Source organism: Delphinus delphis, chromosome 9, assembly GCF_949987515.2.
Source record: "Delphinus delphis chromosome 9, mDelDel1.2, whole genome shotgun sequence".
Classification (NCBI taxonomy): domain Eukaryota; kingdom Metazoa; phylum Chordata; class Mammalia; order Artiodactyla; family Delphinidae; genus Delphinus; species Delphinus delphis.
In genome coordinates this window covers 83,622,590-83,694,678 of record NC_082691.1, presented here as the reverse complement: position 1 = coordinate 83,694,678, position 72,089 = coordinate 83,622,590, and positions in this window count along the sequence as shown.

Sequence of the window (72,089 nt, the reverse complement as noted above, 5' to 3'; positions counted from 1 at the left end):
TTCCTGTTAAAGTAGAAACACTCCTTATTCAAGTTTTACTCATTAATTTATAGGACATTCTTTTTAAATGCTCAGTAATAATATTTTCTGGATCTATTGTAAGTTCTTATTGTGCCTCATAGTTTTATTAACCATAAAACGAAACTAAATAGAGTAACAGTTGTTTAATTTAACATCTGAATCTTGTTCAGGAAATAATTTAGATAAAAATAACTATTGTATATTCTGAATGGTGGGTGAATTGAGGTACTGCAGTTTATAGAATTTCATTCTATTAATAATCTTAGAGTTTCCTGATGTGTTTCTTTCTGATGCTAATAGGAACCCAACTTCCCACCCCCACTCCGCCATCTGAACTCACTGGATCTGGGAAGTTGGACTCTGAAAAGAGGGCCTCAAAATCTGAAAACTGCCATGATTCGCTGGGGTTCTCCAGGATCTGACCTCCAGCAGAAGGAGCTTTTCCCAAAGGTCAGATACTCACATGTGCAGAGAAAACCCTCCTTCCCAGTTAAAGCGGAGGCCAGGCCTGGAAGCATCACCCTCTGGATTCAGGGGATCAGGAAGCACTGTAAATGGCACAGCAGGTGAGCACCCAAGGAGGAGTGGTTTGGGGAGTTGTGCTGCTGGACCTGCCTCGAAGGGCCCTTGGAGAGGGTCTGGGGCTCAGAGCTGTGGCCAAGGGCACATCCAAGCATCGGGGAGATGGTTCTCAGCAAATGAAAGCAGAGGAGGTGGTCTGGAGGGAGCCTGGGACAGGGAGATGGGAGCGGAGGCTTGGGGCTGGTTTTCCACCCTGTGGGGGAAGGAGGCAGCCTGGGTCTAGAGGAGGAAGGGCTCATCCCAGCCTCATCCCAGGCTGCCCTGATGTCCTCTGGTGGCCGTACAGATCCCTAAGCTATGGGGAGCTGCCGGACTGGAGTGTGTCGGCCCTGGAAAGTTACCCCTGACCCCTCCCAGCCACAGTCAAGGGATAAGCCTGTCTTCAGACCTTCTCTGCTATTCATGAGTCAGGCCCCTGGCCCTGGCACCGCTCTGGGAGAGTGAATGGAAACTCACGATTCTGACGCTGCAAAGGTCATATCCAGATTCTGGGCCCAAAGCGCAGGCCCGTGTGGAGCCCTGAAGAGAGGCCAGCACTGCCCTCCTACTCCCCTGCTTCCCCTGCCTTGGTCGACTGCCCTTGGAAGAGCCTTTCTCTAGATCTCCATCTTCCTCCTTCTGCCCCGACCTCTCTGCCTGTCTCCCCACCAAAACTGCCTCCTGTGGAAATGTGGCTTTCTTCTTCCTGGGGCAATAAATAAAGCCAAGGGAGGCAAAGGCAGAGAGAAAAGTGAAGGGGAGGGTGTTTGCACCCAGTCCCCATCCAAGGTCCCCATGGAGACCCGGGCAGCGCTGGGAGGGAAGCTCGGGCAAAGCAGGCCAGCGCGCACCAGGCACCTGCTAAGTGTCGCAGCGTGACTGTGACCCTCACGGCGTGGGCAAGGAAAGTCTGTATGGCGTCATGAGTAATTCTGACCCCTGAACTGGGGCAGAGAAGGTAAAAGCAGCTGTTGGACTTTGACTCCAGCCCCGATAGAGTCGCTAGGACTGGACTTGCCCTCCTGATTCGAAGCACAAAATGTGTAAAGCAACTCTTTTCAACCATCCGGTCACAGGCAGCACAAGACTGCAATTACTGAGAAGGGAGAGGCAGGAGGTGAGGCCCCCGTTTGCCTCAGATTTCTACCCAGGCGATTTCCACATGGCAGAGATCAGAGTTCAGGGCTGCTGAAGAGGCCAGAATTTGAGGGGCCGGATAGCTGGTATGGGCTGAACTGTGCCTCCACCCTCAGCAATTCACATGTTAAAGCTGTAACCCCCATACCTCAGAATGTGCCTGTGTTTAGAGACAGGGCTCTTAAAGACAGGAGTAGGGCTTCCCTGGTGGCACAGTGGTTAAGAATCCACCTGCCAATGCAGGGGACACAGGTTCGATCCCTGGTCCAGGAAGATCCCACATGCCGCGGAGCAACTAAGCCCGTGCGCCACGACTACTGAGTCTGTGCTCTAGAGCCGCGAGAGCCACAATTACTGAGCCCACGTGCCACAACTACTGAAGCCCGCATGCCTAGAGCCCGTGCTCCACAACAAGAGAAGCCACCGCAACGAAGAGTAGCCCCTGCTCGCTGCAAATAGAGAAAGCCCACGCATGGCAACGAAGACCCAATGCAGCCAAAGATAAATAAATAAATAAATAAATATTTAAAAAAACAGAATAAAAAAATAAAGACATGAGTAAGTTAAAATGAGGCTGTTACGGTGGGCCCTAATCTAATCTGACTGGCATCCTATAAGAAGAGGAAATCTGAATACACAGAGGGACACCTTGATCTTGTACTTCCAGCCTCCATGACTGTGAGGAATACAGGCTGGTTAAGCCACTCAGTCTGTGGTACTTTGTTACAGCAGCCCTAGCAAACAAACACAATAATGGAGAGAGGGGAGTTGTGCTGAAGGAGACTGTGGCATCTGCAAGGGTGCCTGGCTGAGGGCTGGGCTGCTCTGCACAGGACAAGACTCCACAAATCCCAGCAGGGAGCGGCTGCTGTACGGCGTTACTACAGGTCATTCAGGGCCCAGAGACCAAATTCCAGTCCAACCAGAAGTAGCAAGACCTCAGTAAGTACTTGGAGCATTCAGGAGTGATCCTGGAAAGTCAACACCTTGGGCTAACAACCATGACTTAGAGTCAGTGTCATACCCTAAGACCAAGGAAAAAAAAACAGCGAAGAAAAAAACATTAGCCTGCCAGGATCAAGATGATCCACCTGCCATTAATGTCTACCAGAACCAAATCAACACCCTTTAAAGGAAGAAAACACGAACTAGACTCCTTACGTCTCATCCATAATGGCCAACAATACAGTAAGAAAACATTTTAGACATGAGAAGAAACAGGAAAATGAGACCCATTACCAAGAAAAATAGATCCAATACAAGCAGGTCCCCAAGTAATAGAGATGTTATAATTAATAGAGAGGAATTTGTAACCAACTACCATAAATATGTTTAGACATTTAAAAGGAAAAGATATTCGTAATGAGTGAACAGATGTAGAAATTTCAGCAGAAAATGGAAACTATATAAAAGATCTAAATGGAAATTCCAGGACTCAAAGCTACAAGATCTAAAATAAAAAATTCACTGGATAAACTTAAAACATCAGATTGGAGTCTCAGAAGAAAGGGTCATTGAACTTGAAAATAGATCAATAGAAATTATCCCATCTGAAGAACACAGAAAAATGAGTTAAAAAAGGAACAGAGACTCACTGACCCATGGGACGACATCAGGTAATTTAACATAAAAAGAATCAGAAGGAAAGGAGAGAGAGAATTGAGCAGAAAGGAATATTTTCAGGAATAAAAGCTGAAAATTCCCCTAATTTGGTGAAAAACGTCCACCTACAGATGTAAGAAATGACAGATCTAAGAGCAGTGCCCTGACTTGAGGCTGAGGAGGAAGAGGGGGCTGGACAGGCACCAGAGAGCTGGAGATGGCTGGTAATTTGGGAGTCAGTCTGGGAGTGTGGCCTGGGCTGAGCAAGTACAAGGGGAGAAAGGAGGCAGGGAGGGGCTGGGGAAGGGGGGTGGATAGGAGGGAGAGCATCTGCAGTGCCAGTCCTTTGCTCTCAGCAGACATATGACCTCAGGGAGCAGCTTCGGAGAAAGAAACCTGGTAGAGCCCACAGTCAGCACTTGAGGAGAGCGTGGGGAAGGGGAAAGCGGGAAGGTAATAGCTCGAGGTATTTTATTTTATTTTTTAGAAGTTTACTGGTCAAGGGAAAGGAAGTAGAAAGAGGAAGCAGCTGAGGAGGGTGTTGGGTGAGGGGGGCTGTTGCTGTTTACAGGTCCTGGGGAAGGGGCAGATGGCTTAGGTGAAATGACGGAAGACAGAAAAAAAAGCAAGGAAGATTTTTGAAGGAGTCAAGCAGGTATGAAGCCAAGGACTCAGGGGGAGCCCCTTGGAAGCCCCTCAAAAATACCAACACATTCTGAAGAGAAACAGAGGATATGGTAAATGATGTTTCAACGTGGTGAGAAAGGAGGTTGACGGAGCTCAAATCCTGGAAAGTGTGGTGAAAATCACGATCCCTTCACATAGTAGCTCACACTTAGACCAGAGCAGGCGCTGCTCTAGGCGCTGACATTTGTCCACACGGCTATCTGTGGGATAGGGGCTATGTTTCCCCCACTGCTACAGAAGAAAATCCCCCAGTGCCACAGCCAGCAAGGGGCAGGGTCAGGATCTGAACCCAGGCAGTGAGTCTGGCACCAACATCTCCCTATTAACCACTACACCTAGAAGGGGCTTCCCAGACATGACCAGTTGGGGAGAGGCGCACTGTAGAATGAGAAGGTCAAGGAACCCCCTTCTCCACTTAGAATGTGACCCTAAAGTAATCGTTCCTAAAAACTAGGGTCAGAGACCCTTTTGGGGAGCTGATAAAAAGCAGACTCTCACCTTAGAAAGCATACTAACTTTTCTCATGATATTAGGGGGTTCATGGCTCCCCCAGATCAACCAATCCATGCAGGGGCTGAGCCCAGGCCTGGCTTTACAACTGAAGGACTTATTGTCCCAGCTGCAGGGAGTGCTGCCACCCTGACGGTCCCCATCCCTCTTCTGGAACCGTCCTTGACTGAGGAGGGCATCTTGCCCATTGCCCTCTCCTTCCCAAGGCAAAGCACAGGAGTTAACTGACTCGGCGGTTCTGAAGGGCTCCCCCCCTCCCCAGTGGGTGCAGATCTTGAGAGTGCGACCTAATAAACGTCCAGTCTGTTACTCACCCTCCCAGAGTCAGCTTCTGGGAGAACCTGGAGAACTCAACCAGTGACACATGGACTCCTTCCTTTCATCATAACAGCAACTAGCAAGGGAAACATACATGCTAGATTAAGTCCTGCATCCCCTTTTTGCAGGTAATAAGTCTGAAACTTAGATGGTTGCCTGCCCAAGGTTCCAGAGCCCGCAATAGCTACAGTCAGATGTAAACCCTTTCCATCCAGGGCCAAATCCCATAGGCACTACCTCCTCTTTCATCCAGGAGGGGGCAGCCCCAAAAGAATGCATCAGGAAGGGGAGACAGGTTGGGCCACTCTGATGTGGAGGCAGAGCCCCTGGGTCCTAGAAGGGTGCTCCATCCTTGTGCTGCCTGGGCACATTCAGGGTTGGACAGTTTTAAAAATTTTTTTTAACATCTTTATTGGAGTATAATTGCTTTACAGTGGTGTGTTAGTTTCTGCTTTATAACAAAGTGAATCAGCTGTGCATATACATATATCCCCATATCTCCTCCCTCTTGCGTCTCCCTCCCACCCTCCCTATCCCACCCCTCTAGGTGGTCACAAAGCACGGAGCTGATCTCCCTGTGCTATGCGGCTGCTTCCCACTAGCTATCTATTTCACGTTTGGTAGCATATATGAGTCCATGCCACTCTCTCACTTCATCCCAGCTTACCCTTCCCCCTCCCTGTGTCCTCAAGTCCGTTCTCTACATCTGCATCTTTATTACTAGGGTTGGACACTTATGGCCAAGCCGCCAGAGGCCACCTTCAGCAGGGAGTGCCGGGGGGGCCTCTGAGCTCAGCTCTGACGGGGTCTTGCAGGATGGGGATGGCAGTGCCTACAGGTCACACCCTCACCCAGAAGTCTGCCTGCTGACCCTCAGGGAGCCACAGACCCGGGTGTGTATCCCAGCCCTGCTGCTTGTTAGCTGGGTGGGCGGGGGTGGGGGTGAGGGATGGTCTCCAGTGGGTCACTCCCCTCTCTGGGCCTCCCAGGCTCCATCGAGGGGCCCAGGGCGAGTCAGCATTTTTCTCACTCCCTACTGCAACTTTCCAAACATACCTGCTCCTCCTCTGCAGGGCCTACCTTCCAGCTACACCCACCTCCCCACCTCAGTGCCATCCTCCCAACTCCCTGGACACTCCTCCACACTCACTGAAACCTATGTCCAGCTTACTGTCTCCCTGTCTCTCCCAGCATCATTTGGGGGTGACCTCAAGATCCAGGTAGAATGCCCACTCAACAGGCCAGCCTTGGGGACTTGGGCCTCCTGCTCTCCAGGTCTTTCACCTCTAGCTCCCTTCAGGCACTCACAGCCTTGGCCAGCTCCCAGCCGTCCTGTCTCCACCAGCCCCCTTTCTCCCAGTGGACCAGGCCAGCTGGATCTGCTGGCCAGATCACCTGAACCACTCCCTCCTCTCAGCGTTTCCCCTGCAGTAGAACACACTTCCTGTGGTCCCAACACAAGCACAGACTTCTTGTAACTGTCAGAAACGTGACAGAGCATGAAATCAGTTACATAAGTTATCTGGCTTAAGCCATGGTGCATTCTGTTTGTTTTGTGACAGGGCAAAAATGGAAAATTTTGCCTCAAGGTGGACGTTTTAAAAAAGACAACCTGTGGGCTTCCCTGGTGGCGCAGTGGTTGAGAGTCCGCCTGCCAATGCAGGCGACACAGCTTCGTGCCCCGGTCCGGGAAGATCCCACGTGCCGCGGAGCGGCTGGGCCCGTGAGCCATGGCCGCTGAGCCTGCGCGTCCTGAGCCTGTGCTCCACCGCGGGAGAGGCCAGAGCAGTGAGAGGCCCGCGTACCGCAAAAAAAAAAAAAAAAGACAACCTGTGCTCTCCGAGAGGCCTGCTGTGTCGTGTGTATCCTCTCAGTTCCTCATGATCCCCGTTGCCAACGTGTGGGACCTGCCAGGTCCACAGCTCCACCGGCTGCCTTCCACATTCACCCATCAGAACGCCAACACTGCCTCAGGCCCACAGTCCCCTTCCACACCCACAGCGCTCCTAGAAAAAATAATTACATCATCTTGCAAACTGAAGCCTCCCAAAGCCAAGGTCTTCAACCTCAGTGTGGCCTGGCATCCATGACAATCCTCTGATTTTCCTCATTTCTCTCAGCAGCTGTTCTCAACTTCCACTACATGCCTCCAGCCATCACCCACTAACCCGGGAGGATAACCGTGCTTCCTTGACGCCATGGCAACTGAGGCCTCCAACCATGACCGGCCCCAACTGATGTGGCCTCTCTCACCTGTCCTGGACTCTTCCCCTCCAGTCTCAGCGTCACAGGCTCCTGTTCCATCAGTTATGTCCTCTTTCTCTTACGTCCTCAAGTGTTTCCGCTCCCCTAGATATGTCTCCACAAACCTATTCATACTTTGAGGAATTATGCTCAAAATACGTACTTCCTTCATTCTGAGTCACTATAGCTTTGGTTCTCTCTCTCTTCCCCTTCTCAGCTAAGCTTCTGAAAGAGTAGTCTGTAGTCTCGTACACCAACATTAATGGGATAAAAAATATTATAAACTGAATCCAGCAGAAGAGTAATAAATATAATAGTATAAACGACAAAGTGAAGTTTATTGCAGGAATTCGAAGACTGTCAACCTTAACAAATCTATCAATGCAACTTGTCTCAGGAATAGAGATTAAAGGAGAAAAATCATACGGCCATTTGATAGATGCCCAAAAGGCATCTGAAAAAATATAGTGTACATTAAAAAAAAATCCCCAGAGTAAACTTGGAATAGAGTGATAATTCCAAAGAGGGATAAAGTACAAGTCTAAACCAGGAACTAATGTCATGCTTAAAGATAAAACGTTATCCTGTAACTATGCAAAGACCTCCTTGATTCAAGCTGTCATGAAAGATTGTATGGAAATAAGTTCTAGTCAATGCCATAGTAAAAAAAAAAAGAGGGCTTCCCTGTGTGGCGCAGTGGTTGAGAGTCCGCCTGCCGATGCAGGCGACTCGGGTTCATGCCCCTGTCCGCGAGGATCCCACGTGCCTCGGAGTGGCTGGGCCCGTGAGCCATGGCCGCTGGGCCTGTGCATCCGGAGCCTGTGCTCCGCAACGGGAGGGGTCGCGGCGGTGAGAGGCCCGCGTACCGCAAAAAAAGAAAAAAGAAAAAAGAAAAAGAAAAAGTGATATAATTATTGGAAAGGGAGAGTCAAAAACCTGATTAACTTCACAGAAAATCCAAGGATCAAGTGAAAATTATTATAATTAATAAGTTGATTAAGGTAGTTACAAAAGAAATATAGAAAAATATATTAGACTTTCTACATAATGGTAACAACCAGTTAGAAAATATAATGGGAAAAAGCGTTGCATTCACAATAGCAACCAAAATATAAAATATCAGGGAAAAAATCTTAACAGGAAGAGTGCAGGACCTTATAAAGAAAAGCTCTCACATTTTACTGAACAATTCAAATGAATAGAGGGCCATACTCGGTTTTAAGATAAGAAGACTTGATATTGTAAAAATGTCAATCTTCCCCAAATTCATCATGAATTTCTCATAAGTGCAATCAAAATCTCAATTGAGTTTTTGAGTTGAAGTTGATAAAATAAATCTGACATTAATCTGGATGAATAAATGTGAAGAAATACATAAGAATTTTTTTGGGAAAAAAAGACTGAATTAGAGCATCCCCTGATGCTTGTCATATCAAATATGAACAAATATATTTTAAACCTATAGTAATTGCAGCAGTAAAGTATTGGTGTCAGAGTCAACAGATGGATCAAAGGAACAGAACAGAAAATCCAACTGGCATTTCGAGACAGTGGGGGAAAGAATATGCTGTTCAAGAAATCGTGCTGGCATATATACGATGGAATATTACTCAGCCATAAAGAGAAACGAAATTGAGTTATTTGTAGTGAGGTGGATGGACCTAGAGACTGTCATACAGAGTGAAGTAAGTCAGAAAGAGAAAAACAAATACCGTATGCTAACACATATATATGGAATCTAAAAAAAAAAAAAAGGTTCTGAAGAACCTAGGGGCAGGACAGGAATAAAGATGCAGACGTAGAGAATGGACTTGAGGACAGGGGGAGGGGGAAGGGTAAGCTGGGACGAAGTGAGAGAGTGGCGTGGACATATATACACTACCAAATGTAAAATAGATAGCTAGTGGGGAGCAGCCGCATAGCACAGGGAGATCAGCTTGGTGCTTTGTGTCCCCCTAGGGGGGTGGGATAGGGAGACGCAAGAGGGAGGAGATATGGGGATATATGTATACGTATAGCTGATTCACTTCGTTATAAAGCAGAAATTAACACACCATTGTAAAGCAATTATACTCCAATAAAGATGTTAAAAATAAATAAATAAATAAATAAATAAATAAATACTATTAGAAACTGGAAAAAAAAAGAAATCGTGCTGGGATTTTATGAACACTATTTTCTTCTGATTTGATTTGATTTACTGAAATAATGAAATTTTCCATATGTCAAAGACACTATATTGCCAAAATATTTACAGATAAAATGTTATGATATACGGGATTTGCTTCAAAATAATGGGCGGGAAGTGGGAGGGATATAGATGAAACAAAATTTGCTATATTTTGAAGCTGGGTGATGGACATGCCGAGGCTAATTGCACTATTCTCCCTTCTTTTATATATGTTTGAAAATTCCCCCAAATAAAAAGTTTTCAACCTCATACGAATTAAAAATCCAAACTAGGAAAATATTTGTGATATGACACACAAAGATAAATGTCCTTAATACATATGTTTCTCTTAGAAAGCAGTATAAATTTTGACCATTCAACTAGGAAGACAGAGATGCTGTTGAATGAGAAAAAAATCAGATTGAAAATAGTGTGCAAGCTAGGATGCCATTTCAAAAAATATATATCAGGAAAAATATCTGAAAGAATATATGCCAATATGTTAACTGTGATTTTTCTGAATGATAAGACTGAAGATGGTTTTGCTTCCTTTTTTAACATTTTTCTGTATTTTTCAGATTCTTTTATTATGAGAAGCAAATATTACTTTTATAATTAGAAAAAATAAAATTGTTTCTATTTTTTTAAAAAGGAAGGAAGGAAAGAAGGAAGGGAGGGAGGGAGGGAGGCAGGGAAGGAAGGAAGAAAGGAGACCCGTGTCTTGTGCTTTCTTCCAGAGCTCCTTTATATCTATACAAAATATATGTGTTTACTTTTTTAAATGGAAATGGTAGGTAGCATGCTGTACACACTGTTCTATCCTTGCCTTTTCCACTTGACAGTAGATCTTGGTTTATACCAATTTAGTCTCCCACCAATAATGCATGAATGCCCCCCATCCTTGCCAATACGCTATTCTATTTTTGATCTTTGTTGAGTTTTGATGGATGAAAATTGACATCTCATTGCAATCTTCACTTGCAGTTCCCTCATTATAAGTAAGGTTGAGCATCTTTTTATCTGTGCAAGAGCAATGAATTTTTCTTTATCTCTGAAGTTTATTCACATCCTTTGCCCATTTTTCAATTGGATTTTTCATTTTTTATATTGATTTGTAGTGATTCTTTCTATAGAAAAAAGTAGGCATTTGTCTGCCATATATGTCTGCAAGTATCTTTCAGCAATTTATCATTTGTTATTTGATCTTGTCTATATGTGCTTTTTTCCAATGCATATGTATATATATTTTTTATTGAGGAAGGGGAAGGGGAAGAGTGAGGTATTTTATTTGTTTGTTTTTAATATTTATTTATTTGGTTGCATCGGGATTTAGTTGCAGCAGGCAGGCTCCTTAGTTGTGGCTCATGGGCTCCTTAGTTGCAGCTCACTGGCTCCTTAGTTGTGGCATGTGGACTCTTAGTTGTGGCATGCATGTGGGATCTAGCTCTCTGACCAGGTATCAAACCTGGGCCCCCTGCATCAGGAGCATGAAGTCTTAACCACTGCACCACCAGGGAAGTCCCCAGATGTATATTTTTAAATAGTTGATTTAGCCAGTCTTTTGTTGAATTGCTTCATGAGCACACAGTTCTCCCCTATTCCAAGATCATATATATATATATATATATATATATATATATATATATATATATATATATATATATATATTTAGAAATATATATATTTTAATGCTCCATATTTTCTTCTAGTACTTTTATGGCTTCAGTTTTAACTTTTATATATTTGTTCCATTATTCTGAAGTAAAGAAGTAGGAGTTAACCTTTTCCCCAGATGTCTCCAGCTGTGCCCAGACCTATTTATTTTAGTGCCCATATAAATTTGTATCTATTTCTGAGCTCTTTATTCTGTTGTATTGATCTGACCAAATGTTCTCCAGTGCCTCTCTATTTTAATTATGTTTCCACATAGGGTAGAGCTGTTCTCTTCTCATGACTCCTCTTTATAAGAATTTCCTGGCTATTCATGCATGTTTATTTTTCCATATGAACTTGAGAATAAGCTTGTCTGGTTTCAAGAAAAAAATTATCTAGGTATTATCTAGATATTTAAGTGTAAGGCATAATTTAGGAAGAATTAACAACGTTATACTTAGGATCAACATTTTCCAACCCAAGAAGTTTTTCATCTCCATTTGATGAGTTTATCAGTTACGTTCCTCAACAATGTTTCAGAATTCTTCATAATGGACCTTACCCTTTATTGCTATTACAATTGGTTTTCCCCTCCATTGTATATATATATATATTTTTTTCGGTAAGTGGGCCTCTCACTGTTGTGGCCTCTCCCGTTGCGGAGCACAGGCTCCAGACGCGCAGGCTCAGCGGCCATGGCTCACGGGCCCAGCCGCTCCGCGGCATATGGGATCCTTCCGGACCGGGGCACGAACCCGCGTCCCCTGCAACGGCAGACGGACTCTCAACCACTGCGCCACCAGGGAAGCCCCGTCCATTGTATTTTTAAACTTCTGTTCATTTTATATAGGAATGCTGTTAATTTGCCATATTACTTTTGCATCATCAATCCTACAGAATTCTTACTATTTGCAATTTTTTCCATTGATTCTCTTGCGTTTTCAAGTTATGCAATCGCATCATTTTACATTAATGATACAATTTTACTTCCTGTTTCCTAATTTGGTGCTTCATTTCTGTCTCTTACTTAACTGCTTTAGTTAATACTTCATCTAACTCCTCCTTACCCTGATGGGAATCCTTCTTTGGTTTATCAGTAAGCTATATGATGAATTTGGTTTGAAATACATAGAAATAGAAAAATAATGAAAACACAAAACAGAAGAGGAAATAAAAATGGATCATGAGTATATGAAAATATGCTCACCCTCATCTATACTTCTTATATAACGGATGAGGGTTCACTTATATTACACTGCCCATGCCTTGCCTCTCCTGTTGTATCACCATCTTTGGTTAATTAGTGTTTATAGTATCGTGACAATGTAAACATGGCCATTGCAGAATCAATTAGGGTACAAGGTTTAAGTTTTGTGTGTGTAGGTTTTTGCTTTACCAGGACTTTCTAATTGTCTCTATTTTATTTTTGCCATGATCTCCTTCAAACAATCCTCCATGCTTTATTCAGAAGCTCTGGCACCTCAGGTACTTTACCTTTGGGAAACCCCCTGTCGTGAGCCCTTTCTCCTTTGGGCTCCCAACCAGATGGCAGCTCCCTGGGCTCAGCTATCATCCTGGGACATCTCCCAGCTGCTCTCCAGATGGGAGCCACTGCTTCTGGAATTTCCTGTCCACCTTTCTTGGCTTCCGCCTTTATTTTGTGGAGTACGTTATTAATAACTTCCTTAAATGGTGTGTTGAGTTCTTATATAATCTAAAAAAAGTCTTTATTCTATCCTAGATGATGATAATTTGTCGTGTATTGAATTCTGGGTTGAAATTCCCTTCCCTCTGAATTTTGAAGGTCTGGTTTCTCTGCATTTTAGAGTCTGGTGTTGCCATTAAGAATTCTCATGCCTCTGTAATGTTCACAGGGATTTTATGTTGATATTTTCTCTCTGGACGTTTTCGGGTTATTCTCTTTGTCCCTGATATACTGAAATTTTAGGTTGACATACACTACTGATTTTACTCTTTGTTCTGTATGGACTTGGGAACTCTGTAAAGACCTCTAAACTTCAGAGCTGATAATTTTCTTGTATTATTGACTTGATTGTTTCCTCCCCTCAATGTTCTTTGTTCTCTCTTTCTAGAACTGCTATTAGTCCCATGTGAACCTACCAAATTGATTCTCTTTTCACCTCTATTATCTTTTTCATCTGTCTTGTTATCTGCTCTCTGGGTTATTTCCTCAACTTCATCTTCCAACACTATTGAATTTTTATCTTCTGCTTTCCAGGAAATTTCCTTAATCTTATCTTTAATTCAACTGAGTATTTTATTTGGGCAGCACTCTTAAAATGTTTTAATTTCCATGAGCGCTTTCTTGTCCTCTGAGTTTTCCCTTTTGGTACTGTCTCTGTGGACATTAATTAGAGGCTGTGTCTGTTTTGTCTGAATTCTTTTCTGTTCCTGACGTTATGTCGATTTTCTCAGGGGTCTTCTTTCTCTGTGTTTCCCTCCGTCGCATTATGTCAGAGACTCTCCTTGGGGCTGGATTATCTTTGGCTCTATCTATTTGTATGTTGAAACATAAGACACTGAAATGTCATTTGGGAGTTCTGTGTGCTTGGGTGGGGTTTTCTCAGGAGCTGAGTTTGGCTTTTGGGTTCTCAGTGGGAGCCAGCTATTATGTGGGGACCCTCACATGCCTGTTTTCTGGGGCCACTCCATCTTCCTGAGAAGAAACCTCTAACCATGTGGCTGAGGTGAGGGTTAGAACCCTGGCTGTAAATATTTGTTTGGTGGTGCAGGTTGACAGTTACATAAGTGGACTTTCAAATAATCTCCCTACTCCGATATCAGATCTCACTCTTGCCTTCTGCCACTGCCGGCCCTGCGGGGACCAGTTCTCAGGAGTGAGTAAGTCCCTTCTCTTCCACCTCCCTTTCTCTGAGCTCTCTAAGCCGATTCTTTCTCCACTCTGCCACGCGACTGTTCCCTACCTCCACCTGCTCTTACCCTTCTAAAAGTTTGTGGAAACCTCTTATCTGCTGATGGCCTCTCCTCATCATAGTATTTTTCTTTAAAAAGAATATCCCCTTCCTATACGTCTAGAGGGGTCTTGGGAGCGAAGGGAGATAACAGTATGTTCTGTGTGCCATTTCATGTGACTATTTCACCATTGGCTGAGCTCCCAGGGACAATACCTGTTTCTCAATCATCTTTGTGTGCCCAGAGCTGAGCACAGTGAATAGGTCAGCAGTCTGTAAAGTATCCTCTGAACAGAATGGAACCTGCTGGTCTCTCTGAAGCCCTCATGCTTAATACAGTGTCTGTTTGGCCTAGATAACAAAGGGGCACAAAAATCATGTCATGTACAGAATGATGAGGGGCCTGCAGACCTTCTGTCTGGAGAAGAGAAGACAGTGAGCAGGGGGGCAGAGGGAATATACACGGGGTTTCTGGCCACATACAAATATCAGAGAGATCTCATGCAGAAGGATTGACACTTTCGACGTGGCCTCGGAGGACAGAAGTAGAACTAGTGAAGGGGGAAGTTATTCAATGACAGGTTCAGCTCCTTATATGCAAGCCATCTCTTCAATTCTCAGCTCAGCCAGCTGCCTGATGATGGAACAGACTACTGGCGGGGGATGAATTCCCTGCCCTGGAAATGGTCAAGCAGATCTGGACAACTAGCCATTAGAGTTGCTGTAGAGAGAATTCACTCGTTGAGAGATTAGACTCGACTCTTTTCTAACTCTACTGTAGTTAAAGCACCCTCTTTTATAGCAAATGGTTGACAGTATCCTCTTTATTATTCTGAAATAAAATAATAGAGATTAAAACCTGCTTTAAAAATATTTTTTAAAAATCAGTACAATGTAAATTGTTGCAGCCACTGTGGAAAGCAGTACGGAGGTTTCTCAAAAAACTAAAAATAGAACTACCATACGACCCAGCAATCCCACTCATGGGTATACATCTGAAAAAAACAAAAACACTAATTCAAAAAGACACATGCACCCCAACATTCATAGCAGCATTATTTACAATTGCCAAGGTATGGAAGCAACCTAACTGTCCATCAACAGATGAATGGATAAAGAAGATGTAGTGTACATACACACACACACACACACACACACACACACACACACACACACACAATGGAATATTACTCAGCCATAAAAAAGAATAAAATTTGCAGCGATGTGGATGGACTTGGAGGGCATTATGTTAAGTGCAGTAAGTCAGACAAGGAAAGAAAAATATTGTATGGTATCACTTATATGTGGAATCTAAAAAAATACAACAAACTAGTGAATATAACAAAAACCAAACAGATCCATATATAGAGAACAAACTAGTGGTTACCAGCGGGGAGAGGGAAAAGGGGGAGGGGCAATATTGGAGTGGGGAAAAAAGGGTTATTATGGTATTACATGAAATCATGTGTGTGAATCTTTTGAAAATTGGAATTTAAAGAATGGAATTTAAAGAATCTTTCATTCAATAAAAAATCCATACAGTTCCCTAACTGACATATAAAAATTAAAATGACGCAATTATCATATAGGAATATGTGTTTCAGCATGTAAATGCTCAAGCATGGTAATGCAGAATAGGATGAAACTGTGAGACGCTTGCGTCTATGTGTAGAAGCCACATGAACGTGACAGGTGCCAATGCTGATGGACACAGGCATGTTATTTCGGTGGCTCAGTGACTGTGGGATCTTTGCTCTCAGAGAGGTGATTTTCCAAACTAATACCCAGCTCTTAGCGACGTTCTGAAGTACAACCTTCCCTGATTTATATACAGAAACATTCCTAGCAAACTCAACTATGTTTATATGTAGGCCAGAGTTCAAAGATAATTGTGGACAGCTTTCCGCTGCTTGGCAAGGTATTTGAAAGCCATGGACAGTGGGACAAACCTTTTCTTGTCTTTTCCGTGCAGGACTGTCTCGTGCATTAATACTAAGTGTCAGTAGCATTCCTCTAATCATTGTGACAATCAAAAATCTCCCCCCTCCCCGTATTTCCAAAATATCCCCAGGGGTCACTGCTGCCAAACCATTGGACTGGGTGATTGCTAAGGTTCCTTCCAGCCCTTTGAGGACCCTCTGATTCCCTCAGGAGCTGGAGAGTCAGCAGGAGGACAGATGAGTCTGGTATCCCCATCTCTAGAGCCACCGGGGCTGGGTGACACAGACTTGCCTCTGCCTCGTGCATCTGTAGAGGTTTCCTCTTTCCAAACATATCTGGCTCAGCCACGGTCCTGGCAGTCCCATTAGCCCCCAGCCCCATGAAGGAGGCTCACTGAATGGGTGTTGCCCCTGCATTTGACCTTCATGAGAATGGCAGGAAAACTTGACCTAAAATCATGGCATCGATGGTGCTCTTCACAGAACCCTGGGTGCCCTTGCTCACTCGCCCCTCAGGTTAGCCAATCCCCAAACCTGAAGGAAAACAGCACGTTTATGCTCCTCACCTCCTGGGCCACTGTGGCTGGAAAAAAAATGCAATGCAGTGCAGGCTGCTGGGGTCCCTGCAGCTGGGGATCTCCCACCTGGCTGGCTCTACCTCTTCTGCTCCAGGAACCTCTCGTGGCTCCTGCGGCTGCCCAGCCCGCAGCTTCCTCCTGGCTGTCCGCAGATGACTTGCTCCAGCCAGAGAACACGGAGAACATTGATGGGGACTACTTCAACATCCCTCTCCTCTTCAAGATGAATTCCTCTCTTTCTGTTCTGAATCTCATCTCCTCCTCCCAGCTGGACAATAGTTATCTTCTCTCCCCCTGTATCTTTAACCAATTTTAACTCTTTCCTCTTAGCTCAGAAATGGGCTCGTCTTCTCCAACCTAAACAGGATACAGAAACCCTTTTGTCCTACTTCTTTTTTAAACTACCGCTCTGTCTCTCCCTCTCTCTTCCCACCAACGTTGGAGATGAATCTACACTTTCTGTGTCTTCTGTCTCAGTACCCCAGGCCCACTACAATCTGGTCCCTCTACCCACACACCACTGCGACCACTGGGTCACTAGTGATCTAATTACCAAATCCAGCTTTCAATCTTCATCTCCAAAATTCTCTGCAGTATTTTACTCCATGAACTAGACTCCTTTTCCTGAGTGTCTTGTGATGTTCAGGCATCCTCTATCTTTTTTTTTGGTACGTGGGCCTCTCACTGTTGTGGCCTCTCCCATTGTGGAGCACAGGCTCCGGACGCGCAGGCTCAGCGACCATGGCTCACGGGACCAGCCGCTCCGTGGCATGTGGGATCCTCCCGGACCGGGACACGAACCCATGTCCCCTGCATCGGCAGGCGGACTCTCAACCACTGCGCCACCAGGGGAGCCCCAAGGCATCCTCTATCTTAATGCTCTTTTTCCTTTTCTGACCCATTCCTGCCAGCCTGTCTTTACTGGCTCCTTCCCACCTCTCCACCCTCTTTCCCATCCCCCTCCTTTTCTCCTCCTCCTATCTCCCCTTAAATGGTAAGGCCCCACTATTCTGTCTATTCCTCTCCCCTTCCTTTCCATCTTTAAATTATCTCACCCACTCCTATGGCTTCAGCAACCCTTGGATGCTGTTGACTCCCTGATCTCCAGCCAGCCTCAACCTCTCTCCTTAGCTCCAGTTCCAAACACACAGCTGCCTCTCAACCTGTCCAAACTTGCTCAGCTTCCTGGGATCTTCACCCCACTGAATGGTGCCACCGCCATCTGGTTGCCTAAACTGCACACCCAGGAGTCATGTTCAACTTCTCTCCCTTCCAGCCAGCATGCAACGTGTCCCTAAGCCCTACCGATCCTCCCTCAGAGCCCTCTCCCAAACCTGGCTCTCTTCTCCATCCCTTCGGCCACCCCCTCATCATTGGACCTCTTTCTAAGTGTCCCAGTGGGTCTCCATGGCCACCAGATTCCTTCCATTCCAGTCCTTCCACTTAACCTTTCACAGCTCTCTTTAGAAGACCCATCTGAGTCAGGACATTCTCCTCTGTCTTACCTACGGCCTCCATAGAGACCTCATTATCCACAGCTAAAGCGGAGGCTCCTTGGAAGGCACAGAACCCCTTCTCCATCCTGCCCAGCCACCTTTACAGCAGCCATCCTGAGCCTCCATAACCCTTGAACACACCTGCCCTGTAAGACGAACCTTTGCTCTCCAGAGAGTAAAGGGCACCAGTCCTTGTTCTATCTCACACAGTATCTCCTTTCTGCTACTATAGATGCTGGCATCAGCCTCGTGTTCTGACAGTTTTGTTCTCACTGCACCCCAACCTCATTCATCTTTGAATAAACAGCGCCCGGTACGGTGCGAACACACAGCCAGCACTCTGTGATTATCAGTATAATGACTGAATAGATGAATGAGCAGATGGGTTGATTAAAAAAAATTATGCCCTTGTCTGCCTCTTCATCATTCCCTAGGCAACTTTGAACATGCATACACATTACCTGGAAATCTTGTTAAATAGATTCTGATTCAGCAGGTCCAGAGTGGGGCCTGAAATCCTGCATTTCTTTTTTTAAAATAAATTTATTTATTTATCTATCTATCTATTTATTTATTTATGGCTGTGTTGGTTCTTTGTTGCTGCTCACGGGCTTTCTCTAGTTGCAGCAAGCAGGGGCTACTCTTCGTTGAGGTGTGCGGACTTCTCATTGCAGTGGCTTTCCTTGTTGTGGAGCACAGGCTCTAGGCGCACGGGCTTCAGTAGTTGTGGCTTGCGGGCTTCAGTAGTTGCGGCTCGTGGGCTCTAGAGCGCAGGCTCAGTAGTTGTGGCGCATGGGCTTAGTTGCTCCACGGCATGTGGGATCTTCCTGGATCAGGGCTCGAACCTTTGTCCCCTGCATTGGCAGGCAGATTCTTAACCACTGCGCCACCAGGGAAGTCCAACCCTGCATTTCTAACAAGCTCCTAGGTGATCTTGATGCTGCTGTGGACAGACCACACTCAGAGAAGCCAGGCCCTATCCTATGCCAATGGTTTCCAAACTTGTTGAATATTAGAATCACCTGGAGAGCTTTAAAAACTCCTGATACCCAGGGTGCATGCCACACTAGACCAGGATGCCTGGGGAAGAGAGCCAGGTGGCAGTACTATTAAAAATTCCCAGGTGGGCTTCCCTGGTGGCGCAGTGGTTGAGAGTCCACCTGCCGATGCAGGGGACACGGGGTTGTGCCCTGGTCCGGGAAGACCCCACATGCTGCGGAGCGGCTGGGCCCGTGAGCCATGGCCGCTGAGCCTGCACGTCCGGAGCCTGAGCGTCTGGAGCCTGTGCTCCGCAATGGGAGAGGCCACAGCAGTGAGAGGCCCGCGTACTGCAAAAGCAAAACAAAACAAAACAAAACAAAAAAGATTCCCAGGTGATTCTATGTGCAGAAAAGTTGGGGAACTCCTAACCTGTGCCACCTCTGACTTTGCCTGTGATGAATCACAGCCCCGGGTGCTCATTAGAATCATCTGGGGAGCTTTTAATCACCTACTGAAGGCTGGGCCCCGCCCAGATCAATTAAATCAGAATCTCTGGGGTTTGGAGCTGAATGTTTTTAAAGCCCCCGGGTGATTCTAATATGCAGCCAGTGTTGCAATTCATTGTTTTCAGGCTCTGGGTCTGAGGAATGGCTGCAGGTTTGAGGGATAAAGTGCCCAGAATACAGAATAGGTGTGAAATCAGACCCCAGTCTTGGCTCTCCAGTTATGTATAATTTTGGAGAGGTTAATTTAGCCTCATCACTGAAACACGATTAAAAATACACGCCCTCCTTACCCCAATTTTTAATTTTAAGTCTTCTGGAATGGAATGGGGAACGGAATTGGGAAGGCTGCCCACGCAGGAGCCTGTCTGCACGTCTCTAATATGTGGTCACCAATTGCGTCCCCACCTATCAGCTTGGCTTCAGAGGCCCATCGCCGAGGGAAGCCTCTGTCAGGCCCAGCTAGGAAGCAGATGGTTGGGTAGCAGCCCAGGCCACCAGAGGGGATGTCACAAGGACCTGCACTCACAGGCAGACTGAGAGGCGGAATCAAACGCAGCCCCTGCAAAGCATTCTGGCCTACAGCCTGGATGCTGCACAGTGGGCTGGTTGGCCCTGCGCAGTGACAGGGCGCACCCGCTGTTCTCTGCACACACCGCGGCGCTGCCACCTGACCCATAGCAAGGAGCCTGCGGGTTTGCACCGAACTCCTCTCTGATGAGCTGTCTCTGCAAATCTATGCAGCTGCTGCAAGAAGGGTACAAAAGGAACAGAAAAAGTAGGTTCATGACTGGCATCCTATTGGCACGTCCCACCTCTGGCTGCCTGAGCTTGGGCTCAGCTTCCTTAGCTGCTGTTATTATTACTTTCTATTTTATCAGCATCATATACACATATACAAGGGCCCTGGACCGAGCTGGCACACTCCTGTCTCTGGAAGCAGCAGAAAACCCAGAGCCTCAAGGTGTGAAGAAGGGCTAGGTACAGGTTCTGGGTCCTCGGTTCCAGGGAATCTTGAAATTGCCTGTATTTATCTGAAATTAGAATTTAACTGGGCATCCTGCATACTTATTTGATAAATCCAGCAACGCTCCAGGAAAGGAAGGAGGAGTTAAAAGGAACAGCAAGTACTCCTGTGAGACAGGCCTGGATGGGAAGGCCTGTCTGGCTGGGCTGGGTCTGGGCTGGAGGCTTCCAGTTTCTGAAAACCAGACAGCTTACTTTTTTGGTTTTCTCAAAAACTAAATTACACAAACTCTTCTGTCCCTAGAGCATCTTCTGGAAATAGGCCTCTTCCGGAAAAAGCCCAGCCAATTCCCTGAGGCACATGAGACCCTGGCTGGGCTAAGGACTGGGGGAGGGTCTTGACTCCCAGCATCCCAGCATCTATTCACCCCCAGGAACTAAGTCACCGTCACTCTCCCCAACTCTAAGGGAACAAAAATGCCCTCCTGCCACCTGCCTTCAAATGCTTCTACCTGGGACTTCCCTGGTGGCTCAGAGGGTAAGAATCCGCCTGCCAATGCAGGGAACACGGGTTCGAGCCCCGGTCCGGGAAGATCCCACATGCCGCGGAACGGCTGGGCCCGTGAGCCATGGCCGCTGAGCCTGCGCATCCGGAGCCTGTGCTCCGCAACGGGAGAGGCCACAGCAGTGAGAGGCCTGCGTACCGCAAAAAAAAAAAATAAAAAGAGGAGCCATAGAGGGCTTTTGCTTCTCCCTGGTTACAACCCAACCAGAAGCAAAGCTGCAGAGAATCCTGTCCTGAACATGTAAAGGGTTTTCCTGGGGCATCTGGAGATGGCGGGGCTGCCTGGGCCAGCCCCACAAACTGTGTCTGAGAAGCAGCTGTTGTTTGTAGATGGTCTCACTGATGGACAGCACAAGGGGAGCATAAGCTATGGAGTCAGGAGACCAGGGCACAAAGCTTGATCTGATGGTCTTGGCTAGTTACCCAGCCTCAGTTTCCTCATCTGTGAGATGTAACTCTCTTACTGGGTGTTGTGCAGATGAAATGAGATGGGCACAGGACCTCAGTCGTTGTATTATAAGGCCTAAAATTTCAAGGGCTGCCCTGACATGCGTCCCCAAAGCCTAACTGTGAGTTCCCTGCTCCTTCTAGATATGCCCCCCATCCAGCTGGAAAGGCTCCCCACCCAGCAAGTTCCCCCAGTTGCACCCTCCCCAGTCTTCAGCTAATGGGTTTCACTTCCCTGCCAGCCCAAGAAATTATTCAAATGAGACAATCACAACCCCCCACAAGAATCGGGGGGCACCCATCTTCTTATCACTGCAAAGCCTGTACTACGCAGCCCCCGCTGGTTTGCTCCGCTCCCAAGGGCAGCTCCTGAGTGCAACCCTGGTGTGGCTGCCATGTGACCCTGCAAGGCATGCGGTGTCCCCCCCGCACCCCTCCCCAGGCCGTGAGTGTATGTGACTAACAAACTGCTGCGGGTCTCATCGGTCCACTGTCAGGTGCTGTATGTCTGACCATCTCACGATATTTAGCGCATTTGTATTTCCTTGTCTTCCCCAATGCGGTACTTGGCTTCCAGGCACAGAGACAGGCTGAGAGCTTGACAACAGAACTTGGCCAGACAGCATGTGGGGAGACAGCATGCTGGGGTCTTCTCAGGCTCTTAGGGTCAATAGCCCTCCATGCCCCCGACACATTCGTCTTCACTGTACTCATCAGACTAACTAGTGCCTGTGAGGGGCTGGGGCAGATGCTTTATCTCTGTTTTCTCGCTGTGTAGAGAAATTACTAGTTCAAGGTCACACAGACAGGAGAGATGGGGTTTAATCCCTGGCCCCGACCCATTGTCAGTGCCAACCCTGTGACCTGCAGCCTCTGGTGAAGCCGCAGCACTGTGCATGGGGGTTGTTCCCCTTTGCGGAGGAGACACCCTCTTAGTCTCGCTTCTGAGGTCTGCAGAATCCAAAGGTTGGCCTTGGGCATGAGATCCATGTTTCCTGGGAAGCTCCGCATAGTGAGGAAAGCACAGTGACTTTGTCCCAGCTCACTTGGACCTTGTCTCAGTCCCTACTGGGCCCAGAGGCCCCACGGATGGCTAGCGAGGTGATTGGAAGGCTTCTACGTGATTCCTTATGGAAGGGAATACTCCAAGCTTCTTGGCACTAAGACTAAACTTTAGGACTATTTCCATTTAGCTCTTCTGTCTTTTGTTTGGGGTTTGCCAGCTAGAGCTCTGAGCTGAGGGTTAGAGCTGTGTGGCTTTGACCAGCCATTTCCTCACACATGCTTCCCGTGGGTACCTCTCTAATAGCAGTGAGTCCCTGATTTCTCGCTGCTATGATGGGACCTGGGCGTCCATCCGTAGGGAGAGGCTGACCGTGGCCAGGAGGCAGGAAAGTTACCAGTGGATGTGGGGCAGCTTTTCCCATGCCCCAAGGCACCCTGAGCCTCTCAGGAACCCAGATATTTTAGGAGCTGGCTATCTGATTTCAGATGCTACTGCACCTGCAGAACAAGTCACCCTCAGAACAAGTCGACCCTCAAGCTTTGGGGACCACCTCTGCTTCAGCTAATCCCCATCATGCAGATGGAGAAGATGCGGCTCGTCATAAAGACTTGCTTAAGCAACCAGCATGGGGCCAGAAGGAGAATTTGGCCCCTTGTATGGGGAGTGGTGCTGAGTCAGTCCAGCTCCCTGCAGAGCACCTGACCCGGGGGAGTAGAACCAGAAGCCCCTCTGGCCCATCATGCCTGTGGTCAGGCGAGGACAATATCAGAGACCTGGGCTGTCCCCCACACCCAGTGCAATGTCACATGCAGGCTTCCTGCAGGGTAGGGCCCCTCACCTTCCCTGGCTCTCCTCTCCAGGTCCCTACTGTGCACATAAGAGGACAGGCCAGGCTCAGACCTATGGGGCAAACATCCCTCTATCTGCCTGACCTTGGCCAGCCTTCCCCTGAGGCCACAGCCAGATGTTACCTAACTGAGCACAGAAGGAAGCCAGGGAGCCAGGGAGCCAGGGCAGCATGGAAGGGTAGCCAGGAGTGGGGCTAGGCAGATGGTGGTCAATTTGGACCAAATTTTAGCTGCAAAAGTCCTGGGGTGCAGGGTAGGGATCACTATCCTTTGGCAGAAGCCACACCCCCTTGCTGTTTGCATGTTTTGCCCACACTGCCACCTCCCTAACCACACACAGCTCTGTCATAGAAATTAATTCCTCTGGAAGAACAGCCATTTCCTGACTCCCCTTGAGACCCGTGGAAACTCAGGATGCTGTAGGAGCTGGGCTTAGGTTTCCACCTTGTGAGAAGGAAGTGCTCCTGGAGGGGGGTGACTGTCTCTCCTTCCCTTGCCCCTAGCCTGGGGATTTTTCTCTCCTCACTCTGATAGCTCAGAAGCAAGCAGAACAATGGCTTCTTCAGAGAAAAGGCCATTTCCTGCTGACAGTGTGCACACCTCACTCCAGGTCCCAGAGCTTCTAAGTAAAGAGGCACTCTGCTCTCTAAGCCCAGACCCCCTCTAGCGCTATAGCCTCAGTAGGACAAAGACAACACCTGGATCTGCCCCGGGTCAGATATGACAAGGTTGGCCTAATCTCTGCTACCTGAGAGAGGAGAATATCTGAGGAGGAAAAATGTTCTGATTTCCAGGTAGAGAAAGAGGTTCATGGTCCCCAGCTTGCCAAAGGTCTCTGAAATAGGGCGGGGCAGGATGGAGAGAGGTGACTTCTCCTTGGCTTCCCTCCTCCATCCCTGAGTCTGCTCCTCCTGGAGGAGTTGGGATGACAGTAAGAAGACACATGAGCAAGGTGGAGAGAGGTGTCTGAGACAATATTCCAGCACCATCTCTGGTGCTTTTATCAGCCAAAGGAAACCACGAGTGGAGAGAGCCACAGGTAGATTTGCTGTGTCCTGGAGTCCACGTGGGGGGGGGGAGGGGTGGGGGCTATCTCAGAGTCCTCTGTGTGGCCACAGTCCAACGAATGTGGTCTACACAGAGCTCTGCCACCACAAAAATTACTTTGGGGGCCTCTTGGGCAGTCTGGAGCACAGCTCTGGTGAGAACTCACACAGACTTCACTCCATCCAGAGCCCCAAAGCCATGACATTCAGCTGAACCCTCTCTGACTGCTGGGGGAGGTAGAGATGTGGGCAGTATTCATCCCCACTGCCCCTCCGCTAGGTGATGTCTATATTTAGGAAAGGAGGAATGGACGGGGCTGTAAGGATGTCTGGAAAGGGATATTAGGGGCCATGAATTGTGTTTTGAGAATCCAGAAAGCCCTGGACCCAGCCTTCTGAAGGCTGGCTTGCCTTTTGGGGGAAGGAATTTGGCTTTATTTACTTTTAATAAACTGAGGTGGGAAAGGGGAAGTTGTGGCAGGGCCTTAGCAGCCTCTGTTCAGAGTCACTACCCCTTGGAGGAAATCAGGCCACAAAGCAGTGATGGCTGGCAGTCAGCTTCGGAGATTTTGCAGATTGGTTTTACCCCTTCCAGCTTCCGGATAGAGGCCTGGGATAGGGAGGCTAGGGCCAGACTTCTGTGTGTGTTGAGGGCGGTGACGTAGGAGGGTTTAGGGTCGGGTTCAGGAGTGAGTTAGAAGCCAGAGAGGCCCGGGCAGTGGGTGCTCACTCCCAGGCCGGGCACTCAGTGCTGGGAGGAAAGAGGTGGCGGAAGGGCGGGCGTGGAGCTGTCCGCACTCTGGTGCTGAAAACGAGGGCTGCAGCGGAGCCGGTGGAGAGCAGTTCGCGAGCCTGAGCCTTGCCCCAGTGAGAACGTGTGGAAGGAAATGAATTCCCCCTTCTACTCACGCTCCAAGGAGAGAAGAGCACAAATGAGTTCGAGCGAGAAGGCAGGTTGAGCTTTGAGAAGTGAGCTTCTAGCCGAAGCTACAGCCAGCTCTGGTGAAAGCGGGTCATGGCCTGGCTGGGGGTAGGGTGCAATCTGGGCCAGCTGTGGCAGATGAGCAGGGAAAAGACCCTGGACCTGGGCTGGTCCCTCGCTGCCCCCCTACACTCCTGGAAGGTACCCCAGCTACAGGGCAAGGAGGGGTGGATGAAGCGTTCTCACACCTACGGCACTGACACACTCGCACAGCAGACTTCCGTGAGAGCAGAGGTACACACCCCATGGACACACGGCGTGCCCCAGAACACGCACACACCAGGCACACTCAAGCAGTCCCATACACGCGCCCTGCACACGGGCATTGGCTCCCCCCTCCAGGCTTCTGAGGCTCCCACTCCAGTCTCACATCCCCAAGTCTGGCCTGGATGTCCCTCCCCACCTAGCTTCCCGGACTCAGACGCACCTCCAAGGGAGGCACAGCCACTGGGAAGGCCCAGTTCTAGCTTGAGACCCGATAAGGTGCTGGAGAGGAGCAGAGAGGCGGCTCCTGCGCTCAGAAGGGTGGGGGAGACAGGAGGAGGGGCTAGGTCTCCGACACCTCTTCTCCTTTCCCCAGACGCCCAGTTACGGACTAGAGGAGTGTGGACGGGAGTGCGCGCGAGTGTCTCCCTCCCCCATGCTGGGGACACCCTGAGGACCTGCGCGTACCTTGCGTGGGAGGCCCCGCGTGGAGCTCCCTCAGCGAGTCCGGACCTGCAGGCTCCTCTGGTCCCCCTGGATACAGGTGTGGTGGGAGTGCGGGTTACCCCGCGTGCCCTCCAAGCCGCCTCCTGTCCGTGGGCAGCAAAGAAACTCCGTCCCGGGCGGCGGGAAGTTACCCAGGTGCGGGCGCTAGGAGCGAGCGCCCTCTGGTCCCTGGTCCTGGCCGGGGTTCCCTGGCCCCCGCGCCCGCCGCCTGCGCCGCCTCGTCGGCGACCTGCCGCCCGTACACTGCTCGGAGCCTGAAAGCCGGGAGCCCGCCCGCCCTCGCGGAGAGTCCGCTGCTGACCTGCATTGACGTCATTGCGTCATTAGGTTTCCCCTGGAAACACTGGCGCGCCCAAAATAGTAACACATTAATTCAGGCCGGGGGAGCAGGGAGAGACTGTTTGTAACCCTGCAGCTAACTCTGCGCGCGCGAGCGAGTGCGCTGCAGTCCCCACCCGCTCCGAGGGCAGCGCCGAGCGCGCTCGCCGACTATTTTGAGAACAAAGGATGGCAAAATTTAGAATCCCGGAGAGGGTGCGGGGGACGCCGAGACCCTCTCGCCTTGCACGCGCGCGCGCGCACACACACACACACACACAGTGCACAGCACACCTGGGTCTGTCTGTCTCGGGCAGGCGCTCCCCGCATTCGGGCTCTTTCAGGGACTTGCTGGGGTGTGCGGCCAGAGCCCCGGGGCAGAAGGGTAGGTCCAGGTCAGGGCCTCCTGCCCTGCGTGCGGGCTTTGAAGGACGAACTCCCTCCCCCCACCTTGCGACCCCGCGTGGCCGGCCGGCGGGGGACCTCCTTCCACACGCGCATCCACACCCACCTATGCAGACCCGAGCGGGAGGGGCTCCTCTCTCAGGCAGCAGGCGCACCCCTGCTCTTTCTCCCCCGGCCGCGCCCGGACCCCGCGGGCAGGAGGAACCCTGCAGGGGTCCAGCCCGCCGCCAAGCCACAGGTCGGCGCCCCCGTACCCTCTGGCATCAGGAGAGAACTGATTTCGGACGGAAGCACTGGGGGCCGGGGTGCTTGTCACAGGCTCTGGAATCTTTTGTGCTGGGGAGCGACCGACTTTTCTGAGCGTCTCCTCGTTCCCGCTCTCGGCGGGGCCCGGCACACAGAAACGTGAGCACCCAGCTTCAGAGGCTCTTTACTAAGCTCTCCGTCCTGCCGTGACTGGGCCGTTGACTCAGCCTCTGCGAGGGTGAGGAGATGGCTCCTCCGGATCAAAATAGCAAGGGCTTAGCCTTGGGGCGGAGGCTGGGAGGCTGCGCGCGGGGCCTGGGAACTCCGAGCGCAAACGCTGAGACCGCTGGGCGGAGCGGGCTTGGCGGGCTCCGAGTGCACCTAAGTGTAGGTGGGGGGGAGCAGGGAGGGTCTTTCGAGACGGCTCAGCCTTCCCCTTCTTCCCAGAGGTCGCAGAGAGGTCCTTTCTCTCTGCTTCATTGCATCCTGGGCTTCTCTCACCTTTGCTCTCTCTGACTTGGAAGGGGGTGTGTGCCTGGGGTTTGGACACATGTCCCCCAAGGACTCTGTCTCTTTGTGCTGTGTGCAGACCTCAGGACAGTGACTTGGCTCACACAGCACACTGTCCCGCAGCACGGGGGGAGGGCTGCCTCTCACATAGCACCCTGACCCGTGGTCTCCACACTTGGCCTTTGTTCCTGTTGACCACAAAGATGATAAACAGACAACCGCACACTGACCTTGGTGGACACACCCAATTGTACCTATCAAATAGGAACCAGACCAAAGAGCAAGCTTTGGAGAGAACAGGCCTGGCCTTACCCCTTGTGACCGTGTGTCCTTCCTCTGCATATGCCTTTCACTCCCTGAGCTGCAGGGACTCATCTGCAAAACCAGGTCATAAAGCTCACTCCATAGGCTGTTGTGAAGATGACAAGAGATGATACCTAGAATGTGCTGGAGAAATGACATGCTCTATTTCTGGTCCTGACCCTCCTGTGGGTGGTTTTTTTTTGCAACAGTGAGTGAACCCACACTCCTCAATATATATACACTCCCTGGTGATATCTTTGGGGGAAGCCTGTAAAAGGACAGCAGGGAAACAGTGACATCGAGTGCACCAGCCCCCAAAAGGTTGGCATGTGTGCTCTTTTCCTCCACATCATCAGCCTCTGACCAAAGCCGAAAAGTAGGTTTCTAAAGCCTTCAGATTCAAGGTCAGTCAAGTGGCGGTGGCTAGAGGTAGGGTGGGGGTGAACATGGTGTGTCTCTGCTTCCCTTTCTCTAGGCTTAACTTCCAGCAGGACTTGCACCAAGGCTACATGATCTGGGATCCCCTCACCCTTGCCCTTCTCACCCACAGCTCCTGTCCCACTGAGCTGCAGCCATCATCTACTTGTCTGGCTCCCCCCGGGACCATGGCAGGGATATGTGGCACTCTGTTCCCCCAGCAACTCCTGGTACAGTGCCTGGCACAGCAGCTGACATTAATTGCTGGTAACGTAATGACTGACAGTTCTTCTTTTGGGAATCTCCTGCCCCGGCCCCACTATTTCCATCTCTCTCTCCATGTCAAAGTCCACCTGGTCCCCAAGGCCAGGGTCAAATGTTGACTCCTCCATGCAGGCCTCTCTGTCCCCAGGGATATGAGCTCACTTGTCCTTAGTCTCTGGATCGCTTGGAAGGGCTCTCATGACTTTGATCTTATCCTGCCCTGGGTTACTGTTCTCTGTGTAAATTCTACATCTCCCTGCCGGGTCGTAACTTCTCAGAGCCAGAACTGGGTCTTGCCCATCTCCACGTGCCCCACAGAGCTCAGCTCAGGAGATGTTTGCTGACCTGAACGCTGCAGGTCTGCTCACCGTCTCTCAGCCGAGGACCTGCCTTGAGATGGGAGTGATGTTGATGGTGATATCTCTGCAGACCTGGGCTGAGAGAAACCTGTGCAATCTCAGTCTGGGGATGCCCCACTCCACCCAGCTCCGAGGAGGGAGGCCCTGGCAGAGAATCCTTCCTGCTTTTCTTCTACCCTGGAGGAGAGTGCAGAGTCTGTCTGGCAACCTGGGAGTATGGTGGAGAGGTGATGGAAGGAAGAAACCCACCTGGGTCAAAGTCACAATCTGGGCCCATGGCAGCATCTGCTACTGAGCAAACAATAAACCAGGGACTGTGAGTGAGGAAGGGGCTCTGCCCCAGCCAGTGGAAATGTGGCAGCCGCCAGCCCCCTCCACGCACATGCAGTCCTGTGACTGGCTCTATCTGCGGCCCAGCCCCATCCTGGCTGCAGTGCTTCCCTAGACTCTCAGCTCTGCATCCCAGTCAGCACCCCCGGGGTCTCCTAATGGAACACTTCCCTGCCCTTCAAGGTGGGGAGTGGAGGAGTTCTCTGTGCAGGGAGGTGCAGCGGTACCCCACTTTGCCTCCAAGATGCACCTCTCCTCAAGCGTGTCTCTGGGCCATTTGGTGACAGAGATTCACTCAGCCTGCCTTGGGTGACTGGCTGTGTCTTGAGGAGATGCCTGGGAATAAGGCAGCTGGGCTATTCTGTGTATGTTCATACATGGTGGATACTGGAGCAGGGGGCCTGGAGGGCTCTTTGGATCTGGGGGCCTCTCTGACTGCCTGGGGTGTCTTGTAGCCCCGAGGCAGCAGGAGCTGCAAGGTGCCAGGTTAGAGTGTTGCCTCCAGGGCTGCTCAGCAGCTCATGTGTCCTTGCTTCCTGGCCCTGTCTCTGCAGCTGTAGTTCAAATTGCTAAGAAGGGGAGAACCCAAATGTTGCAGGTAGGGTAACCTTGGTCCTTGGTCAGCCAGAACGTCTGCCCCAGGCCACCTTGAAGCTCCTGGGATGTCCAGAGATCTACAACCCTTGGCTTGTAGGACCTTGAGTTCAGACTAACCCATAGGGCTGGAGTAGGACCCAGTAGGGGTGGAGGCAGCCCTCAGTAGAGCTGTAGGAATGGTGACTCTCTTGAAAAGATTCCTTTGATGTGTTGAATGCTTTGGCTGGCCTGTCCAATACAAACATCCTCTGGAATAGACATTGACCTCTCCCTCCTCCCCTAGCCTGGAAAGATCAGGATGTGGTTCATCACGTGGACAGCAGGTTTCATGACAGACAGGACAGCAGGAGCCTGCCAGACTGTCTCCCCAGAGACTGCTCTTTGTCCCACTCAACCCCCACTTAGTTTTCAAAAACAGGTTCAGTCAGAGAGGACCTGGGACTCCTGCGGAACACAGATTGGCCAGGAGAAGAGGCATCCAGTCCCCCCACTCCCCACTAGAGGCCTTGTTCTTAGCCCCCAAAAGGTAAAGTGACTAACTTGGCAACAGAGTCAGGAATAAAGACCCCTGGGCTGAGAATTAGAACTGGCTTCTAATCCCAGCACTGCCGTTAAGTCACCATGTAACTCAAGAAAACTGATGTCTGTTCCCTGGGACTCTTTTCACCACCTACTTCACCTACTATTGGACGGAGATAATCGAGCAGGGTTATCAGCATGGATGTGGAGACCTGGTCACACCCTTAACTTCAGTGGAAATTGACCCAGCCAACAGGAGCCCCTTGAACCTGGGGGCTGTGGTGGGCAGATGGCAGAGTGAGCTGCACTCTTGGGATACGGCCTATGGCTGGCTGGGTCTCTCTTTCCCAATAAGCCCCTCATCTGGTGCCTTCTTAGCCTCTTTTGTCTGGCAGTTTCCTGCACCAAGCAAGGATGCCACAGTGCTTTAAGTTCTTTCCCAAAACATACGTGAAGATCCATTCATTCAGTCATTCAACAACCTCAGTTGGTCCAAAGCCATTTTTGCTCAAATTGTTCTTCTCTCAGTTCCTGTTCCTTGACCACCAGATTTCATCCCAGGTCCTGCCCAGGCTTTGCTCTTAAAATTTCTCAGTCCATGGGTCCAGTCTCTCCCCTAGAGGCAGCAGCACCCCCTCATCATCTTACCAACCTCCAGCTCTGCATCTGAGGGTCCTAGAAAGCCCCCACCCACATCCCTCTCTTCTGTTGCACTGGTCCCCCATCTCCTGAACCACAATCTTTCCCCACATCCTCCTAGCTTTCAATCCCTGCAAGGGGAGCGCTGAGCCAAAGTTACAACTATGCAGGACCCTAGGTTTGGGTCTTGCTTCTGATAGAGGCGCAATTATGCTTGTTGCTCTTTCGGGCAAAGGTGGAGGAAGATGAGCAGCAAATGATTAAATCTGGAACTTGCCAAGGATCCAGTGGTATAAAGCCAAGATTGGGTTCAAACCAAGAGGTGGAAGAGGTACCAGCTCAGCTGGTGTAGACAAGTTCGGCAACCAACATTCAGAAGAAGGCGCGCTCGGGCTGGAGAAAGCTGGCCAGCCCCACAAGGGGAGATGACACTTGGGCTGAACTTCAAAAGATAAGTAGAACCTGGGCTGGGGAGAGGAAACGAGAGGAAGACAGATAGGCGGGAGCAACTGTATAAAGAAGTGGGTCTCAACCCTGGCTCACCTTAGAATCATCCTGGGATAAACCTGGGCTCAACCCAAAGATGATACAAAGATGCTCAGGCCCTCCTCCCAAGAAACTCAGATTCCATTGGTCTAGGGTGGAGGTTTCGCATTTGTATTTATTACCATTATTATTATGATTATTATTATTATTAGCCTCACCTCCTGGCTTGTGGGATCTTAGTGCACCGACCAGGGATTGAACCTGCACCCTCAGCAGTGAAAGCTTGGAGTCCTAACCACTGGACCGCCAGAGAATTCCCCGGCATTCACATTTTTAAAATTTTCATTTGTGCTTTGTGATTTATCGACCATTAATTACGTGCCATGCTATCAGTTATTCTTCATTTGTTGTAATTCTAGGGACTACAACAGTAGTGGTGTAGAGGGCAGTCCTGTCTGTTGGAGTCCTGCCTCCACAGTCAATGGCCATCTGACCAGGAATGATGTCCTGAACTTCCTAAGTTTCTTGTTTCCTCATCTGTAGAATGGTGACAATGACAGTCCCTACGGTACACGGGGCTGCTCTGTGGCTCACACGAGATAATGCTTTCACACGCTGAACACTAACACACCGGGCACTGGTTATGTTCAATGGCTCCAGATGATTTAATGTGGAGCCAGGGCTGAAGATCTCCAGCACAAAGCAAAAGACACACTGCGTTGTTTGGGGAGCTCTCCTGGATGTTGGGGCAGATCCGCATCAGAGGGAGGAGAAATTAAAATGGTTGGGACTCTACGGAGGCACGGTTTCATGACAGGGTGACACGTTGGGGCTTCATCCTAATAAGCACAACAGGAGCCCAGGTTTGGGGGTTTGAGGATGAGGGTGACATGATGAACATGACATCTCAGGAATCTAGGGCTTGTGCAGCCTTGATCGGAGGGAGGGAGATGGAGCCTAGAGAATAGTCTGGGACCAGAACAGGCAGTAGACATTGCAAAGAAGGGATGTGTGTGAGGTGAAGCACAAAGGAAGAATCGACAGGATTTAGGACCTTCATGGACGTAAGAGTTTAAAGGGATTGAAGGAAGAAAAATAAATTTAAGTTTTCAAGTCTAGCGGGACTAGGGAAATAACCCCTGTGTTGGTTAGGATTATATTTAACTCTGAGTATCAGACCACTCAAATCAACAACGGCTTAAACAAAATAGAAGTTTATTTCCCTCCCAGGTGAAAGTCCAGTGGTGTTCAGTTCAAGCTGGGAAGGCAGCTCTGTTCTACAAAGTCCTGAGAGAGCCAGGCTCCTGGCAGCTCACTCATCTGCCATCCTGGGGCGTGGTCTCCGTCCTCATGGTACCAGCTGGGGGCCCTTGGGTTCTAGCATCCTTATGGGGAAAGGAACGAAGAACTGGCAAAAGGCAAGAGCCAGGGGCTCTGGGAGGGAGGATTCTTGTAGCTGTCACTCATCACTTCCACTTACATTCTATTGTCTGGAAAGTTGTCTATGGCCACACCTAGTTGCAAGGGAAGCTGAGAAAAGTGGTCTTCATTTTCTAAGTGGCCTTGTACCTGGCTACAAAATTCTGATACCCCCTGTGGTAGAAGTGAATTTTGTTTCTATGAAAGAAGAAGAATTCGGACCCTGGGAGAGAGCTAACAGTTTCTGCCATTGCCTCATTTTCTTAAATGGTGAAGTTGAAAATGGAGTCAGTTGGGGAAAACAACTGTTTTCGAATATGTTGAGTTTGAAACAGGGGACAGTAGAGTACAGAGTTATGGGCTGACCCATAAGATTTCTGACCCCTCTGGCATACACACCCTGGATAAATCCCTCCCCGTGGATTGGACTTGTGAATATGATGGGAGCTTTCAAGAGGGCGTCTAGGGTGGCATGATGGGGATGCAAGTCAGACTGCAGGAGGTGAATGAGGAGATGACTAATGAGAAAGGGGAAGCAGCCATCGCCATTGAAAAGCCTTAGCACAGCACACAAAATCCTCCATGAGGCAGCTACTATCTCCCTCTGCAGATTCTTCTACCAATCTCTTCCTTTCACATCACTTCAGAGGATGACTGTCAGACTTCTGATTCAAGAAACTAGGCGGACGCAATAGAAAACACTGGCAAAAGCATGGATTTGAGGAAGAAGGCAGGAGTTTCGTTTGACTGAGTTTGAGGTGTCCGTGAGAATACCAAGTGGAGAGATCTCCAAAACAGTTGGAATATTCAAAGGGAGGGGAAGAGACAAATGTCAATGGCCTTGAAAGATCATTTCCTCTTTTTCTGTAAATCAGCTGTTTGTTGGCTCAGCAGATCTTAATCAGCTCATGGGAAGAACGGACCCAGCACTGAGTTTGGAGGTGCCCCTTCCTGGACCAGGGAGCTGTCACTGTCCCAGGGTTGCACAGATGTGTCTGCCCACAGTCTCTATAAATAGGGAGCGTTAAGCGTTAAGTTCCTCTCAACCAAATGCTTTCAGTCTCATCTTTAGATGTCGCCATCAATATCTGTGAAACAGACTCTAGGAAAAAGACTAAAAAAGCTATCTTTATTTAGCCTGGAGAAGAGAGGGAGGGAGAGCCGCGAGTTGCTAGGAATAAACTGCTGTTTTTATCTTTCTGTCCTCAAGGAGGCCAGAAGAGGTGGACTTGGGATGCATTTGGAGAGTTGATTCTCAAGGGGGTGGAGAATGGAGATTTTTGCCCCGTCCCCTGTCCCCCCACCCACCAGGAGACATTTGGCAATGTCAGAAGACATTTTTGGTTATCATGACTGGTGGGGGTGGGCAGGCAGTGCTGCTGGCATCTAGTGAGTAGAGGCCAGGGACGCTGTTAAACATCCTACCATGCACAAGACAGCTCCCCAGAACAAAGAATTCTCTGGCCCCAAACGTCAAGAGTACCCAGGTTGAGAAACCCTGAGTTAGAGGAATTTTAGTTAATTTCTCTTGAAGTAAAGAAAAAATAGTCACTCAGTCCACCTTAAAGGAAAGGGTACTTTATTTGCTTGTTTATTTAAGGATGTATATGGCTGGCAACTGGGGTTAGAACAGGACAGCTGCCAGGAGGGAACCCACCTCTCTCAACTTTAAGGTCTTTGCCTTTCCTGGTTTGCCGGCTCCCACCTCCTCTCTCAGCTGATTGGCCAAACCTTTTAAAATGCCAAGGAAGGCAGCCTGATTGGCTTAGTCCATCACCAGGGCTCCTTCAGAGGCTCCAGACAGGCCACCTTCCTGGGCTCTGGCCAGCGTATGGATGGATGACATACCCTTTGGTCAATGGTCCACCACAAACCCCCCTTCCGATTAGAGGTCACTCTTATACAAGGAACAGTCGAGACATATTCCCTGGACAGGTGACCATGTGCAGGGCAGTGTGAGTCAGAAGGAGATAACAGAATCGAATGCACCGTGACCAGCATTTGTATTGGTCTTTCTGGCCCACTGTTATCTTCTTCTTGGTGTAGCAAAGATAGGAGCTGAATACAAAGCTACAGTTTTCATTGTTACTCCAAAGCAGTGCTGTTCAATACAGTAGCCACTAACCGCATGTGGCTATTCTAATTTAATTTTTTTTAAATTAAATGCAATTAAAAATTCAATGCCTTAGTCACATTAACCTCATTTCAAGTGCTCAAGAGCTACATGTGGCCAGTGGCTACCTTATCGGACAGCACAGATGTAGAACATCTCCATTATTGCAGAAAGTTCTGTTGGACAACACCGCTCCAAGGAAGGTATCGACCGAACAGGAAGGGTTGGCTATAAATGGAAAGCACATTTTAGGGTCAGCCCTAAAGAGAAAGATGAGTTGTCTTGTATTGATTCTGTCCTTACTGCGAGGTGTGAGCAACTGAGCCTGGCCAGAGTTCATGCCTTGGTTTGTGTGTCCCCTGGGGTTTACATGCCTCTTCTCAAGGAAGCAGGAGCTTGGAGAATAATTTTACTTGGGGAGGATTGCTGTAACTCACCCGTTTGGAAAGGTACTATAAATGTCGAAGAGTAAAGAGTCGTTGACGAGCTCTGCAAGAGTGCAGAATCAGCTTTTCAAACACCATGACAATAGATGACACAGAAATTTACAGCTCAGGTGAACACAGGAGTGTGACCAGAGCTGTTAGTCTCACTGACATGCCTTTAGGAGCCTCTGAGGCCCTTCTTGCTTGGCTCCCATCTTTCTCGCCCTCCTTTTCCCTGGTCTTATTTCGCCTCTAAAGAGAATGCGTTCTCTTCACCCCCCTATGGTGTCATTACTGCTGTTCATCTAGTAACCCCACCCCTTTCAGGCACAGGATAGACTGCCCTTCCTGTCCCCTGTGGTTGGGGACTGAGCCCCTGAGACCAGCCCTGGCTGGTGAGTGAAGTGCTCCACCAATCTGGATTCCTGATGACTACCACGTCGAATTGCCAAAACCATGATGGAGGTATGAAGTGAGCAGGAAATAAACCTGTGTTGTTTTCAGACACTAGGATTTAGAAAATTTTTTTTTTTTTTTTTGGGTGTATACCGTATCCTAGGCAATCCAGCCTAGTCACTGTACTTTTCACAGTCACGCCCCCAGCAATTTACTGTGTTCATTAGCCTAGGTTGTTTTCTGTTACTTAGAAAACGAAGTGAGTTGGTTGGGGCTTCCCTGGTGGCGCAGTGGTTAAGAATCCGCCTGCCAAAGCAGGGGACACGGGTTCGAGCACTGGTCCCGGAAGATCCCACATGCGGTGGAGCAACTAAGCCTGTGCACCACAACTACTGAGCCTGCGCTCTAGAGCCCGCAAGACACAACAAGTGAGCCCGTGCGCCTAGAGCCCATGCTCCACAAGAGAAGCCACCCCAGTGAAAAGCCCATGTACCTCAATGAAGAGTAGGCCCCGCTCACCGCAACTAAAGAAAGCCTGTGCACAGCAACCTCAAAGACCCAAGGCAGCCAAAAAAAAAAAAAAAAAGTGAGTTGGAATTTTTTATATTTGTACCACTCACCAAAGTTGGATGTTTACAAGATGAATATATTTTATGGATTGGGTCTCTTGATAGTAGAACAAGGAGCCTCTTCACCTGCTGAGAAGGGGACACATTTCTTCCCTAAACTGGTTAAGTACCAGCTGTCTCCTTGGTTTCTTGCAGAATCACCTAAGGATAACATTTTTGGAAGAGAAACTCAGTGGTTAATAACAATAATGGATCCAAGAGGAGAATAAAATACTGGGGAGGACTTGATGGGAATTATCTCAATCCCTGAGACGGAAATCACTCTGCTTGGGAAATGGACACACAGCTCCTGGGCCAAGAAAGGCCACTCATTCATTCATTTGCAAACAATCATTGAGCCTCTAATATGTGCTCTGTCCAGACGGAGCTTGTGTCCTGGTGGGGGTGACCGACAAAAGTGCAATGAAGGAAAAAAACACGCAATGAAGGAAGAAGCACACAATGAAATGGGGTAATGGGGCGACGGAGCGGACAAGAAAGGCCTCTTGGAAGAGATGACACTTAAGGAGAGACCTGGAGAAAAGGAGTCAGTCATGCAAAGAGCAGAAGAGGATTCCAGACAGAGAAACAGCGGTTCAGAGGCTTGAGAGGGAAAGAGCTTAGCATATACAGTAAATGGGCGGTGGTGGTTTTGGTTGGGGGGGCCCCAAAGCCAGCATGACCGGAGTGTGACGATGGTGGACACGAGGGAAAGAAGAGGTGTGAGGTGTCAAAGAGGTGGGCAGGGGCCTCTGGGCCTTCAAGTTTCACTCTGAGAGGCCGAGGAAGCCCATGGAGGAGGTTGGGAAGCGGGTGATGGCAGCATACTTTTTCAGTGAAGGTTTTAGGCTGTGTGGCTGTACGACCTCTGGTGCAACGATTCACTCTGTGAGAGCGGCCACAGACAAAACATTTATAAAGGAGTGAGCATGGCTGATTCCAATAAAACTTTTCTTATGGGCAATAAAACCTGAATTTCATATTTTCACGTGTCACAGAATAATATTCTTTGGGGTTTTTTTCTGACCATTTAATAATGTAAAAATCATTTCTAGCTCACGAACCGGATTTGGCCTGCGGGCTGTCATTGGCCAGCTCTTGATTTATATCACTCAGGCGGGACCGCTATTGAAGCAGAAAAACTGTTGTGGAGACTTTTGCAAAATCATCCATCAGGAGGTGAAGAAGGATTGACTTGGGTGGTTGCGGTGGAGGTGATGAGGATTCTGGGGTGAGATGTGTGCTGGGGCTTGGGGCCCAGGATGTGCTGATTAGCAGGATGCAGGAGTGAGAGAGGAAAGCAGTCATGGTTGACTGGGTAGTGGCACCATTCACTGAGGGGACCACGGGGAAGGAGCAGATCTAGATCTAGGGGAAGCAGCGGTTCCAGCTGAGCCACTTTGAGTCTGAGTCTTTTTTTTTGGCCATGTGCCTTGTGGGATCTTAGTTCCCTGACCAGGGATCGAACCCGTGCCTTTGGCAGTGACAGCGCCAAGCCCTAACCACTGGACCGCCAGGGAATTCATGATTTTGAGCCTTAATGGACTCAACCAGATGTGATTTGGAGCCCAGGGAGCAGGTGCCTCCACACCTGGATTTTTCCAGAGCCTGTTGCTTACAAGCTCTGTGACCTGGGGCAGTTCACTTCTAGCCAATCTTTTCTCTTCTTTCAAATATGGAGATAATATTTCCTACTCATCCCTGTCTGGATGGTAGTGAGGATCAGCTGTGATTTCCCTTGACCCTGATTAGGAATCCCTACTGATTCAGCACCTCAGCACTCCCTCCCCAAGCAAATCCAACTCTGAAGGAATCGATGGAAGATTCTTTGGTTTTTTGTGGGGAAATGGAGGTGTTGAATCACTCACGGCACATCAGAACTTTCTGAAAATCCCCTTTAAACTTCTCTGTTCTTTCCATGAGGTCCCTCTCCCACTGCAGCCGCCTCAGTCTTCTAAGATGAAGGAAAACACTTTCTTCTTGACACTCAACATTTCTAACACCAGATGTATGGGTTTTCCCCCACTATGACCAGTTCTCCAGCTCTCTGGACACCAGCTCGGTGCTCTACGATTCAATTCCGACACTAATTACCTGGAGCTAACGCAGCTCCCACAGGTGACCAAGACTGTCCCCACTTCAGGCACCAATCACACGTAGTGGGGCCCCGGGTTACTCACCCTTCTGTCCACCTTGGCTACAAATACGGAGTCGTCAGACCACTTCCTCAGGTTCGATACTTTGTTATGGTGGCTCATAGAACTCAGGTAAACACTTATGTTTACTGGTTTGTTACAAACAATACAGATGAACAGCCAGGTGAAGCTGTCCATAGGGTGAGATGTGGAAGGTTCCCAAGCAAAGGAGCTTCTGTCCCCGTGGATTTGGGGTGCACCACCCTCCTAGCACGTGGATGTGTTCACCAAACTGGAAGCTCTCTGAACCCCATACTTTAGGGATTTTTATGAAGGTTTCATGCCAGCGGCATGATCGATTATTAACTCAGTCTCCAGCCCCCTCCCCTCCCCAGAGGATGGGAGGTGGGGCTGAAAGATCTAAGCTTCTAATTCTCCCTTGTTTTTTCTTACGACCAGCCCCCATCCAAGAACCCACCAAGAGGTGCCTCGTTACAACAAAAAACCCTCCTATCACCCAGGAAATTCTCAGGGGTTTAGGAAATCTGCCCCAGGAAGTGGGGCAGAGATCAAATATACATTTCTTATTTTGCCACACAGGGTCTTACCTCTTTTTTTCCTGAGCCCACCCTCTCCTTAGTCTCTGGCATTTCACACCCCCAGACTGAAGCACCCTGACCGGCCTTGAGGGAGGAGGGGATCCTCGGGGTGTTAGAACTGCTCTGTATCTTGACTGTGGGGCTGGATACACAAACCTGCACATGTGGTGAGGTTGTGTAGAAATAACCACACACACACACACACACACACACACACACACACACGTGAAATGGGGGAAATCACAATAAGATCGGTAGATTGTACCAATGTCACGTTCCTGTGCTATGAGGTAAAGGCTACAGGGGTTCTCTCTGCATCATTTCTTATAAGTGCCTGTGAATCTACTGTTATCTCAAAATTAAAATTTTAATTAAAAAAATCTTAGGTTGTAGTCCCGATCAACAAGTTAGAAGCTAACCTTTTGCGCAAAAGCCCCTCATGGGGTTCGTGAAACAATTTTCTCTACTTTTATCTACATCTGAAGTTTTTCATTAACTAGAACTTAACACACACCTCCCCTCACTAGCCAAGCACAATCACCCTGCTTCACATCTGAGGAAGTTTAATCTACCTCACCCTAGAAATAAGAAAATGCTTTTAAAAATATGCCCAGGTGAGAAGGTGTATTATTGTTAAAATAGCCCACGAGTATTGAGCACCGAACCCTGTGTTTAAAAGCTAGAGATGCAGGGGAGGGTGTAAGGAGAACTCAGACCTCAGACAGGTGGGGAGAGAGAGGTGGTGTGGGCTGAAGTTCCCCAGCTGATTAAAATATGGGACCCCTGCCCCGTACCATCCCCTGTGACTAACAATCTATCCTAAGAGCATGAAATCGGGTGCTTTGGGCTTGGGGGCCCCTCCCACCGCAGCCACTGTCTAAGCCCAAGTCTTCATAAGGCAAAGAGTGATCATCACTCTTCTGATGATGAATGATCATCATTCAAAATTACTGTAATCCAATTACATAATGTATTTCTGAAACAGTGTTCTCAGACTCTGGTTCCACCGGACACTTACACATATTCCTTGAACAAGGGCCTCGCAGTGCAGGAAGTTTAGGGAACTGTGAACAGTCCTCCTGTGTAAATTTCTCCCTGGAAAGTCACAAGGGCAGTAGAATTTAAAGGCTCAGACAAGGGACTTCCCTGGTGGTGCAGTGGTTAAGAATCCACCTGCCAATGCAGGGGACACGGGTTCGAGCCCTGGTCCAGGAAGGTCCCACATGCCACGGAGCAACTAAGCCCGTGCACCGCAACTACTGCGCCTGTGCTCTAGAGCCCGCAAGCCACAACTACTGAGCCCGTGTGCCACAACTAATGAAGCCTGCATGCCTAGAGCCCATGCTCCGCAGCAAGAGAAGCCACTGCAATGAGAAGGCTGCACACCGCAACGAAGAGTAGCCCCCGCTCTCTGCAACTATAGAAAACCCACCTGCAGCAACGAAGACCCAACACAGCTAAAAATAAATAAATAAATTTATTTTAAAAATAATAAAGGCTCAGACAAATCCCACAATAAACCTGCTTAACTTTAAGTCAGCAATTCCCCAATTTGTTAGCTACCTACTAATATCAACTGCTTATCCAATGTTTGGAGGGGAAAGCATGTTTGCTATCATCTACAAGCGCCTGCTTTGTGCCAGGCATGGCAAGGTTTCAGTTCCTTTTGCCGCGGGTATGAGAGTTCAGACCATTTCCCCTTTGCCTTCTGGTTCTTTGCTGCTCTGGAAGGCTAGGAGGCTTAAGCCTTCCCAGAGAGGGAACGGCTCATGCTCTAGGTTAATGAGCCATCAAGTGTTTTTATGAAATAATTGAGGAGGGAGAAGGGGTTTCCTGAGAGGGCAGTTTCCTAAGAAGAGGAGGGCCCTTGCCTGAAAAGAGCTCAGTGGGCAGACTTGGCCAACAACCACTGCAAGGAGGATTATTTGAAACCCCAGCACCCGATGGAAGCCAAGTCACTGCCTGGGAGCGCCTCCCCTCCATTCTAACAGTATTGCCATCACCTACACACAGGCAACCAGTCACTGCCATTTCTGCCAGCGTTCAGCCTGGCCTAGTGACCGCCAGCAGAGGCAATCCTTTGCCCAATCCACCTTTTGGCTTTCCATGTGTGGAAACACAGTCCCTGCCAACCCTCTAACCTTTCCATACTCCTCAAGCCCCAGAAAAGAGAAGTGGACTCCTCAGCTCTAAATGGGGTAGAGGTAGGGAGGGGTAGGTATTTGGAGGATCAAACCAGTTCAAGATCTGCAGAACTAGGTCAGTGATCACTAGCACGTCTGCAAGGTAAGTACTCTTGACCCCATTTTACAGATGAGAAAACTGAGGCCCAGGCAGCTTCATTGACATGTCTGAAATGTGTATAACTACTTGAAGGCAGAGTAAGAAGTTGAACTCAAGTGGGTCTTACTCAAAAGTTTGGGCTCTTGACAGCAGTCGACCCCATCCCCACCCTGCTGAGCTGCCAGCACCCATACTCACCCAAATACCCATGCCCACTGCCCCTGCATGGTCAAAGACCAGTCAGTGTCTGCTCCATGTAACGGTAAGCCTTCTCTACAGCAGTTGTCACTGCTTCTCTACCTCCAAATCAGCAAATATGTCTTGGGACTCTGTTATTATAATGCACTTTTCAGTCCACAGGACAGTTTATATGTAAGACTTTACTTGCTCTTCATAACCTCCCTGAATGGCAAACTGTTAAAGTTTTAAATTCAAATAATACCCAAAAAAATACAGGGATAAAGATGCCATTATCTATATTCTCACCTCCAAGAAGTAACCTCAGTATAACATTTTGGTATTTTTGCTTTTCTGCCTTTTATTTTATGTTTATATATTTTTAAAGTATATAAGTAATATATAAATACAGTGTCCCGGGACTTCCCTGGTGGCACAGTGGTTAAGAATCCACCTGCCAGGGCTTCCCTGGTGGCACAGTGGTTGAGAGTCCGCCTGCCGATGCAGGGGACACAGGTTTGTGCCCCGGTCTGGGAGGATCCCACATGCTGCGGAGCGGCTGGGCCCGTGAGCCATGGCCGCTGAGCCTGCGCGTCCGGAGCCTGTGGTCCTCAATGGGAGAGGCCACAACAGTGAGAGGCCCGCGTAAAAAAAAAAAAAAAAAAAAAAAAAAGAATCCACCTGCCAGTGCAGGGGACACGGGTTTGAGCTCTGGTCCGGGAAGATCCCACATGCTGCGTAAGCCCGTGTGCCACAACTACTGAGCATGCACTCTAGAGCCTGCGAGCCACAACTACTGAGCCTGTGTGCCACAACTACTGAAGCCCACGTGCCTATAGCCCATGCTCCACAACAAGAGAAGCCACCGCAATGAGAAGCCTGTGCACCACAGGGAAGAGTAACCCCTGCTCTCCGCAACTAGAGAAAGTCCGCGCGCAGCAAGGAGGACCCAATGCAGCAACAAATAAATAAATAAATAAATTTAATTTTAAAATAATAAATAAATAAATAAATACAGTGTCCCTTACCAAAAAAATTTTGGCATAATGAATAAAACGAATGTCTCCCCTTACCTCTACCAACACCCCATCCTAATCCTCTCCCACCACTAGGAGAAATACTATTATGAATTTGATGAGTTCCTTCTAATTGTTAAAAGTGCATTTTATGTACATAACTGTGTCCACAGAAAATATATAACTTTGTTTTGCAGTTTTTATTTACATAAATCATCGTTATGCTGCACATTTCATTCATCTTGCTTTTTTCACTCAATATTATCATTTGAGATCTACCATGTTGGTACATGTTGATCTAACTTTTATTTTTTTTTTAACGATGGAAGGAGTTTTTATAATCTCAAAGTGAAGAATGTCTTTTGAAGTACAAAACAAAACCTAGATGCCATAAACGATTGGTAAATTCAACTATGTAGAGATAAAAAAATGTCTGTAAGGCAAACGCCACCATAAGAAGAATCAGATGACAAATGACTATACACATGTATTTGCATTTCAAATCATAGGAAAATGGATTATTTTTCTCTTTGTTTCCAGCTTTATTGAGGTATAATTGACAAATAAAATTGTAAGATATTTAAGGTATACATCATGATGGTTTGCTATATGTATATATTGTGAAAGGATTCCCCCCATCAAGTTAATGAACACATTCACCATCTGACATATTTATCCTTTGTCTTTGGTGAGAACATTTAAGTTCTACTCTCTCAGCAAATTTCAATTATACAATACAGTGTTATCAGCTATATTCCCATGTTACACATTACATCCTCAGACATTATTCATCTTATAGCTGAAAGTTTGTACCCTTTTACCAATCTCTCCCTATTTCCCCCACACACCAGCCCCTGGCAACCACTTTTTCTACTCTTTGTTTCTATGAGTTTGACTTATTTTTGGTTTCTTTAGATTCCACGTATAAGTGATACCATGCAGTACTTGTCTTTCTCTGTCTGACTTATTTCACTTAGCATAATGCCCTCAAGGTCCATCCATGTTGTCCCAAATGGCTGGATAATACTCCAGTATATATTTAGACATTTAGGTTGTTTCCGTGTCTTGGCTGTTGTGAACATAAGAGTGCAGATATCTCTTTGACATACTGTTTTTATTTCCTTTGGACATATACCCAGAAGTGGGTTTGCTGCATCATATGGTTGTCCTATTTTTAATTTTTGAGGAAGCTCTGTACTGTTTTCCATAGTAGCTGCATCAATTTACATTCTCATCAACGGGGCACAAGGCATCCCTTTTCTCCACATCCTGCCAACACTTATCTCTTTTCTTTTGATGTCAGCCATTCTAACAGGTGTGAGATGATATCTCATCGTGGTTTTGATTTGCATTTCCCTGATAACTGGTGATGTTGAGTACATTTTCATGTACCTGTTGGCCATTTGTATGTCTTCTTTGGAAAAAATGTATATTCAGTTCCTCTGCCCCCCCCCCTTTTTTTCTTTTTTAGCTGCGTTGGGTCTTTGTTGCTGTGCACAGGCTTTCTCTAGTTGTGGCGAGTGGGGGCTACTCTTCGTTGCGGTGTGCGGGCTTCTCCTTTCGGTGGTTTCTCTTGTTGTGGAGCACGGATTCTAGGTGCATGGGCTTCAGTAGTTGCAGCACGTGGGCTCAGTAGTTGTGGTTCGCGGGCTCTAGAGCGCAGGCTCAGTAGTTGTGGCGCACAGGCTTAGTTGCTCCGTGGCATGTGGGATCTTCCTGGACCAGGGATTGAACCTGTGTCCCCTGCATTGGCAGGTGGATTCTTATCCACTGTGCCACCAGGAAAGTCCCTCCTCTGCCCATTTTTTAACTGAATTTTTTTTTTTTTTTTTTTTTTTTTTTTTTTTTTTTTTGCTATTGAGTTGTATGAGCTCCTTATATATTTTGGATATAAACCCCTTATCAGTTATGATTTGCAGATATTTTCCTCCTGTTTCGTAGGTTACCCTTTCATTGTGTTGATGGTTTCCTTTGCTGTGCAGAAGCTTTCTAATTAAAAAGCTTCTCAAGATTTTAAGCATCAGTCTGGCAAAGACCTCAGTATTCCCAGCCGTTACCTTTACCACATCCTTCTTTGGTGGGACACCAGGATTGTTGCCACACTGAATATCATTGCACAAGCCTCCCTGCACATAGGTTTGAGTGCAGTGGAGCTGCCACCAGATTGCCAATAAAGCCACTGAACCAATTTACATCCAGGCCAGCACTGTGCCAGGGTGCTATTTCCTCACTTCACTGACAACTCTTGAAATTGTTAAGACTTTTCAATTTTTACTTAGCCATAGAGTTGTTCAGGGCAAGACAAAACAAAGCAAGCACAAACCCATATCCACAAGGACAAATCTAAAACCATCCTCTCTCCACACCCCCTCATGCAGCCACCCACTACCTCTCACTCCTGCCACCGCAAAAGCCACCAATGGGTCTTGCTCCCTTCTAATCCATCCCACACACAGCTGCAGAATGCTTTTTTCAAATATTTCAAAAAATGAGACACCCCTGTGCCCACTTCATCAAATGCTCACTTTTTCAATTTTTAACATTTAATTGTATTTGCTTCCCATCCGAGTTTTTATATTTTTCCTACAAATTTATGGAGTAGCCATAACCATAAACAATATAGAGAATCGTTTTGCATATTTTGAAATTTTCACAAAAGGCATCAGACAGCATGCACCCTTCTGCAACTTGAATGATGTAGACACTGGTTTTAGAGGCATCCTCATTGCTATATGTAGCTCTTGTTCATTTACTCTAACTGCTGCACTGTATTCTGTTATAGGGATACATCACGTTTTTTAAAATAATTTTTTAAAAATAAATTTCTTTCTTTATTTTTTGGATGCGTTGGGTCTTCGTTGCTGCGCGCAGGCTTTCTCCAGTTGTGGCGAGCGATGCCTACTCTTCGTTGCGGTGCACGGGCTTCTCATTGCGGTGGCTTCCCTTGTTGTGGAGCACGGGCTCTACGCACGCGGGCTTCAGTAGTTGTGGCTTGCATGCTCTAGAGTGCAGGCTCAGTAGTTGTGGCGCACAGGCTTAGTTGCTCCGTGGCATGTGGGATCTTCCTGGACCAGGGATCAAACCCGTGTTCCCTGAACTGACAGGCGGATTCTTAACCACTGCGCCACCAGGGAAGTCCCAGGACACATCACGATTTATCCATTCTCCTACGATTCTGGTTTTTCATTATTACAAACAATGCTGGGATGACAGTTCCTGTTTACAATCTCCTTATGCATATGCATAATGATTTCCCTAGGGGATGTGCCTGTGAGTAGAATTGTTGGCTGTAAGGATACACCCCTAAGCTCTGCTAGATTTTGCCAATTGCTCTTGAAAGAGATTATACCAGTTTACACACTTAAAACTGTAAACATGTATTAATACTAAATGTTTAATAACTGACAATGTCATGATGTGCAGTTAATGTGCAAATTCCTGATTAATTTTGACATTGAGCAGTTTTTCAGATTGGCATAGTGACCACTTGGGCTTCCACTTCTGAGAAATGCCTGTTTGCATCATTTGCCATTTTTAAATTATACCTTTTTAAAAAATGATTTGTAGGACTTTTTAATATATTCTAGATGCTAACTCATTGTTGGTTATTTGCATTGCAAAAACATCTGTGTCTTGTCTTTAATTGTGTTCATAGTATCTTTTGTTGTACACAAGTTCTAAATTTTAATGAGGTCAAATTTATCAATCATTTTTTGTAAATGGGAGGTTTTGTGCCTTGTTTAAGAAATCCTCCTGGGGACTTCCCTGGTGGCGCAGTGGTTGAGAGTCTGCCTGCCGATGCAGGGGACACGGGTTCGTGCCCCGGTCCGGGAAGATCCCACATGCCGCGGAGCGGCTGGGCCCGTGAGCCATGGCCGCTGAGCCTGCGCGTCTGGAGCCTGTGCTCCGCAACGGGAGAGACCACAACAGTGAGAGGCCTGTGTACCGCAAAAAAAACAACAGAACAAAACAAAACAAAAAAAGAAATCCTCCTAAAAAACAACAACAAAAAAATGAAAGCCTTCCCCTCCTAACTGGAGATCACGAAGATACTCTACTATATTTTCTTCTAAGTATTATAAAGTTTTGCTTTTCACATTAAAGTCCACATAGAATTTTTGTATGGTATCTGTGAAGACTGATTATCCCATAAAGATAATAACTTGTCCCAGCATCATTTATTAAATAGTCCTTCTTTCCCCACTAATGTAACAACCTCTCTCATTTATCAAGTTTCCAAATATGAGTGGGTTTATTTTCTGGACTCTCGCCTATTCTAAGCCATGGAGTTACTTTTCTGTCTCTGTGCTAATACCTCACTGTCTTACTATATAACTTTATAGTAAATCTTCATATCTACTATGGAAAGTCTGCTCCACCCCTTGTCCCTTGTTATGCCTCTTCACAATTGTCTTAGCTCTTCTTCTTCTTCTGTTTGTTTTTTTTGGGGTTTTTTTTTTGGTCTTCCATAATAATATTTGAATAAGCTTGTCAAGTTACACACACACAAAAAAAAATTCACAGGAATTTTCATTTGTACTGCATTGGATTTATAGATTAAGTTCAGAAGAGATGACACCTTTATGATATTATCTTCCAACCCATGAATATTTTCCATGAACATATAAAAATCTCCATTTTTCAGATCTTCTTTTACGTCCTTCAATAATATTTTGTCATTCTTCTCTGTAAAGGTCTTACGTATCTTTTGTTAGATTTATTCCTAAGTATCTCAAAGTTTATTGCATTGTGAATTACTTCTTTATTGTATTTTCTAATTAGTTATTACCTATGTATGGAAATAGTATGGATTTTTCTATGTTGACCTCTTTCAGCCATTTTCTGAGTTCCCTTATTAGTTCCATTTGTTTTTCTGGATATTTTCATGGTAAAGAATTCCTGGGACTTCTATTTCTAGAAGAGGCAGCCTAGATACTGTGACAAGACTTGTGGCCACAATCATGATTATCTCTCTCAAAACAGTTCTTATTGCACAGCTGGGATTGCAGCAAGTATGGGAAACTTCTAGGGGACCAAGTGAGCTGAAACCAAAGTGCAAAATTATAAGCATACAGGAATGATGGGATTGCCTTGAGTGCCAATGTCCATGCATAAGTGCAACAAGATAAACTTTGCAAGACTAAACTTTCATCCAGCAGCAAGGAGGAGCTGAACCCAAGACACTTGCAAAGAGCTCGAACACTGATAGATGGCTAAAGTGGCTACAGCCCTGTGTTGGTACATCCCTTGGCATCCAGAAAAAACTAATGCAAATCTTCTCTAGAGAAAGTCATCTTCAATTAAGGCCCAAAGATTTCCACAGATTAGTATCCCTCAATGTGAACTCACAGTAAAAGATCTCCAAAGACACAAGGAAGAGCTCCCATTAGTGAGAGTCAAGAGAAAAACCAACAATAGAGTTAGGTCCTTAAGGATATTGGATATTGGAATCTTTAGATAAAGTAACTGTAGCAAGTGTATAAAGATATGAGAGACTGAGTCATGAATATAGGCTAGCAATGAAAGACTATCAAAACTGACTGTGAAGAGTTGCAATTACTGATAAACATATAGTACTTTTAGAAATGAAAAATAAGATTTTAAAATTAAAAAGTCAGAGTGGGATAAATAGCAGATTAGACCCAATTGAAGACTTAGTTGAAGAGAGAATTAGTGAACTGGAAGAGAAATACAAAGATATGACCAATAATTCAGCACCAACTAGGACATAGAAGCTATGAAAAAGATTAAGAGATATGAAATAATCTGGTATATGTCTGACAGGAGTCCAAGAGGAGATAATAGAAAGAATAGAGGAGAATTGAAGAGATAATGGCTGAGAATTTTCTAAACTTGGTGAAAGACATCAATCTTCATTTTTCCTAAGCAAGATGCATTAAAAAGAAAAATCCACCCCTAATGTGTTGGATGGAGCATCCATGCATTCTTCAACACTTCACCCTTCAAAAGGTGAAGACTAATTCCCCTTCCCTTGAATGTGGGCTTACTTTTTGACTTTTGTACCTCTTAGTTTTGTTTTCTATTTTATCTCTCTGCCTTAACACAGAGGAAAGGCCATGTGAGGACACAGCAAGAAAACGGTTGTCTGAAAGCTGAGGAGAGAGATCTCAGCAGAACCCAACCATGCTGGCACCTTGATCTTGGACTACCAGCTTCCAGACCTGTCAGAAAATAAATTTCTGTTGTTTCACACACTTAGTCTATGGTATTTTGTTACAGCAGCCTGAGCAGACTAACACAATAAGGATTGTATTTCTTTTCTTTTAATAATTACCTTTATATTTTTAATATGCATTTTAGTAATAAATTATTCTAGCAATGTCAAAATTTAGTATTTCTACTCTCCTAAACATAAGTCCATTAGCTTATTTTAACCACCACTGAACACCATACCTCCCTATGACTTTATTGTCTTTTTAAAATTTGTTTCACCCTTTTTAAGTCACAAAAACTATCTTTTTAAAGTTTAATAACTTTACTAACACGTTTTATCAATGTCTGGGCTCACCATTTTTTATTGCATCCCACATCTTCCTTCTGGGTTCATTTCTTTTCTCACTGAATTACTTTTTCTTGTGGTGAACATCTGTGGGAGGAAAATTCTTTTTGTCTTTGTGCGTCTGGAAGTGTCTTTATTTTATCTTTGCTCCTGCATGGTAATGTAGCTGCATGTAAACTCAAGGGGTTGAAGATATATTACTCCATTGTCTTCTGACAGATATTACTGTTGATGGTAAGTCAGCTGACAGTCTAATGGACTTGCCTTCAGTTGTATTTTATCTTTTCTTTATAATACTGCAGTGGTCTGAATGTTGAAAATCCTATGTTGAAATTCTAACCCCCAAAGGTGATGGCATTTGGAGGTTGGGCCTTGAAGAGGTACTTAAGTCATGAGGATGGAGCCCTCATGAATGGGATTAGGGTCTTATAATAGACACTTCAGAGAGGGCTCTTGCCCCTTCCACCATGTGAGTATACGATGAGGTCTGTGACCCAGAAAAGGGCCCTCCCCTAACCATTCTGGCACCCTGATCCCAGACTTCCAAATGGGCTCAGAACTGTGAGAAATAAATCTCTATTCAGTCTGTGGTATTGTGTTCTAGCAGCACCAAAGGACTAAGACAATAGCTTTTACGATTGTCTTGTTATTGTTCCTGTTCTAAGTTTCAGTACAGTGTGTCTAGGTGTAGACCCATTTTTTTTTAACCTTGTTTGGCACCTTGAGTGCACTTATGATCAAAGGATTCATGTCCTCTTCAATATAGGAAATTCCCAGCTTTATCTCTCCAGATATTACTTCTCCCCCCTTCCTATTTTCATACGTTGGAGCCTCTTCCTATCATACATGTGTCTTAATTAGCCCTTATTTAAATCTCTTCATTCTCTGCTGCATTCCAGGCTAATTCTTTTGTACTATCTTCAAATTCACTAATATACCCTTTGTTTCAGTTGTGGAATTTATCTTATGACATTTTTTACTGGCTAATTTTTCTCACTTCCAAGATGTCTATTTCTTGGCTCACTTTTCCTTATTAGAATATCTTGTTCTTTTAAAAAGTTTTTATTTAATAGAAGTTATTCTTTCAGTCATCTCCTTGAGCCCCTTCAACATATTTATTTTAAAAATTTGTCAAACTATTCTATAAATGAATGCAATCTTCAGTGACTTTGTCTTGTTTCATTGATTTTGTTGTCTTTCTTAGCATTAGAATTCCTCATATGTTTCATAATTTTCAGTAGAAGGTTTCAGTGGTTTGGGTTTTTTTCCCTCTCCCTCTTTGGCATTTTTTGTTGTTAGAGTCTCTACTTGGCATTCCTGGAAACCCCAGCTCAGAACTAGATCTTTGAATAAATCATTGCCCTTGCCTTTGTGGGGAATGTTAATGGGAAATAATGGACAATAAATAAATCTATAATATGCCAGGTGGTAATAAGCACTATGGAAAAAATAAAGCAGGATAGGGGACAAGAATCACAGAGATGGGGGTTCATTTGAGCACTGACCATCACGCTTCCAGGAAGCAGGCTGAAGCCAGACTGCAAGAGCGCTGGAGAGCACCATTCCTTCCGGGCCGGGTTCAGCTCTCCGCCCCACGCCATCATGCAGCCCTCTCCCACTGTTGCTAAACCTCTGTCAACACCTGTGTTCAGACTGCAGTCGAGAGCCACACACTTCAGAGTGTGCAAGGAGCAGAGAACTGGGTCACGCACTTCAGAGTGTGCAGGGAGCAGAGGACCGGGGGCCTCCACAGGATTCTTCACTCTAAAGGAGAACAAGGGGTCAGTGGCGGAGCCTGGGTGAGGTGAGGCGGGTGACAAGGGAGCAGCCTTCTGGGGTGTGGGTCCCCTGCTGGGACCATCTCATGCAGAGACCAGGAGCTGCTAGCAAGGATGGGTCGTCACAAGAGCATGTGGAGTTGAGGAGCTGCTGGGCTGTAGGCTGTGCAGCTGGCTTGGGGAAGAGAGAAGGCAGAAGCAGGGGGTCATTCTAGGACCTCAGCAGGGACCCAGAGAACCTCTGGGGGAGGGGGTGGGCAGGAGCTGTGAGAGGTCTTTCCCTGGGTCAGCCTGGTCCCAGGTAGGACATACTGTCTGCAGTAAGCATTTATTGAGCCTGGCCCTGGGTGCAGGGCACTGCTCCAGATGAGTAAAACAGCCACTGCCCTTGAAGGGCTTACATCCACTGACAATGAGACAGTGGATGGAGACCTGTTTCCACCACCAAGAAAAGGTACCATAGCATTCCCAGCTGAGATTAGTCAAGATATGCCAGTTCCTGTTCTAAAGTCTTAGAGCATCTCATGGCTACTCTTGTGGTAGGTAGGTCCCATTTCTTGGTGTAACTGGGAAGAAAAAGAGGATTAAGTAACTTGCTCTAAATCACGCAGCTGTTAACAGGGATTTGAATTTGGGTCTGTAGAACTGCCCATCCCCCGTTGTCAACACAACAGAAGAGGGGTCCTAACCCAGCCTAGGCGTCTGGGGGAGCTGGCTACGGACTCTCCTGGAGAAGTGATGCCCACGCCCCGTAGAGGGATGAGCAGCCAGAAAAGGCCCACGTCTGAGCACGGCGGTGTTGGGGGGTGTCCCGGGGGAAGAGAGTCCCTGGGAAGGCTGGAAAGATGCCCTACCCTGGCGCTAGCTCACCTTGCCTCTGGCCCTCGGGTGCTGTCCTTAACCTGAAACCAGGAAGCCGACCAGGGCAAGGAAATTCCCCGGGGCCTGGGGCCAACCTAGCTGAGGCTTTGAGCAGAAAGAGGTAACACAGGGCCGGTGGGACAGCTGCTCTCCGCGCTCCCCGCCCCCGGCCAGCACATCCCACACCACCTCTTCAGTCATTTCTTCCCCAGATAGAACGCATAAGGCCGTCTGGGCTTGCATCGCCCTCTTCCAGCAGGCTTCTTTTAATATGTAAAAAGAATTATCCCCGTCTGGCGATAGAATAAGATAAAACAAGTTAAAGCTCGAAATTCTCAGTGTAATTCGGTTTATGACTCAATCAACAAAAACTTGTTAAGGATCTGCTGTGCTTCCGAGGTAAAGCCCATCCTCCCGAGGTGCGTGGTTTGCAGGGCACCCACCAGGCCGGGGTCGCCTCTGCGGTCCTCCCGCCGCCTTGCGTGCCTGCCGCGCCGCAGACTCTGAGCTCGCGCGCCCCCTTGTGGAACCTTGAGACACTGCGCGGCGCCGCCCCGGCCCCGACGACCTGGGACCGGCGGCGGCTCACCCAGGGCAGAAGTGAGGCTCCCTCCAAGCCAGGAGAGGGCTGGGGGCGACGGCCTGGCCAAATCCTCCGGCCCCCTTGGGTCCCCAAGGTTCCTTCCCACGCTGCAGATGCCTCGTCCCCGCAGCCCACCCGGGAAGGGGGTGGCAAACCCCATAGCTGCTGTGAATGGACTTCTTCCTCCTTCAAACCCAGCCTCCAGCTCACCCTCCCGAGCTCCAGGCGGGAGGTGGAACGAGGGGACCCACGGTCCATGGCCCACCAAGACCCCCCACCCCCATTCCAGAGTAAACATCTCACTGTCCGCTTTTGACTTGAGGAGGTTCAGAACAGGGGCTTTTCCAAACACGACCCCAAAATGGGGCTCCTGCTTGGAGGGTATCACTCCCTCATCCGTATTCGCTCTCATCTGGCCTTTTAAGACTCACACTAAGGATAATCAGGGACGCTGGGAAAGCTCTGGTCAGGAGATGGTTGATCAGGTAGTAAGGATCCCCTGGGTAGGCATTCCCCTCCCCACGCTGCCCCCAGTACCTGTTTGTGTCCACATTTACAGGAGGGCTGAGATACCTTCCAAAGCAAATCAACCTGACCTCGTCCGAGCTGAGGTGGTGAGGCTGGGACACACTGCTACGCTCTGTGGGCTTTCGCGGAGGCGGCTGCTGGATGGGACCGCACTGTAGGCAGAGACCACGGGGGTCTTGTACACAGGTCTCTCTAAGAGAGAAGGGAGTTTGGACCAGCCAGCCAGATCAGCCGTGGGTGTCGGCACCAGCACGGGCCGGGTGGCTGCTTGCCCTGGAACTTATCTTGCTTCATCCACCCCAGGAGTGTGAGTGTGCCCTGGAGAGAACTAGGGCTTTGGGATGAGTTGTCCGCTGACTCTAACTCCTCAGAACCCAAGCCACCTTGACCTAACTCAATGTACCCCTGAAGGAGCACTCTCCACCCACCCAAAGAGCCTCCCTGAGTCTATGACAGAGGGTCCCTAGCACTAGTTGCTGCAGCTCAGCCCAGGGGCAGCTTTGCACAGCGGTCAGGCCAGCAGCCACAGAACCCTGGCACCACCAGCTGTGACAGTGAAGACAGGGGCAGTTGTCTGGCTGAAACAGAAATGGCAAAGGCAGAGGCTGGGGAGGGCTGCGGCAGGATTCAGAGCAAGGACAAGTGATGGCGAAGACTGGTGCCTAATCAGTCCAGGACACCCCTTGGTGAGTCCAGAAATGCCTGCGGAAGGGATCTTTGCAAATAATAAAAATTCCTATGTGAACACGTGGAAACATCCAATCTTCCACTGATGAGATTTATGAATAAATGATTATGTGAACACATTTTATGCTCACCTTAATGATGTCTGGGTCCTTTAAAGACCATATTTTTCAGAAGCAGAAAAAAGTTTTAATTTTTAAGACTCCCTGACTAGTTAAATCTGGTCCAGGATTTAGTGGGACACTGAAAACCAGCAATGTTCAATAAGATGTTGAGAGAGTCCAATAAATAGCATCTCTCTTCTCTGACTAGGTTCTAGAGAAATTGAAAAATAAGACAGGAACAAGGAGGTGGAGAAATAAAATGTCACCTTTCCTGATGACCAGGCCTAAACTGCAGGACTCGGCCTGAGAAGAAAAAGACTCACTAACTGAACCCCAAAGGGAGGCAGCCTCGCTTACTCATTCCCGGGCTGGGATGAGCTCATGCCCAGGAGGAAAAGAGAGTAAAGGGTGTTGAAAAGCTAGCAGTTACACCAATGGAGCCTTCCTTACACACCCAGGAGTGTGGATGAGTGTTCCCTGTAGTAATACAGATAGACTTCACACTGTTTTATATGTTGGTTGGTTCTTTTTTTTGAATCCAGAATGTATTTTCTCCATATGGACTGTTTTACATATGACCTTGAAAAGTCTGTTGAACCTATAAAGGAATAGACTTTTAGTACCAACTAAAGCTCTGGCCCAGGGGACAGAAGCGTGCAGAGGGAAGAGACAGTGGTAGCCATCCCAGTGTCCTTATTCACCCCAAATGCCCACCTGGGACACTCTGTTTTCCAACATGTTTCCCTTCCACTCCATCAGTTCGACTCTTATTCCTCAGGGTGGGAAACTTTGACTAGGAGGTTAAACAATTTCACATTAAACCGTAATAACTGACAAACCCTTCTCCTTTTACAGTTAAAAAAATTTTAAGCAGAACAAATCTTATTAACTCAAACAAATTTCTAATACAATTAGTAGAATTTCAGAAAGAGTGTAAAAGTGAAGTGAAAATTCAAGCAGTTAAAAGGAAAGATCTTTGATAGCATATGGGGAAGGAAAGCAGAGGCCGCCCGGAAGACCGAGTGTAAAAAGGATGAGAACAGGGAAGCTCTGAGTTGAATAATTAAAGACCTAAATAAATGGAAAAACATCTGTATTCATGGGTCAGAAGACTTCATATTGAATATTGTGAAGATGACAATACTCCTCAAGTGGTCTTCAGGTTGAATAAAATCCATATCAAAATCCCAATGGCCTTTTTTGCAGAAATGGAGAAGCTGATCCTAAACTTCATGTAGGATTGCAAGAGACCCCCAAGAGCCAAAACAGTCTTGAAAAAGAACAAAAAATGTTGGAAGATTCAGACATCTGGTTTCAAAACAAAGTTACAGTAATCGAAATAGGGTGTTGCTGGCATAAGGGTAGACATATAGAATTGAGAGTCCAGAAATAAACCCATACCTCTATGGTCAATTGGTTTTGACAAGGGTACCAAGGCCATTCAATGGGGGAAATAATAGTCATCTCTTCAGCAGATGGTACCGGAAGAACTGAAAACCCACAAGCAAAGAAAGAAAGAAAGAAAGAAATGGATCCTTACCTCACACTGTATACAAAAATTAACTGAAAATGGAGCAAAGAACTAAAGGTAAAAGCTAAAACTCTTAGAAGAACATATGAAGGTAAATCTTCATGACTGGGCTTGGCAATAATTTCTTAGATATGACACCAAAAATACAAGCAATTAACAACAAAGATAGACAAATTGGACTTCATCAAAATTAAACCTTTTGTGTATCAAAGGACACAATCAAAGAAGCAAAAAGACTCTTAGAATGGAAGAAAATGTTTGCAAATCATTAATCTGAAAAAGGTCTAATATACAAAATATATTAAAAACTCTTACAACTCAACAGCAAAAAGACAAAGAACCCAATTTTAAAATGGGCAGGGAGTTCCCTGGTGGCATAGTGGTTAAGAATCTGCCTGTCAATGCAGGGGACACGGGTTCGAGCCCTGGTCTGGGAAGATCCCACGTGCCACGGGGCAACTAAGCCCGTGCACCACAACTACTGAAGCCCACAGGCCTAGAGCCTGTGCTTCACAACAAGAGAGGCCACTACAAGGAGAAGCCCGCACACTGTAAAGAAGAGTAGCCCCCGCTCACTGTGACTAGAGAAAGCCCACGCACAGCAATGAAGATCCGATGCAGCCAAAAATAAATAAAATTTAAAAAATAAATAAATAAAATGGGCAAAGGAGTTGAATAGACATTTCTGAAAAGAAGATATACAAATGGCCAACAAGCACATAAAATGAAGCTCATCATCATTAGTCATTAGGGAAATACAATAAAAACCACAATGAGGGGGCTTCCCTGGTGGCGCAGTGGTTGAGAGTCTGCCTGCCGATGCAGGGGACACGGGTTCCTGCCCCGGTCCAGGAAGATCCCACATGCCGTGTAGCGGCTGGGCTCGTGAGCCATGGCCGCTGAGCCTGCACGTCCGGAGCCTGTGCTCCGCAACGGGAGAGGCCACAACAGTGAGAGGCCCGCGTACCGCAAACAAAACAAAACAAAACAAAACACAATGAGAAACCACTTCACATCCACTAGGATGCCAATAATTAAAAAAAAAAAGAAAGAAAGAAAGAAAAAGGAAAATAACAAGTGTTGATGAGGATTTGGAGAACCGTTATACATTGCTGGTGGGAATGTAAAATGGTTACCGTCACTATGGAAAACAACTTGGTGGTTGCTCGAATAGTTAAACATAGAATTACTGTATGACTCAGTGATTCTACTCCTAGGTATATACTTAAGAAAATTAAAAACATGTGTCCACACGAAAACTTGTATGTGAATGTTCATAGCAGCATTATTTATAATATCCCAGAGTAGAAACAACCGAAATGTCCCTCAATTGATGAATGGGTAAACAAAATGTGGTATGTCCATACAATGGAACATTTCTCATCCATTTAAAGGAATGAAGTACTGATACCTGCTACAACATGCACGAGCCTAAAAACATGCTAAGTGAAAGAAGCCAGACACAAAAGGCCACATGTTGTATGATTCCACTTATATGAAATAATTGCAAAAGGTAAATCCATAGAGACAGTTAGCACGTTAGTGGCTACCAGGAGCTGAGGGGAAGGGGAATGGGGAGTGAATCCTTCATGGTTTGGGGGTTTTCTTTCGGGGTAATAAAAATTTTCTGGAACTAGATGGTGACGATGGTTGCACAATATTGTGAATGTACTAACTGTCACTGAAATGCGCACTAGCATGAGAGAGCATTAGAAAGCTGTAGGGCCAACAGCTGGGAAGTAGTGATTAACCCAAGAATTAATAAGCAATGGTAGAGGTGGCAGAGCACACTGGAAGGAAGGGAAGTCTCCATAGCAAAGTCTCCAGTTCAAGGCATCAGACACACACTTATTTCTGCCCCACCTAGATCCCATTAATATGATGAAATGCTGATGAAAGAAATCAAAGAAGACCTAAATACTTGGAGAGGGATATTGTGTTCAAAGATTGGAAGACTCAACATAGTGAAGATGTCAGTTCTCCCCAAACTGCTCTCTTGCAGAAATAGACAAGCTTATTCTAAAGTTTATCTGGAAGCACGCAAGCCCTAGAATAGCTAAAACAATCTTGAAAAAGAATAATAAAGTGGGAGGAATCACCCTACCTGACATTAAGGTACTAAAGTAATCAATACTGTGTGTTATTGCCAAAGGGATAGACACGTAGATCAATGGGACAGAATAGGGAATCCAAAAATAGACCCAACACCAAGATATTGGACTGATTTTTTTACAAAAGTGCAAAAGCAATCCAATGAAGGAAAGATTGCCTTTTCAACAATTGGTGCTGGTGCAGAGACCAAAAAATGAACTTTGAGCTGTCTCACACCTCATACAAAAATTAACTCAAAACGGATCACAGACTGAATTGTAAAATGTAAAAATTATAAAAGTTTTAGAAAAAAAGTAGGAGACAATCTTCGGGATTTAGGGCTCGGCAAAATATTCTTAGGCTTGATGCCAAAAGCAAGCTCAATAAATGGAACAATTGAACAACTGGACTTCACTGAAATTAAAAACTGTTGCTGTGAGAAAGACCTTATTAAAAGGATGAACAGACAAGCTACAGATTGGGGGAAACAATTGGACTTCACTGAAATTAAAAACCATTACTGTGAGAAAGACCTCATTAAAAGGATGAACAGACAAGCTACAGATTGGGGGAAAATATTTGCAAACCATATTCCTGACCTGCAAAAGGGGGCTCCCTAATCCCTGGCATTCCTTCTCCATTTCCGTGTTCAATTCACTCTCCGCTCTACAGCTGAACAGTTCATATCTTCTCTCCTCTCCTCAAATTTCCAACACTTCCTCACCCTTTTTTTAAAAAATAATTTTCTGATAGCTTTTATTTACTTTTATTTATTTATTTTTTGCTCATTAAAGTTTTTTAATTTTATTGAAGTGTAGTTGATTTACAATGTTGTATTAATTTCTGCTATACAGCAAAGTTACTCAGCTATACATATATATATATATATATATATTCTTTTTCATATTCTTTTCCGTTATGGTTTATCACAGGATACTGAATACAGTTCCCTGTGCTATACAGTAGGACCTTGTTATTTATCCATCCTATATATAATAGTTTGCATCTGCTAACCCCAGACTCCAAACCCTTCCCTCTCCTACTTCCCTCCCCCTTGGCAACCACAAGTCTCACTCTTAACTGATGGATGCCCTTGCTTCTTATTTCACTGAGGAAGCGTAATCAACTGGAAGAGGATTTCCAGGTTCCCCGGCAGCAACTGCCCCCCTGCAGCCTGCCCTTCCGGTGGGCAGGACCTCCATTCCTATCAGAATATTCCAACCCCTTTGCCAACTCAGAGACTTTTGTCTGCAATCGTCATCTGTCTTCTCCATGGTACATCAGATTTTTCTATTGGGTCCTTCCTATTAACATACAAATATGCCATAATAAAAGAGTCATTTTAAAAGAAAAATATTACGCCCTTGACCTCGTGTCCCACCTCCAGGCATGATCTCCTTTCTCTGATGTCTTCTGCAGCAAAATTCCTCAAAAGATACATCTTGGACTTCCCTGGTGGCACAGCGGTTAAGAATCCACCTGCCAATACAGGGGGACACGGGTTCGAGCCCTGGTCCAGGAAGATCCCACATTCCATGGGGCAACTAAGCCCGTGCACCACAACTACTGAGCCTGCACTCTAGAGCCCATGAGCCACAACTACTGAGCCTGTGTGCCACAACTACTGAAGCTCACGTGCCTAGAGCCCGTGCTCCACAACAAGAGAAGCCACCACAAGGAGAAGCCCGCGTAGCAACTAGAGAAAGCCCGTGTGCAGCAACGAAGACCCAACGCAGCCAAAAAAAAAAAAAGATACATCTGTAGTGGCTCTCTTCACTTAATTTTTCCTCATTTGTTTTTATGATGAAAAAATTTTATCATGAAAAAATTAAATACTCAGAAGAGTGAGAGAATGGTATAATAAACTCCCATATACCTGTTAAGAGATTGAATTGTATTCCTCCCAAATTTGTGTGTTGAAGTCCTAACTCTCAGGACCTCAGAATGTGACATATTTTGAGATAGGGGCTTTAAAGAGGTAATTAAGGTAAAATGAGGTCATACGGGTGGCCCCAGTTCAACATGACTGGTGCCCTTATAAGAAGAGAAGATTAGGACACAAACACGGACCATGGGACGACCCGGTGTGGACACAGTGAGAAGGCAGCCTCAGAAGAAACCAAACGGGCTGACACTTTGATCTTGGATGTCTAGTCTCTACAACTGTGAGAAAATTAATTTATGTTGTTTAAACCTGCGGTATTCTGTTATGGCAGCCTGAGCTACCTAATACAACACCCATCACCCAGATTCAGTAATTATCAAAGGTTTTTCTCTACTTGATTGGTTTATCCCCTCTTTCTGAAGTATTTTAAAGCCAACACCAGACTTCAAGTTATTTTATTTCCATGTGTATCTGGGGAGAAAAAGCACATTTCCTTATATAATCACAATGGCTTCTTCACACTTAGAATATTAGCAAGAATCACTTGGTAATATCTGACACTCAGTCTTTACTCAGATTTCCCTGATTGTCTTTAAAATGTCTTTTCAGAGCTGTTTTGTTGAAATCAGGATCCACGCTGGTTTACTGTGTCTCTTAAATCTCTTTTGACTAGATTAACCCCTCCCCCTGAATCCTGCCCTTTTATTTCTCATCTCACTGACATTGAAAAAACCTAGTCAGTTGTCCTTTACAATGGCCCATATTCTGCATTTGACTGTTGGCTTTCTCATCTGTGTATTCTTTCTTGTGTTTTTGTTTGTTGTTTTCTTTTTGTTTTCAAAAATATTTCAAACTTAAAGAAAACGTGCAAAAATAGTATAAAAAACTTTTTATTGAACTGTTTGAATGAAAGTTGCTGGTATCACACCCCATCACCCAGGATTCCTTTAGTGTACATTTCCTACAAATAAGAACATTCTCCTGCAACACACCAGCAAAATGAAAACGTTAACATGGATGCATCACTGCCACCTAATTTGCACACTCCATTCAAGCTTCACTGATGTCTTTATATATGTCTCAATAATGTCTTTTCCATCGAAAGGATCTAATCCAAGATCATGTGTTTCACTTAGTTGTCATGTCTCCTCCAGTCTAGAATAGTTCCCCGGTCTTTCCTTAACCTACAGGACATTGTCAGTTTTGAAGATCACAGCCAGTTATCTTGTAGAGGTACCTCAGCTCGGATTTGTCTGATGTTTTCTCATGATTAGATTCAGGTTATGCGTCTTTGGCAGGAGTATCACAGAAGCGATGCTACATTCTTCTCACTGAGTCCTGGCAGGTGGTACACGATTTCAATTGGTCTCATTACTGATGATGTTAACCTTGTTAGTTGACTGAGGTAGTGACTGCCAGGTTTCTCCACTGAAAGCCACTCTTTCCCTCTTGGTAATCCATAAGTACTTTGAAGCTCTGTAATATCCTGTTACTTTTCAAACTTTCACTCACTAGTTTTAGCACCCATTGATATTTCTTGGCTGAGGTCGTTATTACTATGAGAGTTGCCAAATTTTCTAATTCCGTCATTCCTTCTGTATTTATTAGGTGGCATCCTATTATTAAAGAAAAGCTTTGTCATCTCTTTTCTTCCTTGCCCCCACCTGCCTTGTCTCTCCCCCTTTCTCTGTCTCCGTCTTTCTGTGTCTCTCTGTCTCTCCCTCTCTCTGTGTCTGTCTCTCTCTTTCTCGCTTTCTATCAGTATAAGCTCATGGATTCCTACTTTATTCACTGAGTTATAATCTGTTGTTATTATTATTTTATTTAATAACCAAATAGTCCCAGATTTGACCAGTGAGCGCTCATTCAGGCTGGCCTCTGTGTCCCTCTGACATGTTTTGAGCACGTCCTTACTTGCTGGTACAAGATGTTCCAGGCTTATCTTGTACTTTTCTTGCTTCTGCCTTGGAATCAGCCATTATCTCCAAGGAACTCTGGTTCCTTTTAGGGGACAGTGGTATTAAGAAACCAAGATCTGGGCAGTCAGTGTGCTTTTTGATTTTGGATTGCGTTACTTCCAGGCCCTCTCAGTAGACAGAGTTAGAAAATCTCTCTCTCTCTCTCCAATATGTCAGCATCAATAGAAGATTGGTTACATATGAGAATTGATCAAATAAGCAAATATATTGAGGATGATGGGATTCAGAGTTCTCACAGGTGGAAAAAGTTCAAATACGAAAAAGAGAAAATTAGAAAGAACCCTATGATGTTGGACTGTAATTAGACACATTGGTATGAACTAATGGCTTTCAACATAGATATGGAAATAAGTATAGATGAAAATTTGTGTAGAGAGAGAGATATATACAAATAGGAATCAATCAGTGACAAAGTAGGGTTGTTGCAGAAGAATTTGCAAGAAAAGAGTTGAATAAATAAAAGCTATACCATGTTCATGGGTGGGAAGGGTCCACATGGGACTTGGACATTTTTTATTAGGTTTATGCTAGATACTTTAGAGTTCACATTGCTATTAAGATGCCATCCCTGGGAGTACAGCACATCCTGAGTCCAAGAATATAAAAGCCACATGCTAAAAAAGTAGAGAAGAAAGAAGTTCAGTTTCTTGTTGACATCATGGGGTCTTTGCACCAGCTTTGGTCTGCATTCTTGTGAATTTACTTATGCAAAACTAAAATTTATATTATGTTAAGTGCCTGTTGCCTCTGTTACTCAAAGTTGGTAGAAATCCCAGTTAAACTTCCAACAAGATTTTTTTGTGCAACTTGACAAACTAATTCTGAAATTCTTGTGAAAGGGTAACACACTTGAATTCTGGGCAGTGAAAGAAGTGAGAAAGAGGAAAGGGCAGTGCCTATAGCAGGAAAGTAAAACTTTCCCCTAAATTCCCCCGTAGACTTCTGCTTGCTTCCCCTAGACCAAAACTAAGTCCCATGAAGCCCTTACCTGAAGAGGAGGCAGGGAAATATAGTTTTATCTGGATATATTATTGTCATAAAAATATGCTCCAAATGAGTTAAAGACCTAAATGTAAAAAGAAGTGCTTTAAAATTATTAGAATAAATTATAGAAGACTATCTTTTTTACTTTATAGCAGGGAAAGCTTATTTAAACATGACAGAAAGTCTACATGTCAAATCATAAAGGAGATTTCTACATAAAGGAAACTTTACAACTCAAAATTTAAGATTCATACAGGGTACAAGATACCACAGACACATTTAAAAGGCAATCAACACACTGATGGCAAACATTTTAAATATATAGAAAAGGAATTAAAATCTAGCATTTATAGAATATCTTTATATCAATAGGAAAAAGGAAAAAACATCCAATAGAAAAAAATGAACAACGGGTATAAGTACCCAATTCACAAAAGAGAAAATATAAATGCTGATAAACAAACGATGTTCATCCCAGGAGTAATCAAGGAAATGCGACTCAAAACTCCACTATTTTAAACCACCAACTTGGAAAAAAATTTCTTTGTAATATCAAGTGTTAGTGAGGGTGTGTGGAAATGGGCATGCCCATATAGCGGCTGGGGGAGGGGTGTTAATTGGTACAGCCACTTTGGAGAGTGATTTGATAGTATCTATTTAAAATGGAAAACGTTCATATCCTAGAACCTAGTGATTATGCTTCTGTGTCAACACTAGAGAGACAGACACATGTGGAAATACTCACAGATGTGCACACAGGCATGCACAAGAATGATCATTGAGGAATTTTTGAAATAACAAGAGTGGTATAGGGACTTCCCTGGTGGCGCAGTGGTTAAGGATCTGCCTGCCAATTCAGGGGACGTGGGTTCGATCCCTGGTCAGGGAACTGAGATCCCACATGCCACGGGGCAACCAAGCCCACGCGCAGCAACTAGAGAGCCTGCGTGTGGCAGACTACAGAGCCCATGCACTCTGGAGCCTGGGCACCACAACTAGAGAAATCCACACGCCGTAAGGAAGAGCCCGTACACTGCAACGAAAGATCCCGCATGCTGCAACGAAGTTCCTGTGTGCTGCAACTAAGACCCGATGTAGCCAAATAAATAAATTAATTTAAAATAAAGACTGGTAGTATTTTTTTAAAAAGAGTGGTAGTAATTTAAAAAAAAAAGAGCAGTAAAATGTGATACCTTCTTAGGATAGAAGATGACACTTCAGCCCAAAGGAATGAACCAGGTTTAAATGTATCAGTGTGAAAAATATCACTGAGGGAAAAAGTCAGTTGCAGATGTAAGGTTTCAGAAAGTCGCCCCCCAAATATGCCATTTTGGCATATTGATTATTTTGAATTAAAGGAACTTGAGAAACAGCTGGTGTAAGAAGGACACTCTGACCCTCCTTTATCTCCCTGAAAAGCAGGCGATAAATCTCCCATGTGAAAGGTACCTTCTCTGTACTGGGAGGGCAGGAGGTACCCTTATCACCAGAGACAGGGAAGTTAGGGCTGAGAAGGTTGTAAAAACAAACCTTGTTACTTCTTCAGCACTTTATTACCCCAAGTGCAAGCCTCTTTGTCTTGTCAATTCTTCACAAATATATTGTTTCTTTGTCTAAAAGGTATAAACGCTTCCTGCTCTGGTCATTTCTTTGAGTCTCATATCTTTGTGGGGCTCCTATATGTATGTATATAATTAAATTGTTTTCTCCTGTTAATCTGTGTTCTGTTACCGGGGGAAGGGGGAAGGGGGAAGGGGTCTCAGGCAAGAACCTAGAAGGGTAGAGGGAAAATTATGTTTTCTTCCCTACGTAGAATACCTATGATACCATTTGTATATTTTTATTTTTATTATTATTATTATTTATTTATTTTTTTTTTGCGGTACGCGGGCCTCTCACTGCTGTGGCCTCTCCCGTTGCGGAGCACAGGCTCCGGACGCGCAGGCTCAGCGGCCATGGCTCACGGGTCCAGCCGCTCCGCGGCCTGTGGGATCTTCCTGGACCGGGGCAGGAACCCGCGTCCCCTGCAACGGCAGGCGGACTCTCAACCACTGCGCCACCAGGGAAGCCCCATTTATATATTTTTAAAAGCACTCCCCCAAAATAATACTATACATTTTTTGTGGGTCTCTCTAATGGAGTAAAAAAAATTCTTTTGACTCTGAAGGACCCACACCCAAATCATGATGGTGGCTTTCTCTGGAGACGGGAGGAGCAGAAGAGTTGGGCCAATAGAGACTTGAGATTTATTTTGATAATTTTTAAGGTGAATAGATTCCTGTATTGATTTGTAACTGAGATGAATTCAAACTCCAAATCATAAAACATAGAAATGTGTATCAGAATGGTTTGCATATTGGCCATAGGTTTGGGGCATAACTGTGTTCAATTGATAGCATACAGGGTTCTGTATGGCTCTCAGGCCAGTAGTTTTCAGTGAATCCTTCTGCTGTCTTCCCAAAAGGCTCCTTCCAGCTCTCCCTGCACACAAGGGCTGGGCCTAATCAGATCCCAGAATAGACAGAGCAGGGAAGCAGGATCCTTGGACATCTTGATGTGACAAGGCCTGTTTTAAGAGGCTACACAGCCTCTGGGTGCCCTGAGGGGTCTTGCTTTCCTAAACTGTCCTGATTTCCACAGCTCACTTCCCTGGATTCTCTCTGCCAGTGATCTCCAGGGTTACCTGCTGTGTGTGGCAGCTGAGATGATGGGGCTCCGTTTGTAAGTGTGAGGGCTGGAGGCCCTGCCTGGATGGTCAGATTGATATCCACAGTGCCCTGGGTTCCCATTCCCTGGTTGTCTGTTCTGTACCAAACACCCTAAGTCTGTAGCAGCTCTTTCCTGCTGCTGCTTCCATAGAGGGTGGCTCCAGGCTGGGCTTGGGGGTGGGTTGCCCCATCTCTGCCACACGTGCTGGGTCTGCTCTGGTGCCAGCTTGGAGGGTTGGGCACCGAAGCTGTGGGCCTCAGGGGCTCGTGGGCTGCCTGGGGGCCCTGGAGGCCCACTTGATGGTTGCACTGTCCCCACTCCCAGAGTCTCCATTATCCCCAGAACTTTTACTGCTGTCTTCCCAGCCAGGAGCACAGGCCACTCAAGGACCACTGTCCTCTCGGCGCCGGGCAGACCACACTTGGATCACCCATTTGTCTCCAGCTCCAGGGATAGGCATGACACACCCAAGAGGTATTTATTGCCTGATGAAATGAGGAAAAGGGGCATAAAAGGAAAGAGTGCTGCACACACTGGTGCCGCTGGCAGAATGAAAGTCACAGAGAACAAGAGAAGCTCTGTTATCAGTCTCTAGCTCCTAATTCTCCCCACTGCTCAGCGAGGTAAACTGAGAGCAGGGGGCCTGTCCCTGTGTGAGGGTCAGAGACTGGAGCCTGGGGCCCTCTGGCTACCTTCAATCCCATCCATTCCCTGCTTCCCCTCAGGCTCAGTCATGTGACCACGGAGCACAGCAGAGGTGGGTCCTCACCCACCCTCTTGTGTCTCCCCCTAAAGTGGGGGAGCCCTGCGCCCTGGGCCCGAACCCTGAGGGGAATCAGGATCCCCCGGCTCTCCCCGAAACCCTGCCCTCGCCTCCCCCTCCCTCTGAGTCCATCCCTGGCAGGCTTAATTAACTTCCAGAGACACTGATAGCCCTGGGTGATGGGAGCTATGAAATTGCAAAGTCTGATAAAAATAATAATAGAATGCCTATTGCCCATTAGCCTGTGCCTGAGCCCTTAAGGAAGGTTAATTAATTAATCATCCTCCTTGCAGCCTGTGGAATCTGGTTTGTTTGGGTCTGAAGTGCCCGTGGTGGCCTGGGAGGGAAGGCTCAGCTGAAGGGCCTGTGCCCTGCAGAGCAGCTGGGCTCCACCACACCCCAGTCCAAGTTAGGCCTTAGAATCCCAAGGGGTCTAGATGATTGCAGCCCTGGTGGTGCTCTAGCCCCACGGCTGCTAATCAGAGATGTGCCTCTTCCAGCCAAGGGACCTGGAAGTGGAGATCACCCATACTGGAGTCAGTGTGGTAGCTACCTGGTAGCTAATGGTGGAAGCAGACAGGATGAAGGAGGTAGGGGTGGGTGCGGCCAGCTTGGAGCCTCTGGCTTCCTGTGCTCCCCGCTAGCACCTTCCTCAACCAGGAGGAGTCTCCAGAGGGCAGGCGGGCAGCTGAGGGCGCCCCTGCACCACCACTGGGAAGTGCTAGAATCCCGCCCAAGGATGTCTCCCCTGCAGCCCGAGCGCTCCACAATAATTTGGCCTGAGAGATGAGCACCGGAAAGTTGCCCATTTAATTTAATTTATTTCAATTTAATTTTAATTTAAGCTAGTCCACCTTTGCTTCTCCAGCTATTTTTTTCACTTCCAGGGCTGTTAAATTATTGCAGCTCGTGAAGAAAAGGAAGATGGAAAATGGTCAGAGAGCCCAGAGGAGCCCAGCCCCTATCCTGAGGCCCCTCCCCTTCCTGCGTCCCACAAAGTGCCCCTCGTGTCCCCGCGGGACCCTCTAGGCCGGACTGAGGTGGAGGTGGGGAACCGGCACCGCTGACAGATCCAGAGCCCCATTTTCTACCCTAGAGTGAAAGCAGTAACACTCCTAACAATTCATCGAGCCTCTGCTATGTGCCACCCTACCTTACCTCATTTAGTTCTCACTACACCCCGCTGGGAAGCAGGCGTCATTCCCATCTTTCAGATGAACCACCTGAGGCTTTGAGGCCGAGTTGTTTGGCCAAAGACACAGCCTCTAAAAGAGGACAGGGAGGAGGGACTGGCTGTGTGTCCTTGGACACGGGAATTGCCCTCTCTGAACCTCAGTTCCCAAACTGCAAAATTGGGGTGATAATAATCACTCCTAAAAGGGTTTCACAGGTATACTGGCCTCAGAAAATTCGGTAAGTGCAGAGAAGTTATCAGAAAGACTGGACTTAGAATGTGGAACGTTAGGAAGATTTTTCTTCTAGGATTAAAAGCAACTTCTGGGGACTTCCCTGGCGGTCCAGTGGTTAAGACTTCACCTTCCAATGTAAGGGGGTGCGGGTTCGATCCCTGGTCAGGGAGCTAAGATCCCACATGCCACACGGCCAAAACACCAAAGCATAAAACAGAAACAATATTGTAACAAATTCAGTAAAGACTTTAACAATGGTCCGCATCCAAAAAAAAAATCTTTAGAAAACAAAAGCAAGCGACTTCTGCCTTGGAGGGTGGAAACCTGGCTTTGTCTTTGGGACCAGACTTCCCTGTACTCTGAAATGAGCCCGTCAGGAAGCCATGTAGTCGTGTGGGTGAGACAAGGACCTGCTCCCTGTTGGAGGATCAGGTGTGCAGACACTTGCTGACCTAAAGGCCTAACCCAAAGTGGAGGCTTGGTCTGTGGTTTGGTCCTCCCTCATCTCATCTTTGGAAGAACCTGCCCTTGCAGAGGTAGCGAGATTTTTTTTTTTAATATTTATTTATTTGGCTGTGCCAGGTCTTAGTTGCGGTACACAGGATCTGCGTCGTGCCACGTGGGATCCTTCAGTTGAGGCATGAGAACTCTTAGTTGCAGCATGTGGGATCTAGTTCCCTGACCAGAGATCAAACCCGGGCCCCCTGCATTGGGAGCACAGAGTCTTAGCCACTGGACCACCAAGAAAGTTCCAAGAGATTTTTTTTTTTAATCTAAAACCTAGAAGATATCTTCGTCTTTGTCCAAAGCCTCAGAGCCCTTGCATGAGCTTCTCCCTCTGCCCAGGAATCCCTTCCCCAGCTATTCACATGGTGGGCTCTCTCCTGTACTTCAAGATTCTATTTAAATGTCACCTTCTCAGTGAGGCCTTCCCTGACCACCGTATTTAACATGGTAGCCCCATTCCCCTCCTCCCATAATATCCACCTTCTCCCTGGTTTAGTGCTCAGCCCCCGACCTCGGCACGTGGCACCTTCTAACACACTGTATTATGTCTTGATGTGGTGTCTCGTGTGTCTCCTCCACTAGGGTTTTAGAGCCATGAGGGCAGGGATCGTGCCTGCTTGGTTTACTGCTGAATCGGCAGTGCCTAAAATAGTGCCTGGCCTTACATAGCAGACGGTCAACAAATATGCAACTGAATTAAACAGAAGCTTTTGCTCATTAGAGATGAGGAGCAGAAATGGGAATATGGTTGGGGGATGAGGCGGCCAAGACCGACATTTACTTCGCCTCACATTGGAGGAAAGACCTAGTCCAGAACTCGGATGGGCTTCGCCGGCACACCTGGGACGGATGGTCGGTGACCACAGGCAGGGATGTAACCGCATAGACCCGGCTCTGGAAGGATGTGGCTGGACCCTCAGGATGGTCTTGTCAGGACAAGGTCAACCACAGCCTTTTTGGGTTGCCTGTAAAAGGTATGGCTGGTCCCATAGGAAACAGGGCAGGTCTGAGAGTGGGGAGGTTTCTGTTGAGTCAAAGCTAGCTCTCATGGAACATCCTTAGGGTGGCAGAGAGCTGGTCCCTGCCATACAGTGCACACTGTGCTAGTCAGAGGGCCAGCCCACCCAGAGCAGGTTAGGGTCTGTGGGCTCCAAGGACAGCCACTTCTAATGGCAGTTGGCAAGTCTGTCCAGGTTTCAGAGGAAGAGCCACAGCGGAGAAGAGTGACCCCTTTCTAAGGCTGGAGTGAGGGCCTCAGCCATAGTCACCAGCAGAGACCTAGGGATGCAGAAGAGTGGTGACTGGAAGGAGAGGCAGCAGTGCATCAGAAGATGAAAACAGAGCCAAGACACCCAGAAGGGCCTTTTCCAGAGTGAACGTGTATAATGTGTGTTGGCTGGATTGTTTAAGAATATCCAACTCTGATAAAAAAGAAACAACAACTAAGAGAGACTATCAAAGCAAATAGCTGGTGAAACATTTTGAAGTATAGAGAATCTATGTATGTGAACAGAGAGACAAAGAATGGAACAAATAAGAGTATTATTGATAGATAAGAAAGATTAAAAACACAGGCATCAAATACCCATGATACACTAAACATACATGATGCTCAGTATTCACAAGGTCTTAATCTGGCTGCCCACCAGTGACACTCGTTCTGGCTCCATGTGTGCTATGCCCAAGAAAATTACTAAGTTCCAGCATCCCAGATGCTAACTTCTATTAACACCTACTGTGGAAAATACCTTTAATAATCTAAATAAAGCACCAAGTGGGTTTGAATCTTTAAAAGCATGAATAGCTGCTCTACAGGCTCATTGGTGAGCCAGCCTTGCCTCTGCACGTCTCTGATAGAGCAAGTGTTGGCTCCAGGCACCGCCATCCACGGAGCCCCTTTGCTCCCCTGACCATCAGTGACAAGACATGCAGCAGGGAGAAGCAGGACATGTGAACACCGGCACCCAGGATTCGGTGCTGTGCTCCTTCTACCCGCGGGCACCCCAGCCTAAGTGTGCTGACTTACCCGTCTCTTTCCCCATGCTTCTCACGGTGCAAGTTTAATTGATTTAATAAGCCATGTAATTCGAGAATCTTTATCTGGTCTGTGAGCCTTTCTGTCCCGTGAGCTCTGGGACAGCTAGTCTGACCGTGCACGGAGGTAATTTCCTGTGTGACAATGTGACATGGAGTACCTTTGGGACGCTCCCTGATAAACCTGGGGGAGGGAGGGCTTTGCGGAACTCAGGGCATGATAATTTGGATTTGAAAGGAAGGGCTACCTCCTTTTGTGGGCATAGTCTACAAGTGTGGCAGACTGCCCTTTCCAGGATGGTATCTCCCATCCCAGATCAGGTGGGGAATCCATGTCCCCTGACCTTGACCCCCAGTGCACCTTTGTGGCTGGTGAGGCTGCAAGGTAGTGTTGGGCGAGGACGGTGGAAGCGACATTACGTGGCTTCCAAAGCCATGTCAGAAAGAGCGATAAAGCTTCTGCTTCACTGGCTGGAGTGAGTTCTCACTCTGGAAGCCTTCAGTTGCCACATAAGCAGTCTGACTGCCCTGAGGCTGCCGTGCTGTAAAAAACCCCAAACTGACTCACAAGCAGAAAGGCCACAGAGAAAGGCCACGTGTGGGTGTGGATGGAGATTCCAGCCTCTGTCAGCCTCAGCTGCCAGACACGGGAGCCAGTGAGCCTCAGAGCCCCCAGCCCCCGGCGTCCTGCTCGGGGGAGGCCAGGACCCACCGACTGCAAAGAGGTTTGTCCCTGGAGCTGCCCTGCGTGCCCCTGCCCAGGCCTCCTCCCTGCCAGCCCAACGCTGCAGGCGGGAGAGGAGTGCTCACACCCTTGGCCATGTCCCTTCCTGAGGGGGCGGCCGACGCCTCCACCACAGGCCCTGCCCAGCCAGCACCCCTGTGGCCCTCAGTGGCCCTCACCGGGAGTGTAGCCAATTCTGATCAGCAAGTGGCTTTTTGGGACGCATCTCTGACCCCACGAGTCTCCCAGCCTGCATGCCTCCCCTCAAGGTTGGTGGCGCTCGGTGACAGCGGAGACCTGATGAGTGAACCAAGGAGAGCCGAGGCCTCTGCAGGGCGCTGGGCCCTGCTTGGAGCGCACGTGCTGTTTCCTATCCATCCATCTCTCCAGGCCCTTCTCTTTCTTTCCCTTCAAAATAATCTTAAAAACAGCAGCTTCGAGCCCCACCTTCGGCCTCTCATTTGCTCTCAGCTCCGTGTGCATCTCTTGGTTTCAGTCCATTTAATTTACCTTGAGGTGTCTCTCTTGTCCCAGTTCCCCATCCCCGCCCCTGCCCCAAGTCACTCCGGGGGATTCTACTGAGCACCACACAGAGAAAACTGCTTCATGGCACACCTTGGGGACTTGCCCCATCTCGATCTTCCCAGTTCTCGATTAAAGAGTTGCCCAGAGGATTCACCGAGGACCTCTGAGGAGTAGAGGCAGCATAAGAGAGGGGTTACAAACATGGCCAGGTCCAGATCCAACCTCATGGCTCACCAGCTGTGTGACCTTGGGCAAGTTACTCAACCTCTCTGTGCTTCAGCCCCCTCATCTGAAAAAAGGGGTGGAGTGAAACTATTTCACAGGGAAAATGAGTGAATGCCTGTGAAGCATTTGGAGCAGGGCTCAGCACACAGTGAATGCTGTGTAAGTGCTGTTACTGTTATGCTGGTCCCTGTGCTGCCAGTGGTGGAGGGTACAGATGGGGCTGGAGGTTTTTGCTTCTGCTGGAGGGGTCCATGTGCCTGGAATTCTTCTAGAAGAGGAGAGAAGTACCCTACCTTAATATTCACCATTAACAACCCTCCCCCCACACCTTCACCTCCACTGAGCCCAAGTCTGTCTCTTTCATTGCTCTGGCCCGGCTGGTGGTCTCCCCACTTTCCAGGTGAGGAAGAGGCCATGCAGCGATGGGGCGGTGGCCTGCTCCAGGTCAACCAGTTGCGTCAGCTCCCGCCTCCACGCTCCACCCTCCCCACCCACCATTCTTTCTGCCATGTCTCCTGCTGCGGCCACAGTGGGGGCAGGATTCCTGGGAGCTCTGAGTTCTCTGTTCACGCCAGCCCCAGAGCCTGGAGACACCAGCTGTCTGCAGGACTTGATTCCTCCCCCGTCCCCTATTTCTGGCTTTGGGGTGCTGGGAGCCTTGGGAAATGGCAGCCCAGGAGGGAGTCTCTCCGTTTGGGGACCATTTCCAGCCGAGCCTGGAAGGAGGCTGCTGATGAGGCCTGGCCCCTCCTGGGATGAGTTGGTGAGGGAACAGCTGCTGTGGTGGCAATGAGACAGTCACAGTTTTCCACACAGGGCGTGTCTCCCATTTGGAGAGGGGCGCCCGGGATGCCTCAGTCCGCCCTCGCCTCCATTTATCCAAGCCCTTGCCATCCTTCCAGCCCCTTTCGGGTGTTCCCTGGAAGATGCTGACCTCCCTTCGTCATGGGATCTTCGGCTGGGCAGCTTTGAGGGTCCTGTTGATACGTGATGCGGTGATTTGCTCGGCTATTTCCAGTGTCCCTCTGACCCCAGCCAGGCTGGAATGCAGGCCCTGAGCCACCCCCAACTCTGAATCCCCACAGTCTCTGCTTCCTGGGGATGTGGTACAATGACTGTCCGCTGACGTGACCAAAAAGGAGGTGACCTGGAGACTTCAAGACTCTTGTCCATGTCTAGAAGCTGGGGGTCTTGGT